The sequence below is a fragment of the Setaria viridis genome, chromosome 8 (assembly GCF_005286985.2).
Source record: "Setaria viridis chromosome 8, Setaria_viridis_v4.0, whole genome shotgun sequence".
In the NCBI taxonomy this organism is placed as follows: Eukaryota; Viridiplantae; Streptophyta; class Magnoliopsida; order Poales; family Poaceae; genus Setaria; species Setaria viridis.
In genome coordinates, this window is record NC_048270.2 from 39788263 (window position 1) to 39858741 (window position 70479).

The window sequence follows — 70479 nt, forward strand, 5'->3', positions numbered from 1 at the left end:
TCAGCAGGAAGCTAGTAATAGTGGCTCCAAAACATAGGACCTGATGCCTCCATCTTTCATTCTAGCATCCAATTCTTTAGTTAAAGCGAAGTAATAGCTAAGATATATGCCTTTGCTGTAGTACAACTGTACGCACAATAACTACAGTATGACCATGTATGTTCCTGCATGCAGTTATATCTTTCTGGGGTCACTACGGGAATCAGGAGGTTTGTCGAGTGCTTGGTGCACTCGGCGAAACCCTAAAGACACTCGGCAAGTGAAAATAAAGTGATAGGATGCTAGAATGAAAGTGCCAAAAGAAAAACATAATGATGAAGGCATCAGGTCATCTCTTTTGGGGCCAAGATTCCTGCTGATATTGATAACAAAACAAGGATACCATGGGTTCTCTCCCATTTGGAACTATATGTGACAAAAGTTATGCTAGTAGCTTAAATGCTAAGGCTTGCTCATCCTTTGAATTGTTTTTCTTTGGCGCCCCTGTCATTTGAGCCTTTTGATAAAGTAAAGGAGAGGAGAATAAGCACTAAGAAAGACCAACAGCTAGGTGTTACACCAGTAGAGAACTGACTTTCGATCCCTCCCTTTAGTCTAGGTTTAATTTAGGCCCGGGAGAAAAGGAGGTGCGCCACAGTAGGCTGGAATGGGGCGCACCTTTACTCCCGGTTGGTATTTGCAACCGGGACTAAAGACCACCCTTTTATCCCGGTTGTAATGGCTAGAATTCGAGCACCGACGGCGCCACCCTTTAGTCCCGGTTGGAGCCACCAACCGGGACAAAAGATCCAACCTTTTGTCCCGGTTGGAGTTACCAACCAGGATAAAAGATTTACTCCCGGTTGGTATTACCGGGACAAAAGGTTGGATCTTTTATCCCGGTTGGAGCATAGAACTGGGAGTAAACTTAAACCGGGACAAAAGGGGGTCCTTTTTGTCTCGGTTGTACTTTTAAACCAGGATAAAAATTCATCCCACCGTTAAAAACCAAGGCAGAGGCCTTTCTTCCTCTTCCAGCCCGAGCCGCTCCACAATGCTTCACCTCTTGGCGCCGAAGAAATCCTAGGGGAGGTCCTGCCAAAAAAAATTTCCTCATTTCCGTGGGGATTTTGGTCATCCAAAGTGTTGTGAAGGTTAGCTACTCCATCCTCTACTCATTTATTGTTGTTATGCTTTGTTTTATGCTTTATATATAGTGAAATAGAGGGAGAAAATTGAGTTTTCTTGTTAGAAAGAGAGAGAGATTGAAGAGGATTTGTTTGCTTGATAGAGATGGATAGTTTGCTTGATGTGTAGAATGGTGATGGATATATATATATATATATATGTGTGTGTGTGTGTGTGTGTGTGTGTGTGTGTGTGTAGTTTGCTTGATGTGTAGAATGGTGATGGACATATAGTTTATTTGCTAGAATTTTTCATAGAAATTATGGAGAGTTTATCTTGTGATGGATTTTAAGGTGCAATGTGAGTGATATCATGGAGAGTTTATCTTGTCAAATTCAATATGGAGAGTTGTTGGCGCAAAAACCGAACGGCTCGTCCGATCCTCGCATCGGACACATGACTCGAGAGAATCTCCTTAGCTCCTATTAGGATTTCGCCCTGGTGCGGTTCGCGCGGCGTGCCAGTCAATCTGACCTGTTGATTGACAAGGAAAAGAGCACGTGTCAGATGCAAAGAGCTGATCGGCTGGGTTTCCGATCCGCTCCGATGACGTATCAGCAGAGCGATCCGCCGATATTAGGTGAAAGGTGACCGGCAGGAGTCTGCCGATGACCGTGTAGCAATGTAAAGGAAATTACGAGAATAACCGATACAAGGCTACGTGACAACACTCGAAACAGATCTGATCGGCCGTATGGTGATGACAGATAACAGAGCAGGGTGGATGGCCGATAGCACGTGTTTCAAGCTGGGTAACTGGTGATAAAAGCTAAAACAATAGAGAAAACCCTACAGCTCTAGCAGATATCGATAATTGGTGAATAAATCTAGACGAGACGACAGCGATGCGCCCGAAGTCAAAGCCTAGATGTTACTCAAGAAATAGAACTTACGGATTGGCCAGAGATCAAGCTGATGCAGCCCTGCCAACTCGCATGAACTCGTGAAAAAGAAAAGGGCTTGGCGAAGTCGCTGACTTGAAAGTAAATTGCAGGAAAATTGTAGATGTGTATTGTTGATTGGTTGTTTTTTACAAGCCCCTTAGGGCGCCTATTTATAGCCTATTAGAATACGTATCCTGGTCGCACACGAGTTACAACTCTATCTCTAATTTTAAGGTAACAAACATCTACATACAAAACAACCCGCAACGGAGTCAGATCCTCCCTGGCCTTTACGGGCCAACCTTATCCGCCATCTTCCTTGGCCCATACAGGCCCGTATCGGCACACTAGCCAACCTTCTCCATCCGCCATCGGCCGAGCCCTATCATCGCTATCGGCCACTTGCCCTTAACCTCTGTCGGTCGAATCCTTCGTTCCTTATCCTTTAAGTCATTGGCCATTTTCCTCCTCTTGACGCTGACTTTGATATGTGTCAAAAACCAGTGTCAACAAGAGTTTATCTAGATGGTTTATATATCTTGTCAAATTCAATATGGTTTTACAAATCCGTACATTTGTTGAACTTGCACGTCCTGCAGGAATGTCATATAGAAATGTACCTATCCTCAAGGTGTCACATCCTGCAGGAGTTCACTTCCCTACTCCCGGTAGCGTCCTGCCAAAAGGCGATCCAAGCAACGGACCACTTCTGAGCATAGTAATGTTATTTCTTTCTTCTAATTGGTTTTGTACTACACATGATTAATTTCTAATTCTATTTACATACAATGTAGACTCTCAACAGTATTAGATGGCTTAGAAAAGTTGTCGCGGAGCTAGGTGGTACCGCTCCTAGAGTGCGACAAGATGTAGTTGGTCCAGTTAGATGCCTGCACATCTCTTTTCAAATACCCATTCGAGGAGCACCAAGAGTACAACCCAAGCTGATGGTTACAATTGACGCATCGGGTCAACCATCCACAGATACGACATAATATGAAATGACCACTATGGCGGCATGCCTGCAAAAGCTAAAGCGTCATGGTTACAGGGTGCCAGACTACTCGTATTTCTAAAATAAAGGGGCTTGAGCAGGGAATCAGTAGTATGATAACGACGGCTGAGAGGATATGTAATCTGAATCTACATGACATTGTATGGATCTAATCATCCTTTTATATTTAATTACATTACATCTTTTAAATTTCATGATAATGCTATTCTCTTCTTTTAGGATGTCTATAATCGAACCTTTGCGGCAATAAGCTTTGAAGCGATTCTGGAGCAAGTCGTGGAAAGGATGGGATATAGACACAGCGTTGGATTACCGGCACACGATAGAGATTTCATGTGACAGACTAAGATCTCTTTCTACAAGGCATCTGAAGCGATGGACACATCATTGTTTGAGATTTATGGTTGTACAAATGGATATCAGTATAAATTGCTAGAGAGTGCACTAGTTCATGTTCTAAGTTATATTGATGACGTTCTAGACTTTAAGATTGGGGATATCAGTTATGGTCTATATCTTCATAAGTGAGCCAGACTAGGCCAGTGGGATCCATGGATGTAACATTTTGTCTTATGTAATTGAACTTCTCTCTAAGACAAGGAATGTTGTATGAACTTAAGTACTTACTTTTTCTTATGTATTTGAATTATTATCAAAAGTGATTCTCTTTATGATTTGTGTTGTCTTATCCTTACAAAATTTGTGTTATCTTATCTTTATAAAATTTGTCTTATCCTTACAAAATTTGTCTTATTGTTAGAGAATAGACCAGAAACGCCCTTAACATAGCACAAAAGTTCTATGAGATAAGGCATCAACCAAATGAACTTAAGTACTAGCTAAGAAGTTAACAAAAATCCATTGCAAACCTTGATGATGGTAGATGTAGAAAGGTACCTCCGTTGGAAGAGGATCAGAGGGCTATCTTCCTAAAGTCACATTTGTGATGTGCAGAAGATGATAAACATAATGTGATGTGCCCTAAACATTCCTCCTAGCTAAGAAGTTAGTAAACCACATACATCGATCAAATGAATAATTATAGAAGCAAAAAGAAATAGTATAGAATTTATGACTAGTTCAAACTTGTTGTAAACAAACTTGCTAATTTAATATATTTTTGCATGTCTGAAATATGTAAATTTCTTATTTTTTGCTTTTTGAAATTCAGTGAACACATAAGTAAAATAAATTTCCAAATAGAAGCAAAAATAAATAGTATAGTATTTATGACTAGTTCAAACTTATTGTAAACAAACTTGCTAATTTAATATATTTTTGCATGTTTGAAATATGTAAATTTTTTATTTTTTGCTTCCTGAAATCCAATGAAAACATAAATAAAATAAATTTCCAAAAAACAGTCGGAAGATGAAAAACAGGAGAAGGCCCCCCATTTATCCCGGTTAGAAAGTAGTACCGGGATAAAAGGGTATTTTTCGATTCCTGCCTGAAAGTACCCATTTATCACGGTTCCACTTTCTAACCGGGATAAATGGTGGCCTTTTATCTCTGGTGATTAAAGGGTGGGCAACCGAGATAAGGGGGAGGGGGGCTTTTATCTCGGGTGATCATAAACCGGGATAAGGGGGGGCCTTTTATCCCGGTTGCTAATTCCAACAAGGATAAAAGGACCTTTAGTCCCGATTGCAGTTACAAATCGGGATAAAAATGGGGGTTCTGTATAAAAGTTACGGCCGTCTTCTACCCCCCGCGCCCAACACTTAAGGAAATTTTCATTGTCATCATCCTCGTCCCGCCCATCGCCGGCCTCCTCCGTTGCCACATCCCGTCGCTGCCGCCATCCTCTTCGCCGGCCTCCTCCTTCTCCGTCGCCGCCGCCATCATCTTCCTCCGTCCCTACCACTGCCTCCATCCCCATCGCCGCGACCTCCGTGCCCCTTTGCCACCTCATCGCACGCCGACACCACCTCCTCCCCGTCGTAACCGTCCCTGTCACCGCGACTACCATCCCATCACCAGCCAGCCACCTCCCCCGTCGTCGCCATCCTCGTCGCCGCCTCGGGCACAAGTGCGAGTCCCGGCCATCACCCCCCCCCCCCCAACTCCATCCCCACACGAATTAATTTGTTGAAATTTGGTAGAAATATGCTTAGAAATTTTGTATACATTCTTATAAATTAGTTGAAATTCATGAACATTCTTAGAATTTTTTTTCATGGTTCTTCTATGATTTCATGTACAAAGTAGTTGAGATGGCAGACGACAAGGCCAGAAGGTATCTAGTGGAGCGGATTATTGCTGGTGATAGTAGTTCCAACCTTCCCATAGCGTACACCAATGAAGAGGGTAGCCAGGAAGATATGTTTCTCAACCTGTCTGGCGATGGCAATGAAGAGCCTGAGCCCCAGCAAAACCTTGCCGTGGAGGAGGGTTCCAGCGATGGCAATGAAGAGCCCGAGCCCTAGCAAAAGGTTACCGTGGCAGAAGGTTCCGATGAGGTATAGATCATATTTTAACCCTCTATATATAATATATGATCTTATTCATTATTACTATGTACTAATTAATTAATAAATCTTGAACTATTAGCCCTCTAGATCGACAAACCATCTAAAGCCCCAAGGTCCTTCTAAGGTGAAGACTGGAACAAAAAGGTTATCATCATGGAAGTCACAGAAGAGGGCGGGCTGGTTGCTCCCAAAGAAGTGGCAATACAGTACGTGAGTTAGATCGGGGTAATCGTAAGGGAGAACGTGCCCGTCAGCATAAGGGAATGGAAGGGCAAAATGACTAATCCATACGCGCTCCAGGATACAGAAACGAATAGGCTATGGGAAGAAGTTAAGAAATATTTCACATTTCCTGACGGATATATTGAAAATGATGTGAAAGTGTGGACACTGAAGAAGATGGCCACACAATTCCAGATATTCAAGAAGATGTTGGATGCCACCTACATTAAGAAGGACCGAACTCCAGATTTTATTGTGTATCCATAATGTAGGGACCACTGGGAGGCATTTGTACAATATAAGAGAAGCCAAGATAGTGTGAACAAGGTCGCCAAGAACACAGACAATACTGGGGAGAAGGAGTACCATCATAAGCTAGGGCGAGGTGGTTACGCCAAAGCAATTCCCAAATGGAAGCAGATGGAACAAGACCTGATTGATTGGGGTATCGTACCAGGAACAATTGAATGGCCCGATTGATCGAAAAATTGGTATTATGCTCATGGAGGTTAGATAAGCCTAGAGGATGGGACGCTGATCTTTGATGAGATGTTACATGAGGTGGCCAAAAAGATTGACAAGAATGTTCAGGATGTTAAGGCTGGGACGTTGAAGGTGTACCGAGAGAATGATGAGCTCACATTGGCCCTCGGGAATCCCGAACACCCAGGACGTACCCGAGGGTTCGGGCTTGTTTCGTGGAAGTTCGCATTCCGAGGTGACTTGGACACATATAGAAGCCAGAACCGAAGAAAGGACCAAGAAGATGAGAGGTGGCGGCGCACGATAGAAGACAAACTACATTTTGTAGAAGTAAGAATGCAGGAGGGAGGCAGTAGTCGAATGGCCAGCGCAGTTGCCATCCCTTCTCAACACCTCGGGAGCAGCTGTGCGTCCACAGGGCTCCCTGAGCCACATACGCCAGGATTACCCGTGGAAGAGCAACTATCCCTGTGGATGCCATCACGCAACGTACCACATGTGAGCTGCATACACCGATCGACAACCTCAACATTAAGGTATACTTATACATAATATTTATGCACCGGAGCCCCGGGAGTACCTTGCCAATTTGAAGTTTAAGAACTTCTTTATTTCTTTTATATGTCCAGGTAGCGTACAGGAGTGCCTTGCCAATGCTGCCAAACCATACATGCCATGGCCTAGAGATTCCACCTGGCTACGCCAGTGTTGGCGTAGAGAGAATCGCTGATAGCCAATTTGAAAGCCTAGAGCTCGACTTCCCGGCAGGCGACGGATCAACAACACTAGGAGAAGTGGTTCACGGGGTCATTCCATGGTGCAAACGCTACATCATCATCCCCGGCATGGAGGCACCTCCTCAGAGAACAAGACCACTCTCCGCAAATCCACAGCAGTGACCATCTCCTCAAACATCCAGACCATCATCTCCACCACAACCTGCTCCACAGCTGTCATCACCACCGGGACTGTCGCTTACTGCTCGATCAAGATCTCCATCCCCACCACATCGACTAAGAGCACCATTTAAGAAGTCGCGACTGGCACCTCCCAAGCCAAGACAGCGTAAGAAGAAAACAAAGGAGCCTGAGATGACTCCTGAGGCGTTAGTGTTGCATGGCTTGCGTCGACGACCAGTCATAGAGTTGGTTTTTGTTTTGAGTTGAGTTGAGTTGAGTCAGCGTTATCTGTTGGGAGCTACTTCGGTGGCTCTGTTGTCTCAGATCTTTCTTTTTTTTAATATAATCGGCAGCTCTACTGCCTGGTTCATTTAAAAAAGATTCAGAAGTACGGTTGGATGTAAGATTAACGAGTTAATCTTCCTGTAGCATGTACATAGACATGTAACCAAGAAACACAAACTTTTTTACACCGGAATTCAAGTTTATTTGAGATGTACAGGCAGAGATATGACTATATATAGAAATTGGGGAAGCAGCGCTTTACATGTTATAATATAGGGTTGAATAAATCACCTCTAACGTGGTTTACACGTCAGTGTACAACAACCTGTCCACCATCCCTAAATTACATGATAAAAACTCTATCATCTACAACCAACAACTCTAGGTACGGTAGTTGTACACATTACACGATATTGTTACATATGTTTAACAATGACCTGAATGCATATGTGAAAACCTTGGAGAAGATAGTCCGATTCAACTCTTAGAAATCCTTTAAGAGATGTGTCCACCTTAATCTTGCTACTACTAATTGGAGATACCGGAGGATTCTCAAGTTAAGCCGCATGGGCCTCATCACAAGGTGGACACGGTGCCCTACTGCAGCCCAAGCAACTACTGCACTTGGTGTTCTTTTCAGACGGTGCTCGCTTACAATAAGATGGACGAGCTGCGTTGAAAACGGAGCTTGGCGGATGTTGGTGGTACCTCCTGTCGCTGCAGAACAAAACGCTGACAGAGATTTGTTGTTGCCATTCTAGAATCATTTTAGCTGTGGCTTCGTTTCATTCAGGATTTGCAAAAATAATGTAGTTAGATTTTTTTAGTGGAAAATAATGTAACCGGATTGGCTCGATTGCCCCAGAAAGATATAACTGCATGCAGTAACATACACATGGTCATACTTTAATTATTGTGCGTACAGTTGTACTACACCAAGGCATATATCTTAGCTATTTCTTCGCTTTAACTAAAGAATTGGATGCTAGAATGAAAGATGGAGGCATCACGTCCCATGGTGATATTGATAACGAACGTAGGATGGCATGGGTTCCCTCCGATCCCTTTCTACAAATGGGAGAGAACCCTGGTATCCTTCTTTTGTTATCAATATCAGCAGGAATCTTGCCCCCAAAAGAGAGGACCTAATGCCTTCATCATTATGTTTTTCTTTTGACGCTTTCATTCTAGCATCCTATTCTTTAGCTAAAGAGAAGCAATATTTGAGATATATGCATTGCTACAGTATCTATAATAATTGAAGTTCGATCATTGATGCATGTACACAATAATGTTATATTCCTCTAACAACATTGATCGATGATATGCAGAGACTAAGTATCTAAATTTTAGCTCCAAGCAAGTTTTAACCAAAAGTTTATTATGTGGTGATGAACCACTTAGTGGAAACTATATATCTATAGAAGAAAAATGTGTTGGAAATTAATCTTGACATGTTTTTCATCCATGCGTTAGTTGTGAACACGCATGAGAAGATTAATCAAGCTACATGCATGTGTGAAAGGGTTACATGCATGTGTGTGAATGCAGTGCATGCGTATGGAAAAGACTAGGATCTGCATGCATATGGAAGCTTTTAGGGAGTTGTGTGTTACTCAAAGAGTCTCTAGACAATGTGAATCGAACGTGTCTTGGTAGTGTGAAACCTGCTGGTTGCTCAGCTTCTCCTGCTTCAAATCTGAACTTCCCCTCCCAGTGCTGACAGAGAAAGGGGGTATTTATACCCTGGAGAGGTCATGGTATGAAAGGGAAGCTGAACAGGCGAGGTGAAGGCCCATGCTGATCGGCTTGGGTGGGTCCAGGCCAATTGACCTGACCCTTCCTTTCGTCCCCTCGCATCCAACTTCTTCTCCAAGTCCTCTCTGATGTTGGAACTTTATTTTCACTTGCATGTGGGCCTGGCTCAACGATAACCTCATGATAAGGATGGATCTTAATAACTTTCCAAGTACTGCTTGATTTCATCTTGATCCCGAAGTCAACTTGCCATATCTTCTGAAACTTAGTCCCTAAGTCTTTTTGAGGATTGCTCGCCAAGGTTGAGCATTAATGGGGCCCTTTTTGGGGCCTTTGGCCTTCGTCTTTCTTATGGACCGTCGCTTGTCCTTAGCCTCATCCTATTATGCTCCAATTTAGTCCAATTTCCTATAAAAATAGAATGTCATCCAAAATACAATGCATATGTGAAAACGTCCTGATTATTAGGTATGTTCAATAGTTTTGATATCCTTTGTATACTAATATTGAAGATAAATAGGGGTAAAAGTGTGTCAATAACGAGTGTCAACAACCCCCCATACGTGAACCTTGCTCATCCTCGAGCAAGTCTTCGATAGAAATCAGCATTGCCTTTTAGTGTTAACCCTGCACTTAATCGTACATAACAAGACATGGCACTCCATTTAGATGCTCAATTAATATTCTAGCTTATTACTATGGAGGATAGATATTTTTTAATGATGAACAAGCCACAAAGAATTTAGAACAATGCTCTCAAATTTAAATCAACTTCACAACTTTTCTTTCAATGGAGCACAATTTTCAAACAGGAGCTAGATCAACATCGGCAACAGAATTCTTGCAATTGCTCAATGGAAACTCTCATTTCATCGAGTCTCTCAGCCATGTTCTCAATATTAAATATGTCCAAAGGGAGAGAGATTATATAAAATGGAGTTTCCATACATTCCCTATCCACCACCCACATATTCACACGCATGCACATCTTGATCTGATTGTATGACTTGTTTTCTCCTTAGATCCGGTTTTTGACTTTGCAATATATGTAATACAAGTATTCTTTCTTTTCATCCCCTACCCTGAGCTCCACAAAAAGCTTTATTAGAAGTAGGAAGGAAAAGAGGCAAACAAATGCCTCGGTAAGGAACCATACACATTGAGCGATCTGAGATAATCATTCAAGGAGCAAGTCTATGCTTTGTTCTGAAAAGCTTTCAAAAACCCAAGATATCTGAGTACGAGAAGTTTGTTACTTCTCTTCTTCCTTTTTATATATGTGCTCTTTTACGGTACACAATACTAAGCTATACTACTGTTCGAAAAGGACTAGTATACAAATATCCGACGGTTAAGATTAATTGTATACTGCTAAAACCTTCACCTGTGGTATGGATAGTATACATGACTAGTATAAGGGTATCATGGTAAAAGAACACAAATGACATCACTAAAATTTTATTTTTGACACTAGCATAAAGTTTAAAATGCCATTTCGTTTGAAATATCACTTTTCACATGTAATAATTACTAAATCATTCATAATCATGAATATTTATATCTTATATATACTATATACTACTAAGTAGTAGTACTATTGTGTACCGTAAAAGAGCTCTTTATATATATAAGCAGCAGGTGATTACCCCTCGTGTTCCTAAAGAAAAAGCAGATAAAATAGATTACAACTCCAGCGGACATGCAACAATTCTTCAGGGCGCCGTGCCTGCCCTGAAAAAAATGTGGCCACCTGTAAAACGGGCTGCTTTGGCAGCTCTCGTACGAATACAGATTTCAGGTGGGTGTCTCGGCCCCGTTGTTTCGTCGAAAAAGAAAAACTTCTTGAATGAGGGACGATTTGCCGATGAATACTGCTGAAATCAACACAAGCTGGCCAAGAGCCTTAAAAAGTGGTTGAATGTTGAAAGCTAAAGCAAGCAAAGCGCACTTGATCAGTCAAACACACAACTTCCACAAACTAAACATGAGCATGAAGCTGCAGTTCATCACGAGACACACGACTGTGCGGACATGAAGTTGTCGATGCATGCGGTCTCTGATCAAGTACCAGCAGGTGATTTACCATTACCTGCTACTGCTGGCGGAGGAGACGGTGCCGGCGGAGGGCTCCGCCATGAGACCTTGTACTCCAAATCTTCTTCCGTCTTGCAAGGGACCTCGCCACCGTCCGGGGTGCTTGAATCGCTACAGAGGAAGGTAACCGGCCAGCAATAATAGGTCTTGTTGATGCTCTTCTCCGAGTGCGCTGGCTTGTAGGTGGTCTCCACCACCACCATCACGGGGAAGCCGAGGCTCGCGTCCTGGTGGTGCCTGTCGTAGAGGTAGTACAGCGATGCTGGATCCTTGAGGCTTACCCACCTCCTGTATCTGTGCGAGCTGTGCGGCTGCAGGTCGAAGCTGACATTCGTCGGCTCGAAGCTGGCATTCGTCGGCTCGAACCTGGAGAAGTCCACCATCTCCACGAAGGACGCATTGGGGATGTCCATGATACTGATGACGCTGATGTTGCACTGGATCTGGCCGCGGCCGCTGGGGTTGAGTGCGTGGACGATGATCAGCATCGGCACCTCTTTCGCTGGCTCGTACACAGACGTGGTGTTGTTATAAATCCACCACCATTCTTGTGTCTGGACATAGCCGTAGCTCTGGAGGTCCATCTCCACGGGGCGGTGGACGAAGACGATCACCATCACCACCACTGCGACGGCGAGCACGGAGACCACGATGGCCACCAGTGAGCGCACCGTGGCTAGGAAGGGGAACGTAGTGTTCTCGCCAGCGCGGCATGTTGCCATTTTTTCTCTGTCGGTTCACGTAGGTAGGGTGGATGGACTTGTCCAGGGACCTGCCATATATACCTATAAATTACTGACCCAATGTCCATTCCCTTTGGTTAGATGACTCAGATTAATTATGACTTTGCTAATGGCTGAAGCTAATTGTTACTCTCTCGGTCCCAAATTATTAGTCCGGCATTTTGTTTTTTTCTAGATATATAATTTTTACCTATGTATCTAGATACATAATAAAACTATGCATCTAGAAAAGTCAAAACGACTAATTTAGTACGGAAGGAGTAGATGACTACAATTAGCACTATGCTGTTTGGATAGTATATGGGCTAATAGCTATATAGCAAACTTTATTCTGCACCTGGTCTGCTCCAGTTTGATTTTGTGTGCGTGCGGGAAACGGATTTGATGGAATAGTTAGGGACCGTTTGGGAGGGCTTCTCCCAAAACGGTTTCACCGGTAAAGCCAAAGCCGGTGAAACCAAAAAAAAGTAGCTTCACCTGACTTCTAGTTTATTTTAGTCCTGACTTATAAAACAGGTTCATGCTATAGTGTCTCGATTTGCGCAAAAGAGATGAAGCTAAAGCTGAAATGAGCTGTGCCAAAGAGGGCTTTAGTGGTGTCTTTTATATTTCTTGATCTGATGGCTGCTATTAGCCCCAATTAACTGGGTTTAGCCAGCTAATAAATGGTCTACCGGTTAACAGGGGGCTTGGCTAACGATTAGGGTGCCTATTAACCTCCTGTTAGGATGAGCCATGGCAAAGTTTTGACGGCTAACGATCTCCCTATATATCTAAACAAGTTTTTACTCCCCTCCCCCCCCCCCCCCACACACACACCAATGTTCAAAATTTTGGCCGAAATTTCATGAAATTCGATCTTTTGGTGGTGACCGAATTTACTATTTGCCCAAAATTTTGGTATGTCAAGCGAAAGATGCACTTTTTGCACCAAATTTCACCTGAAATTTCATGAAATTAGGTGTTTTCGATGGGGACTGAAAATTTTCCGAAAACAAAATCCCAATCCCTGCCCCACACCGTCCTGGTAGAATTAGGACACACTCTTTATAAAGTGATAATTCAGGCTTCTCCCAACGGGGCCTGTTCGCTTCTGATTTTTTGTAGCGCTTATGCTGCAGCTGCACGCCCAAAACAGCCAAGCTGCTGGATCTGCAGGCCAGCCAAACGGCTGCCCATATCCATGTACTCGTAAGCTTTAGTTTCTGGCTGTAACTGTACTGCTCGCTGGCTGCAGCTGTTTTTGTTGGCTGCGGCAGCCACAGCCACAGCCATCTCTACCGAACACAGTCAGGAAGCGGAGTGTGTTTCGGCGGTTGTTTTTTGGCAAAATATCGTACAGATGCTTACATACAAGCATACGTACATGCACCATAACCTTATGAGTACTTCCGCAACACCGTGTCATTATGCTTTCAATATCTGGCCTTTAAAAACCTTAGATTTACCTATGATGACTTCGTTAATTAATCTCAAGATCATCTGCTGCCTAGAGTTTTGGTGGCACTCGATCATATAGGGTACAGTTGTATGTGTATTCATCAGAATGAGTGTATGTGCATGATGTCCGTGTTTTTTTTAAAAAAATAAACCCGCACAGGTCATGATGCTTCCACTATCCGGTCTTATCTGTTTGGATACTAGGATTAAACTTTAGCCCCTGTCACATTGGATGTTTGATACTAATTAGGAGTATTAAACATTGAGTAATTACAAAATTAATTGCACAGATGGAGGCTAATTCGCGAGATGAATCTATTAAGCCTAATTAGTCCATGATTTGACAATAAGATGCTACAGTAACTATTTGCTAATGATGGATTAATTAGGCTTAATAGATTCATCTCGCGAATTGGCCCAGGACTTCTGCAATTAGTTTTATCATTAGCTCATGTTTAGTCCTCCTAATTAGCATCCGAACATTAGATGTGACAAGGGCTAAACTTTAGCCAAGGATCAAACAACCAAGCAACACGCACGCCTATGCTCTTTGAGAAAAGGAATATGTGCTGCGGTCCATACACGTACTTTGAAGAAATATTCCATACTTATTTTATGTCATTGTAGAAGGACTTTGAATAAGGTTCGATGGAGTCACGTGGCTGCGTCTGCTGGCAGCTGATCGATGAGTCATATTACTATTGGACTTGTACGGGGTTGGATACTTGAACTCTCGCAACTTCCCCGTGGAGCAATATTTCTCCATGCCCTTCCTCTCGGAGGAATGCTTATGTTTTGCATAACATGCTGTCACATTTAGAATGTATGGGCAGGGACGAAGCCACGATATAAAATTTTTATTTACCACTAATTAGACTCAAAATTACCATATAATCTTAATTAGTAAAATTTACGAGTCTCTTAAGCAGTACACCACGGTCAATTCAGCGCTAGCTTCGCCCCTTTGTATGGAGCACTTCTCGATGATCTAAAAGTTAATTAAAGTTGACATTCGAAATTATGCAACCCAGAAACGATGACTAAGAGCCTCATTTCCCGACATGCGTCCCTATGATCCTTTATATACTCCAAATGTCTGACTGGCCGGCTAGCTAGACAGGCTCATACTTGCCATGGCGATGTCTATCCCTCCTCTCAAAGGATGGAGCAGCAAGCTCCTTGTAGTTGCGGCCATGATAGGAACCCTGGTCGTGGTCGCCATCGCCGCAGTCATCATCGTCGGCCTCACTCCGCCAAAAGTCTTCTTCTACATCGAAGATGCAAGCCTCCATGATGGGCTGTTGAAACAGCAAAAATTCTACAACTTCACTCTCTTTGCCAACAACACCAGCCGGCGCATGGAGGTGCATTATACCAACCTCAACACCGAGATATGGATAGCCCCGTCTGAGTGGTATTCAGCCGAGGTGAGCATGAGCGGGTTCAAGCAGCCACCGGTGAGCATCAACGGGTACAAGCAGCCACCGGACAACGTGACCAAGGTCGCCGGGTGGGCCGAGTACGATCAGCTGGATAGCACGTCGACGGCGTCGGCGCAGGGCAGCGGCGCGGGGAATTGGCCAAACTGCACTGTGTTGGTGATAGCCAAGGTGTTGTTCAAGGTCGGGCTGGCACGCACACGGCCGTACCACATCAGGGTGTCCTGCTTCCCCGTGAACTTCCAAGATACGACTCGGTACGCCAACTGTACCTAATCGTCCAAAACTCCAACGCCAAAGGCTTGCTGAACAGCATATAGAAGTTGGGGATGAAAGGGAGATCGCCGTACTTGAAGAGGAAAACATCAAAATGAGGGGAATAATTTCTTCCCCTTGCAGCTTGATCTAGTCCCACAGCAAAATGAACATAACTTGAGTCGGCATTTGCCGCCTACACACAATATACTCTAGCGTTATCTTACATGTTCCTATGCTCGTTTTGTGATTTGATCAGCTGTTCGCTTCAGCTACTTTTGCGGCTGCGGCTGCAGCTGCGGCTGATACTGTCTCTGTATGGCTGTTGTCTGGAGGGCTCCAGTACATCTTAGATCTACTGTTGTTGGTGTTGTTAATGGAGTCCTGATATCTGCTTCCGTTCATGTTCCTGTTCCATTTGGTCTTGAAATTAAAGATACTTCATCGGTAATGTGGCGTGGTTCTTGGTTTCAAGTACTGCCTGTATTTTTTTATTTATTTTTTTTGCCTTGTCATTTGGTCCGATCCGTCAGAACTAAGTTTGTTGAATTCCTTCTGAATAAGCTTGAGACGCTGGTCGTGCTTGTTTGTTGGTGTGCCTACGTGCCGCGTAGTCGTCGTAGCAAATACTTTCGGTTCCATGCATATCGCCTGTGACTGGACCGGGATGTTCTTCAATCTGTTATGGCCCTGTATTCTGTTTTTATATAGATCCCACATATAATCAATTTCCAACATTTGCTTTCCTCTGTACATTCAGCATGTTGTCTGTTTTTTTTTTTTTTTTGAAGCGCATTCAGCATGTTTCGCAGATGTTTGGATGGATGATCCAAATTCTGAATGCACAGACCCTGTTGGGAAATTGATTTCCCCACTGCGTCTGTGTTTACATGCATCTTCTAACTGTGGTTCCAATGGCCCGTCTAGGCCCACACAGGCCTATCAGGTGGATGGGCCGGCCGGCCTCCTGGATCAAAAAGGCCGGTATCCCTTCTTGGGCCGTCCGCCCCCGCTGTAGAAACAAAACCAGAACCAGCAGATCCCCCGGGCCCTGAAGAGAAAGACGATGGCAACAGAAGAAAGAGCTCGCGACGAAGCCGGCGAAAGCCCCCCAAACCCTCCCCACCCCAGGCAGCGGCGGCGCGACGAGATGGCCGACGACCCCACCGCCGGCGGCGGGAACATCGTCGAGGACGTCGTCCGCGCGGAGGTGAGCATCCCCGGCCGGCCCTCGTCCTCTTTGCTGCGAGTGCCGGGGAATCCGATCTCCGCCCGCGCCGACCTGGCTCTGCTCGGCTGCCTCCCGATCTGCCCGCGCGGGTGGCGGCGCCTCGCCCCCAGTTCGGTTTCGGGTTAGAGGTGTCCCAGCGTGGTGTCTGGGCGGGGGGAATCCGGCGACGAGGCGTTCTCCCTCCCGTTGGCTCGGTTGGCGCGGACGGACGCGGTGGGCCTGGTTGGGGAATCTGTGCCCGTTTCGATTTGGGTGTAGAATAGGTATACGTCTTCAAAATTGATAGAATTAAGCTCCGATTTGATTCCACTGACTTATTCCACGTGAGTACGTGACATTTGCTAATGATGGATTAATTAGGTTTAATAGATTCGTCTTGCCGTTTAGCCTCCACTTATGTAATAGGTTTTCTAAATAGTCTACGTTTAATACTCCTAATTAGTATCTAAACATTCGATGTGACACGTGCTAAAAATAAGTCAGTGGAAGCAAACGCCCCCTTAGACCCGTTTATATCGGTCCTGCTACTTGGGCCACGACGCTTTGGATCGCCCACAAAAATCCACAAACGCAGGCAAGGCCGGTCATCCCGGATAAATCCAAAATGGTTTTTACCGGTTACCGACCCCGGCGGTTTTGATTTTTACCGAAAATCGGTCAGTAACCGATAAAAACTGGACGAATTCAAAAGACGAATTGCCAGCGCAACTGGTAAAAACCGCTCGGTAACCCGCCCGAATTCAAACCGCTCGGTAACGGTAAAAACCGCATAGTAAACTGCCTGAATTCAAAATTTGAAAATTTTGAATTCGAGCGGTTTACTGTGCAGCTGAACCGGTGCTGGACCGGAGCGGTTGTTTTCGTCGGTTTTGTAAATCCTATTTGTGATTCGGTGGGAGCATAAGACTCGGGCATAAAGATGAGATAAAAGCAACAAAAGAAACGGCAGTTGCCGCGTAATGGAGGAGGTGGTGGGCCAAGTGACAGCTAGCAGTGGAGAGGGGGGCATTCCAGCGGCCTGCAAGGCGGTTTCCCAGCTGGCCCGTCCTCATTTACTAATCCCCACCAAGCTTAGCATCTTTCCTTTGGATGAAATAAAAAAATTGTTAATCTCAACTGCTCCTCGATTACCGCATAGATTAACACCTCTTTAGCCTTTGTGGGCCGGGCTGAGAGAAGACACGGCACCTAATAATACTTTCCTCACCTTTGCAGTGCCGTGGGCCGCCACTTCCCTTCTGGCCCACATGTCATGGAGGCGCGCGAGGAGGGGGATCGGTTTCACGATGATTAATAAAGAAAGGCCCAAGACACGTCACGCTGCGGGGGACAAGGGAAGACACCGCACCGCACGCACCTCCACCACTTGCGTTGCCTTTGCCTTTGCTTTTCCCCGAGCTCGCCGGCCGCCTAGGAGCTCCAGCAGCCGGTCCGCTCCGCCGCCGGTGCGGCAACCACGCCGCCGTCAGATCGCCTCGCGCGGCCACCGGTCGTCCCCGTGATACACCGCCGCCGGTGCGCCGTGCGCGGCGGCGCTGTCCCGCCACTCCTCCGCCTACCGTCGGCCTGCGCCACCACCAGCGCACCGGCAGCACCGCGAGCTGCCGCGCCGCCCCGACGTTGGTCCTTCCTGAGCCCGGTGTCGTCACCAGCGTCGCGGAGAAGCTAATTAACTGAAGCAATTTGTAGAAACAAATAGTACTGGTTCGTTCACTTATTTCTTTGCTCAAACTTAATTTCTGCTTAGAGTTTGTGCCTAAATTAGCTGCTTATTCTGCTGGTTGCATGCAGGAGATCGAGCTGCGGGCGTACGGCCGGATCGGAGGAGGACATATCAGCCGGGTTCCTGTTGGTTGTGTACTTGTGTTCCTGCCGGCGGAGAAGCAACCATGGCCGAGTTACTGATCGGGCCACTGATCTCCATGGTGAAGGAGAAGGCATCCAGCTACCTGCTGGACCAATACAAGGTGATGGAAGGCATGGAGGAGCAGCGCAAGACCCTGGAGCGCATGCTGCCAGCAATCCTGCACATCATCCAGGATGCGGAGGAGAAAGGAGCCTCCCGACCTGAAGTTGCAGTTTGGCTTAAAGACCTCAAGACAGCGGCCTATGAGGCCAACGACGTCTTTGATGAGTTCAAGTACGAGGCGCTTCGGCGAGAAGCCAAGAAGAAGGGCCACCACAGCAAGCTTGGAAATGAGGTAGCAAGACTCCTAGTCCCCGCTCGTAATCCCATTGTATTCCGTTACAGGATGGGCAAGAAGCTACGCAGGATTGTGCAGACCATCGAGGCCTTGGTCACCGAGATGAATACATTTGGTTTCAGGCACTTGCAGCAAGCACAGCCATCAAGGCAGTGGCGACAGACAGATTCCATAATCATTGACTCCGACAGAGATATTCTTAGCAGATCTAGAGATCGGGAGAAGAAGAAAATCGTGGGGATGCTCCTTGATCAAGCTAGCAACAGGGATCTCATGGTTCTTCCAATTGTTGGGATGGGTGGGATGGGCAAGACCACCTTTGTGCAACTCATTTACAATGACCCTGCAATCGAGAAGCACTTTGAGTTTCGGAGGTGGTACTGCGTGTCAGATGATTTCGATGTCAGTACCATTGCAAGCAACATCTGCCAGACCAATGAGAAATGTCGTGAAAAATCATTGCAGGAGCTCCAGAGTACAATAAGTGGGAAAAGGTACCTCATTGTGTTAGATGATGTCTGGAATCGGGATGTTGATAAGTGGGGAAAACTAAAGGCCTGCCTTAAGCAGGGTGGCAAGGGCAGTGCAGTACTAACAACAACTCGTGATGCAGAAGTGGCTCGCATTATGACCATGGGTGTAGCTGAAGCCCATAATATCGAGAATCTGAGTGACGAGCATTTAAAGGAAATTGTCCAGAGCAGAGCATTCAACTTGCAAAATCCAAATATGGAAGAGCAAGATGGCATTCTCAGTGGATTTGTTCGTCGATGTGTTGGATCTCCCTTGGCTGCCAAAGCCTTTGGCTCTATGTTGAGTAACAGGACTAGTATAACTGAATGGAAGGATGTATTAGCTAAAAGTGACATTTGTAGTGAGAAAACCGGAATTTTACCGATCCTCAAGCTCAGTTTTGATGACCTATCCTCAGATATGAAGCAGTGCTTTGCATTTTGTGCTTTATTTCCTAAAGATTATGAGATCAATGTGGACCTCTTGATTCGACTGTGGATGGCACATGACTTCATACCTGTGCAGGAGGATGACAATCCAGAAACCTTAGGAAAATATATTTTCGAGGAGCTAACTCGAAGGTCATTCTTTCAAGATGTCAAGCAAACACTTCAATATGGAATTCTTCGTAAGTCAACCATATGCAAGATACATGATCTCATGCATGACATTGCTCTATCTGTTCTGGGGAAAGAATGTGTCACTATAGATGGTAATAAGCCGAGCGTCAACAAGCAGTTGCTAAATCCGACCCGCCACCTCTTCTTATCAATATATGGTGTTTTCTGGAAAGAACAGGTTACAAGTCTATTGAAGAAACAAGCTGCAATGCTCCATACGTTGTTTTTTACAGATTATGATGACCTCCTTGATATATCAAAGTACACTTCACTGCGAGCATTACACCTTCCAGCACATGGGTATCTAAGTTTTGGACAGGAAAAGCTTACAACAAGACACATACAGCACCTAAGGTATCTTAATCTGTCGTCACATGAGTTCGAGAAACTTTCTGAAGGTATGAGCATGATGTATAATCTACAAACGTTGGACCTCTCTCATTGCATAAACCTTCGTCAACTTCCAAAGGATATGAAATATATGGCAAACCTCCGACACCTCTATACAAATGGATGCGAATCATTGACGTGCATGCCTCCAGGACTTGGACAGATCACTTCTCTGCAGACTCTAACATATTTTGTTATTGGTGATGGCTTGGGATGTAGTACTATCGGAGAACTTCGAAACTTAAACCTTGGTGGAGAGTTAGAGTTAAGTGGTCTGCAAAATGTAACAGAAGTGCTTGCAAAAGCAGCCAATCTTGAAAAAAAAGAGAAACTCACACACTTATCTCTCAAGTGGAATGATGATGCCCCTGAGAAAACAGATTCTCATAATGAGGTGTTAGATGCCCTTAAACCTCATCACCGGCTAGAGATGCTAAGAATACAGTCCTACAAAGGCACCAATTTACCGTCATGGATAACAGATCTTAGTATGTTGCAGCACTTGACTGAGCTCCATCTGATTGGTTGCACGCTGTGCGAGGAATTTCCTCAATTCTGCCATTTCAAAGCCCTTGAAGTTCTGTATTTGAAAAAGTTGGACAAATTGCGAAGCCTGTGCAGCCATATGGTGTCTACTCCATTTCCAGCACTGAAGCAACTCTGGTTACATGATTTGGAGAGCTTGGAGAGATGGGTCGCAACAGAAGGAAAAGAAGATGATGAATTAACCTTTCCTGTACTTGAGGAGGTCGATATAAAAAACTGTCCAAAGTTGACTAGCCTACCTGAAGCACCAAAGCTCAGGGTTGTAAGTCTGGATGAAGGCAAGCCGCTGCTCTCCTTAGGAATAGTTAAATCAAGGCACATGTCTTCAATTTCTAAGCTAAAGCTGTGTGTCCATGACACAGAAGCACTGCCTGAGATAGATTATAATTGGGATTCATCACAGAAACTGGAACTATCTTTGGGTGGCACAGAAGCCGCACCTCTGTCAGAACTGAGCATATCTGGCTGCAACTTTTTCTTCGTATCAAGCCAGTCACAGCTAACACCTGGGGTCTGGAAATGGTTTGAACATCTTGCAGTTTTAACAATTGCATACTGTGATGTGCTCATCTACTGGCCAGAAGAAGTGTTCCAAAGCTTGGTATCTTTGAAGGACTTGTGGATTAAGTCCTGCAACATGCTAATAGGGCCCACACAAGCGAAAGGTGGCGAACCTACACAAACAACAGATCAAGTCCTGCCACATCTAAACAGGATATTAATATCGAATTGTGAAAGCATGGCACAGCTCTTCATTCTTCCCCCATCTATCAGATTTATTTATATTGATAACTGCCCTAAGCTTGAGTTCATATGGGGAAAGGAGGAGCATCTTGACGCATATACATCGCTGGAACATTGCCGCGACCCTGCATCCACTACTGGTACCCTAGAGCAATCGCCGTCTCCAATTATTCGTCGTCCATGCCTCGTCAATCTAATAATAAGAATCTGTGATAGCCTGGTAACACTTCCAAATCTACCACCGTCCCTCAAACAATTGCACATCTGGAGCTGTGAGAAGCTCTGCTCTGTGTCAGGAGACCTGTGTGCACTCGAGGACCTACATATTTATAACTGCAATAAGTTACAGTCAGTCAATTCCTTGGGAGACCACCCATCATTAGAAAGACTGTATCTTTGTGACTGCCGATGCCTTGCATCTTTAGGATGTGATGGTGGTCGTGGGAGTTACTCTGCTCTTCAGAGCCGTAAGATCAAATGCTGCCCAGCCATAGACACGAAGCAGTTTTACTAACGCCATCAAACAGCTGCTTGACAGCTTTGAAAATGAAGACGTATCACACGTTCATTCAAGCAGCTCTGATGAAGGTACGACCTTTCACTTTCCCCTTATTCAATTTGTTTCCTTCAAATTTCCCTCCTATTTTTGTAGACAAACTGGTTGATAGATGGGTTTGCGGGGTGGGATTTTGGACGGTCCTTTCTCACTGATGTAACCCCACATATTGTTGGTTTATACGGCTATTAATTGGTTTTCAGTCTTGGATGCAGTTGACGTGCATAGAGAAATTCTCTTGGTGTTGAGATCAGCTGATGCGGAATCATTGAAGTACTACTGAAATGAGGTCATGATCGGTCTCAGTTTTGGAGAGCAATTTGTGGTGAATGGAAGCAGTCCCAAGGCTTCAAGAACTCATGGAGTTGTGCTTCAAGAACTCATGAGTCGTGCTGACCATTCTCCACTGCCAGAGCCTAAACTAGGTACGTGGAAGGCGCACTGTGTTTTGTCAACAACACAATTCCTTTATATAAGTTGGTATAGTAAAACACCATACCTTCGTATGTGTTAATCAAATCTCATTTAGCACATATATGGGGGACGTGTTGTTAACTTGTTACCTCATGCTTTTCATTTTTTCTGTGCAGACATGACCCATTTGTCCTTAAAAAGCATAAAGGAGGGCACTCACATGTACAAACGGGGGCGTTTGGTTCAACTTGCTTATTTTTAGTCCGTGTCACATCGAAGATTCGAAGACTAATTGGAAGGACTAAATATGAGTTAAATATAAAACTAATTGCACAGATGGAGGCTAAACAGCGAGACGAATTTATTAAGCCTAATTAATCCATCATTAACAAATGTTTACTGTAGCAACACATTGTCACATCATGGACTAATTAAGCTTAATAGATTTGTCTCGCCGTTTAGCCTCCACTTATGTAATGGGTTTTATAAATACTCTACGTTTAATACTTCTAATTAGTATCTAAACATTCGATGTGACGGGTGCTAAAAATAAGTCAAAGTAATCAAACGGGGCCAATCACGCCACTACCAGCTGCTGGTAATGCTCTTGTCACTAATGTACAGTACTCCATCCTGTCATCCATGAAAGCCGTGGAGAATATGATGTCACTCTGAGTCCTTCAGTTTGCCGCCGTGTAGGGACAATATGACCTATCTGGTGGTATCAAGAAGGTGTTCACGACCGTCTGGTTCTAGCTTGGTTGCTTTGGAGAGGATGGCTAGTTCTGTCAATATTTCTCTGTTCAGGATTGCAGTAGACCCTGTGCGCAAGTTTGGATTCATCCTTTCTCCTGATGATGATACGGCTCAGTGTCTTCGTGGACACTATGTGACAGTTGGTCAGGAGAAGACCTTCTTTGATCTTGTCAGCAGTGTTAAGGTAAATGCCTTTTGCTGTTGATATCTGTCCGCACCCAAGAGTTTCAAAATGGTTCTGATCTCTGTTATTTCAAGGCAAATGAAGAAACATTTAGATGTCTTTTGTCAATGAAATGTCCAACTATATAGCTGCAGCAGTCAGATCTTTTTTTTGTTTGTGTAATATGCAATTCTGAAACTGCAACATCAACATTTAGATGTCTTTTGTCAATGAAATGTCCAGCTTTATAGCTGCAGCAGTCAGATCTATTTTTGTTTGTGTAATATGCAAGTCTGAAGCTGCAGCAGTCAGATCCTATGTAGCAATGCAGCATCAACATATCAGCATCAGATGTTCTTTGTTTATGAACTATTGTAAATATGGATGGCTTTAATTATCTATGAACAACTACATATATTGAAATATTATTGTTGGAACTAACCTTTGCTTTTGATTGCGTGATATATAAAGTCCTAATAGCATATTTTATAATTACCATTCAGGTATTTAAATTTGTCCTTTTGTGCTATTGATATTCTGGACCGTTTGATTAAATTCGGATGGATTACAAAACCGTGTGATACATCAACCTCTATCATTCGATTTTGTATGTCCTCCTATCCGAGCGTTTCAGCCAACAAAAACACTGGAGTGTGGATGTCCCCCAAACACTCGAGTGCCAGGTAGACAGTTTACCATCAGTATTGCCTTGACGTTGTCTCTGGTCAGGCCGTACTCTTGTTGAACGGAGAGCAGCACATCGATGAAGTCCTCCTCGTCCTCACCATCGACCATCTTGATCCTGTGCTTGTCGATGAGGCTGTCCAAACTCCAAAAGGTCATCCCATATCTTTCTGTGCTTGTCATATCTGATTTTAAAAGCAAAATCATACGAATGAATTACATGTGCGCTAAGATTAAGTTTCACACATCAACGACTTCTGTAAATACATAGTACCATAACGTAAAGAGAGTATTAAATTTATTACATGGCCGAAAGTCTTTAATACGAATAGCAAAACGAGTCCTTATTCTAGCAACAGAACTCCAACAATGACGACGACTCCACATGAGTTGACTGGTGGCACACGTACATCTAGAACTCCTCAAAGTATTGAAGGACCTCATCAATGTTGATTTGGTCTGAGCAGCAGTTTTAGCAAAGGTGAGTACACTTTATGGTCGGTACTCAGCAAGTGTGAGGAATGTGTTGTGTAAGGCTATTCAAGGATGGGTTATGGTTTAATAACATTTCAGCATTTTAATTGGTTGGTCAAGTTTTATTAGCAACAACTAAGTATAAGTTTATACCACCCACATTAAGCATGCACATAAATGAAGATAACAACAATAAATAACATCAATTTAATTCAACTTTCAACAAATTAATTATGTGAGGGTCCAGGTTGCTTTTGACCGTGAGCACGGCTGTTATAACAGTTTTACACTCTATAGAGGTTGTACATCTTTACCCACAAGTCGCATAAAAGTTCAAAATAACTTTAGACCCAACTATGTTGTGTTGACTAGGCACAATACCACATTTTCGAGGCGTGATTGCATAGGGACGCTATGAGACCTTTACAAAGTTTCCCCAATCAGTGGTAACCCGCTAAGGTTTCGGTGTCTGGCGCGCATAATCCTCCCTAGTGGGCATAGGGTCTTAGCCAAGCTCCCTAATGTGCATGGTGTCTTAGCAAAGCTCACTTTCCAAAAGGACCGGGCTATACAACGACTCAGTCCCCCTCTTGCCCTTTCGGTAAGATTACCCCAGACTAGAGTCTCTAATTAATTAGCCAAGACCAGAGCCATGTAGTTCTTATGGTTGTACTATTTTTCTGGGTGGTTGCTCCATGTTCTAATTAAGCATGGTGATCTTGTATTAATGGAACATATAGCATAAATAAAAATAAGTTTAAGCATTGGTTCATTAATACCACCATACCCAATTTGAGCAACTAAGCAAGAACTATCTAACATCATGTAAACCCATGTTGATCAAGATGTAGGGATAAAACTAGGCACACCTTAAATATTTATATACATATGTGTATTGAACATGAAAGTAAAGGTTGCATATGATCAAATTGTGATCAAGGGCATGACTTGCCTTCTTGAACTTGCTCTTGCTCTTGCTGCTTAAAGTCCTCAAAGCCTTGCTCTTTGAATCGCTCGAACTGCAATCCTTCTATGTGCATCAAGCAAGTACATACAAGCAAACAAAAGACTAAAATAACAAAACATTACATCAAGCAGTAGCAACAGAGCAAGACAAGACCATAAAACTAATCTTTGCATCAACACGAACTACAGACACAAGAATCGGTTAAAATGGATTTAAAATACTAAAGATATGAGCTAAACAAGGTTCAGGAACTTAACTGCGAGAAAACTAAATTTTTAGGGACTAAACATAAAGAAACTAAGGGTTAAAATCTAATTAAATATATAAATCAAAGATTTAACACATAAAAGAGTAGATCTATGATGGCAGGCGATATTTTAAGGGGCTAAAACAGAGAAAAAAGATCCAGATGTAATTACTTTTGGTATATAAGCTCTAATTAAAAATGTTGCGTTTAGACTTTTAAAAGTATCCGGTGGCACAATGGGCCGGCGTCCATCCGTCCTGTGTCCAGGCCTACTGGGCAACGCATTCTCCTTCTCTAGATGAATCATTGAGCCTGAATAACAAAAAGACAAGCCTCACAATCACACAATGTGGCATAACGATTGCCGAATCTACGAATGAGTTGAGCCGATTCACATGTCTCCAGCTTTTCTGGCTCACGTCGTGACACTGTGCTCCATGCGGTGCAGCTGCCGGCCCAATTTTTATCTAGACGCAATATTAACGGTACATGTAGTATTGCACGGATATCAAACGTTGTAAGGTGCTTAAAAAAATCTTGTGAAAGATAGAATTTCCGGGGCTCCTATCTATCAATATAGGGCATCAAACTTCCAACCCACCACTGGCCCATTAAGAGGATCTCGAGCAATCTTTCGTTTTCCCAATCCAACTACCATATTGAAGGAGTAGATAAGAAAATAGTGCTCCAACAATCTCCCTTTATCTTTTCCTTTTTCCAATAATTATTAGGACAACCAATAATTCACCCGAACTCTCCATAAATAAAGGAGGAGTTGACTCTTCCTAATACGATAATTGAATTGGGATGGGATTATTGGAAGAGTGCAAAAGCAACTTTTCCAGTAACGGTGAAAGTGATATTAAGATATCCCTATTAATAATGAGAATATTTATTGGTGGAGGGGGACTGCTGAAGATGCTCTAAGCTCCTCTCCATTCTTTTCTTCCCCGACAACCCCCACCCCCGCCGTTTCCTGCCACCCGCCCGGCGGCTGCCGCGACGCCCGCCCGCCATCCACCACCACCCTCCACCCCGCCTTGCCTAACTTGACGCCACTCATGACCCCGGCCACCGCTCACCGTATGTCTAGCCTCGTCCGGCCGGTGTGCTTCCGCGCCGCCTAGCCCCCGCCACCTTTTGAGCCGCCACCACCATCGAGCTTTCTGTCGCCGCCTCCTCCTCTTCTAAGGCTGGTGGCCATAAGAACCTTCGAAACTCGAACCCTAACCCTAAATACCGCCGGCCTCGACCACCGCCTGTGGCCGGCATCGACCTTGCCACCCCTCCAGCAAGCTTCCTTCCCCCAACCTTGGATCCCGGCGGCGGCATGCATGCAAGATGAGGAAGGGAGGCGACGGGAGCAAAAAGGATGGAAAAGAAGAACGTTTGGTCGAAAGCAGCTGCACGAATCTTTAAAGGACCTGTTCGCTTCAGCTTATTTAGCTGGCTTATCAGCCACCAAACAGTGTTTTCCTCTCACAAAAAATCAGCCGTTTCAGCTTTTCAGCCGGCTTGTAAGCTGAAGTGAACAGGCCAAAGATTGGAACCCGGGAAATGGATAGGATTCGCGCTATTTCCGCGCAGCCACACGATGGTCCGTTTAGGCCCATTCAGGCTCAAATTGCGACCGGTAAAGGCCCATCACGGCGCGGCCGCCTCCAGCAAAAAAGGCCGGTAATTTTCTTACAAACACCACAGAACAACATGCAGCCGTATGATGGCCCGTTTAGGCCCATGCAGGCCTACCACACACAAATCGCGACCTGTGAAGGCCCATCACGGGCGCGGGCCGCCTCCAGCAAAAAAGGCCGAGCAATCCAGTTACCATCCAGCCAGATCAAGACCTCCTAGAAGAAAGAAGAGCTCGCGACGAAGCCGGCGAAAGCCCCCCAAACCCTCCTCCTGTCCTCCCCCCCCCACCCCGACCTAGCAGCAGCGGCGCGACGAGATGGCCGACGACCCCACCGCCGCCGGCGGGAACCCCGTCGAGGACATCGCCCGCGCCGAGGTGAGCATCCCCGGCTTTCCCCACCCTCCTTGCTGCGGGGCGACCCGATCTGTGCCTGCGCCGGGCTCCCGCCCTCGTCTCGCGCCGGACTGCCTCCGCTCGGCTCGCCCCGATCTGCCCGCGCCGGTGGCGGCGCCTCGCGCCTCGTTCGTTTTCGGGTTAGAGGTGTCGCGTGGCGGTGTCTGGGCGGGGGGAATCCGGCCGGCGAGATGGGGTGTTTAGGTTTGGGCGTAGATGGAGTGGCCTGAATTGGTTGTGTCGTGTGACCGTCTGCTGGGGAGAGTATGGGCGAGGCAGGGGTTTTGAGTGGTGCCCATAGATCCATAGCAGATTAGCAGTGGCCAGTGGTTCACTAGCAGGAGGTTTCAATTAGTTCATTTTTCCGGCTTGTGATGTGCTGATTATATCACTGATGATGTTTTCCTGTTGAAACTGGACCTCAGGCCCAGCTCAACGCATTAAATCGCAGAGCTTTTATTTAAGCTATATATGGAACTCGAATTCAGATGAGGAAGTGCGATTCTGCTATTCAAAGACAGCTGCTTTTCTTTTTAGCCTAGTTTCTGTGCTGATAAGTGCAAGCTAAGATTGTGCTATACTCGTATCTGTAGGGTGACACAAATCCGCGTGAGGATGGCTTGTTGAAATCCAAGGACAGGGACAAAGATAGAGAAAAGGACAAGGACAGGGATCGTCGCAGGGACCGTGACAGGGATCGAGGGAGGGACAGGGATCGGGACAGGGATCGGGACAGAGACAGGGACAGGGACCGCCAGAGTAGGCATCACCGTGAAAGAAGGGACCGTCCTGATGATCACAGAGGCCGTGATTCTGAAAGGTATGTCTGTTAGCAATAACACTATGAAAACCTGTGTTGTGTGGTGTTTGCAACAGTGCCACTTCCGTTCTGGTGGATGCATCAGAAGTTATTCAATTGTATTCTTGACATGTCAGATTGTTAGTGTGAGGTTAACATGTATTTTTCTTGAACTCGTGTGTATGTAATAACAAGCAGGAGAAGAGATCGTGATAGAGATGGGCACCGCAGGAACCGTTCTCGCTCACGGTCTCGTTCAAGGGGCACAGATCGGTCACGTTCAAGGAGGTATGACAGTGAAGATCCTAAATGATCCATTTAAGAGATTGAATCTATCTCTTTTTATATGTGAATCACTTCTCTCATGCAGTATTCACTAGTAATTGATACCAATTGTGCTGTTGCAGCAAACGAGTTAGTGGATTTGATGCGCCACCCCCACAAGCAATGAGTTCAACATTTCCAGTTATTCCAACCCCAAGTATGCTCTCATCACCTCAGTTAAAAATTTATATTTTCATCTTTGCAGTTGTCTAAATTATTTGTAGTTGTGACTTGCTTCCCAACCCAACCATTCATTTTCATCATGATTTACTATACACTGCCATTACTATAGTTTCTGGCATATCACCATCCGATATTAATTTTGGATTTAGCATCAGTGAATACTGAATAATGTTCAGCAAAATAAGGCTGTGTATTCCTTGATAGACCATCTCCAATAGTATCTTGTGGACATGTCCTTGGACTTTCCATATCTCACAGCACCTAACTTGCACCCCCTAACACCAATACCAAAGTGTTAAAAGATGCCTAGTGGGATTTACTATTTGGTGTAAGATTTGTAGATGCCTTTTTATAGGATGCTTTGAGAGACACTTGTGCAGAAGATATACCTTTAGAGAATGCTCACATGTGATTGTTTTGTCTGTATAAGTGGCCCTTAAGCATACACTGGTGATCCTCTTGTATGTGTGGTAGTCTTGTGCAAATAGATTTTAAGTTTCTGTTTTATCGTTACCTAATAACTGAGAACTAAGCAATATTTTCTGCTTTTGTTCTTTGTTGTTTGTCTGTTTTGTGTATGTGTATGTTAAGAAGGCAACCGTGTATGGTAACAAGGCAATCTTGGGTCACTTGCCCCACTGCTGCCAGTGGAATGAGCTGCCTACTGTAGCTTTAATGTACAAGGAGGAATCAGTGCGCCGGTTTGATATCGTCCTGTTCATCTTCAACTAGCTAGTACAATAGTACTATGGTTGCTAGCTTCATGATCATTACTTGTTTATATCTGTCCTTGCACATATGTTACTAATCCTTTGACATGGAATACTGTGTAGCTTGTTCTGGATCTATAATTTTTCTAGGAATTAGTTGCTAATTGATTATGCCTCCTACTAGAAATTTATTGATGCCTTGCAGGCCAGTTACCGGGCTCTTCTCTTCCAAACATTGGTGGCATGTTTCCCAACATGCTACCTTTTGGTGTTACTGGGCAGGTAATTCCTTTCTTTAATATCCTTAATAAGAACTTTTACTCTTTTTTTGGTATTTTTTTGCCTGGACTAAATTGTTTACTGCTTTGTAACCATGTGCATTCATTGGAATCAGTTCAACCCCCTTGTCATCCAGCCACAAGCAATGACTCAACAGGTATGGTTCTTTAGTTAATAATGTTCTGCAGGTATTGATAAACAGTGTGCCAACATCATTTTTTCTCTCAGGCTACTCGTCATGCTCGGCGTGTTTATGTCGGTGGTCTCCCTCCATCTGCTAATGAACAGGTCTATACTTGACATCGGTTATTTTACAATGCTTATGCATATTGTTTGCAACTGTCGGTTGAATTGTCTTTCTTTTTCCTGCAGACAGTGGCAGTTTACTTTAATCAAGTCATGGCTGCTATTGGAGGAAACACTGCTGGTCCAGGTGATGCTGTTCTTAATGTCTACATAAATCATGACAAGAAATTTGCTTTTGTGGAAATGAGATCTGTTGAGGAAGCAAGCAATGCAATGGCCTTGGATGGCATTTTGTTCGAAGGGGCGCCAGTGAAGGTCAGAAGGCCAACAGATTATAACCCTTCCTTGGCAGCTGCCCTGGGCCCAAGCCAGCCAAGTGCCAATCTGAATCTTGCTGCAGTTGGCCTAACAGCAGGGTCTGCTGGGGGTTTAGAAGGTCCAGACCGTATTTTTGTGGGTGGCCTTCCCTATTACTTCACTGAAGCGCAAGTTCGGGAGTTGCTTGAATCATTTGGACCTCTCCGAGGATTTGATCTTGTGAAGGATAGGGAAACTGGTAACTCAAAGGGCTACGCGTTCTGTGTTTACCAGGACCTCACTGTCACTGACATTGCTTGTGCTGCTCTAAATGGTATCAAGATGGGAGACAAAACCCTTACTGTCAGACGAGCAAACCAAGGGACATCTCAGCCCAGACCAGAGCAGGAAAGTATCCTATTGCAGGCACAGCAACAGGTGCAGTTACAGGTATGTTACCAACTATTGAATTGTCGTCCATGGCAACTACTTGTTCTCTTATGCCAATTCGGCTGGACATTTGTCATTATTCTCGGATTCCGTCCCTGAGCTACGCTCTTTGTGAACAGAAACTTGTGTATCAAGTTGGAGCAATCCCTACAAAGGTTGTTTGCCTCACCCAGGTGGTAAGTGCAGATGAATTAAATGATGATGAAGAGTATGAGGACATTATGGAAGACATGAGGCTAGAAGCAGGAAAATATGGTATATGCTGTCTCATCACTACTTTTATCATCTTTTAGGTTCTGCAATTTAGGGTTCTGATCACCCACTGAATGAGGTCCCATTTCTGCATGCTCTGATCATCTGCTTGTCTTAACCATAGCACCTCGACATGCCATTTTGGACTCTAGTTTTATTTATTCCTGTTAGTTTTCTTAAAGGACTTAAATATTATGGCTGTTAGCTGATTATCTTAGACATTTTTAATCCTGTTAGTTTTCTTTAGGACTAAAATATTGTGACTGTTAGCTGATTATCTTAGACATTCTTCCTCCTTTGTTTACTTTGTTTATTTATTACCCAAATATAATTTCTTTCCTCAGGTAATTTGGTTAAAGTTGTCATCCCTCGTCCTGATCCCAGTGGACAGCTAGTCGCAGGAGTTGGGAAGGTGAGCCTAGTGTTGTACTATGACTTGCGAGGTTCTCAAAACTTTGCAGAAACATTTGCGTTCTATTGACTTATTATCCCTGATGGATGAAGTTTTCTGTTGCAGGTGTTCTTGGAATATGCAGATGTTGATGGTGCTGCCAAAGCAAAGACGGCCTTACACGGAAGGAAATTTGGTGGGAACCCAGTGGTCGCGGTCTGCTATGCCGAGGACAAGTTTGCCAATGGAGAGTATGATGGATAAATGTTATCCCTCTCGATGTGTACCAGTAGTCGAGTCTTTTTGCTAGCACTCATTTCTATAACGCGACAAAGATAAATGCTTTGCCATCCAGGCTGAACATGTATGCCTTGGTCGCCCTGGATTTATGATTAGCCCACCTATGAATGAACAGTTGTAAGAATAGATTTTGAAAATCATTGCCTAATCCTCAGCCTCTCGACCTGTGTTTGGGTTCGCTTGTTCTGTATCTGGGGTTTCCCTCTTGTTTACGGCGAGTTCTTCGGTGAGACTGGTTTATGGGCAAACTGGCTGGCATTTCCAGTGGATGAGTATGGGGTGGCTGAGGAAGGTGATGCATAATGTTGTGGATGGTGTTTCACTATTGGTTGATAATGAGCTTGATACTAGGTAATGTTGTGGATGCACAAGCTTGGTAAGGCAGTAAGCAAGCTCGATAACTGTATTTTGATAACGAGCTGAGCTGCCGAGGCACGTGGCCCATCCTAAATATAGTGTGACACTGGGGTTAGTATGCTCGATACACATGGATACTTGGCCACTTGCTTAGAGTGAATAGAAAAACCCGTCATGGAAATGGCCGGTTGTTCGTCGTCTATGCTGCCTCTATGAGAGAACCATCAGCAAGGTCGTGCTGCTTCTTCACAGATGTAAGTCCTCTCTCTTCTCTCTTTGCTCTCACACTAGCCATTACTTTTGTGTATCTAGCTCTCTGACCTATTTCCAGCACTTTTTTGACTCTACATTTTTTTTTACAGTACTTCTTGCAGCAATTGCTTTTAGCTGGCCAATTGGAGCATGGAACCAGATGCAACATGGGTGCCTTGCGACGACTTTGAGCTAGCCCAATACTGGAGCATGACACCAGATGACTTTCAGCTTGCCAACTGGACAGAGGAAGAAGAACCAGCAGCATGGGCTCATGGACTCGCCATGGATTCTACCGGAGCACAGCTTGTTGAATATGCAGAAGCAGCGACACCGCCGAGCGATCTGATCGAGAACACAGCGCAAGATCTTGAGGTTGATTTGCACAACATGGTACTGAAGATCCATACTGACCCGATCCACGTGTTCGAGAAAGCCGCGTGGGAGTTCAAGGTCGACGTGGACATGATGAAGATGAAGATCCACAGGTACCCTGCGAGCATCCGAGCTCTCGGCGAGCTCTACACCGTGCCGACGACGGTGGCCATCGGCCCCTACCACCACGGCCGGGACCACCTCAAGCCGGTGGAGAAGGTGAAGCACGTGGCCGCGTACCACTGCATCAGGGAGTCGGGGCGCTCGGTCCAGGAGATGTACGACGCGGTCGTCGCCGCCGCCGGCGACGCGCGCCGCCTCTACGACGGCGGCACCGTCGGCGACGAGGGCGAGTTCCTCCCCATGATGTTCTTCGACGCCTGCTTCCTGGTGCAGTACATGCTGACGTGCACCCGCGCCGGGCTCGCCCAGATGGACCCGGCGCTGCGGAGCTTCTTCGACGCCAACGACAACGACGTGTACCGCGACATCACGCTGCTCGAGAACCAGCTCCCGTGGCGGGTGGTCGAGGCCGTCATGGCGTTCAGGCCCGTGCCGTTGGTGGAGTTCGTCGCGTCGTTGAGAGGCTGCCTCCAGGACCGCAAGGTCCAGGACTCCGACGAGGAGCGCTTCGCCCTCGACGACGGCTACGAGCCGCCGCACCTCCTCGGCCTCCTCCGGTACTACATCGTCGGGAGGAGCGCCTCCGGCAAGCTGCCGGCGCTGCCGGAGACCGACGCGATCTCGTTCTCCGTCAGCACCATCGAGCTCGCCGAGATCGGCGTCACGCTGACGGCGAACAAGGCCACAGAGCTCATCCACATGGGGATCAAGAAGAAGGGGAACCTCTTCGCCGAGCTCTCGCTGGCGCCGCTGTCCTTGGACGACACCCGCGCGTGCCTGCTCGTGAACATGGCGGCGCTCGAGCTGTGCACGACGTCGAGCTTCCAGGACGCCGACGACGAGGAGTCCGCCGTGTGCTCCTACCTCCTCCTCCTCGGCATGATCGTCGAGAGGGAGGAGGACGTGCACGAGCTTCGAAGAACACGGCTCCTGCAGGGAGGAGGAGGGCTCACGAACAAGGAGGCCCTCGACTTCCTGGCGAGCCTCCATGGCCTGCGCCTCGGGTCGCGCTACGTCCGCACCATGGAAGAGATCGAGAACTACAAGGTGAAGAGGAAGACGAGGACCAAGGCGCACTCGTTCGTCTACAGGAACAGGAAGACCATGCTCGCCGTCTTCTCCGCCGTTACCGCAGTTGTAGGGATCGTAGGGACGCTCAAGTCCCTCAAGATCGTCCATTGATCTGCGTACGATGCTGTGTCAGAGATGTTAGTTCCAACCTGTTATTACTTTCCTTGGTAATTAAAGTTATTCATTGTATCTGATAATTTGAATGACATTGGCAGTAACCTTCTGATTCTTTAGATTGTTCTGGCGACAGTCTTGTCAGTTGGCAACGGGATCTGTAAGCTAGTTTTATATATAAACGAGATTGGTTATTCTGTGTCCATCACTAGGCCAATCCTTTCTTTAGATTGCTTATTGCACACTGCTGTCCCCTGCAAATCCTTCCTCTGGATAATAGCAGGGGCAAAGGACGTAGCGTTATTTTCTTCTAAAGAGTAATTGTGTAATTGTGTAACTCCTTCTCTATCAATGAAATAGGCACAATCTCGTGCCCATTCGTTCAAAAAAAAAGCCTTCTGCATTACACCCACTCCCTAATCAAACAACAACGACTTGGTGCAAATTCTAACCAGATGTATCGGTACAATGTGGTTGTTGGCAGACCAACATCTTGTAGTGAGATGTGTTTGTTCCAACTTTTACTTTAATTTCCTCGGGCAACTAAAATTATTCCCCGTATCTGAATGCCGTTTTCAGTAAAATATAATGTTGGCTCATCTTGATCTTCTGATTCCCTAGCTTGTTCTGGCGACAGTGTTGTGTGAATTTGTCAGTTGGCCGCAACGGGATTGGTATATGTAAGCTAGCTGTATAGACGAGATTGGTTACCTCTGTGTCGATAACTAGGCTAGCTACTGCGCGGTCGCCTGCAGATCCTTTCCTTTCTCTTCAAGCCTTCTACACCGCACCATAACGAGTTGATAAGTACGATATAACGTGGTTGTTGGTGGTAGCTCAACATCTTATAGTGGTCAGAGCTATAGATGATACTACCTACCATGTGGGTCAGTGAAGGTATCAAGACCAAAATATACAATTAAGTTGATGGCATAGCCTAATTGGGACTAGTTTTGATGGTACCACAAAGCACCAACCATGTCGGTACGTGCACGCATCAAGATCAAAGTATACTTAAAAGGATGACATAACCTAATTGGGACTAGTTTTGAGCACGCTCTGGGCCATGTATTGAAGAAGTAAGGAAAAGGCACACCGGCCAACACGTACAAATTCATAGGCACAGCATATGTAGAGAGGGGAGAGCTGTCCCAACCAACTAACATAGACGGCTATAGAAAAAAGAGAAGTCGCAGACAATTCCTCGATCGGGAGCCTCAGAGCTTGCCAGATTCCGACGCTGTCAAGGAGATGGCCAGAACAAGGAGAGCAGACGATAGAAGGGCAGCATGCAAGTGGAATCGTTCGTAGACCAAGGGAAGCCCCATCATCGCAAAAAGGGTTCTAAAAGAGCCGAAAATCCTATCTCACCTCTGAAGATGGGAACGAAAAAACATTAGCATGCCTCGAGCTTCCCTAACCATGGATTTTCACATGCGCGGTCGAGAGAGATGGCAAGGATGGTAAATGCAGAAATTGTTGTACTCTAGCATTTCCCAGACTATATATATGCCGGTGCGGTATCATCAATGAGTTACGGATACATTAAATTACCGCAAATCTAACTACTTGCATGGGCCACAGATAATATGATGAGGGCCAGAATTTCTAAAATGGACTTCCAATGATTCAGATTCTTACTTCAAATCTCGTCAACAAACATCGTGCCTTAACCATTCTTATTTTTGCATGGTGTTTACTGCAGTGGATCGGCCAATGGCATTACGCCTACGTGTTAATGCCCCAACTTAGGTTGCATCTAATCTAATATACACGGACTAACACCATGCATGTGGCACTAGAGCTTTCGATACCAATTTTTGCCAGCTCGATCAGGCACATGATCCATCCTGTAGTCTGTGAATCTGGGTGGGGTTAGTTTGCCTAACACACATATGCATGTATACGTTGCAGGTCAGTTACCGGGGTCTCTCCCCTTCCCCGTAATTACTCTCTATTTTCTTTATTTTTTATATGAACCTTTTCTTTTTTAGTATTTTTATATTCAAAACGCTTGTCATCCGGCCACAATTAAGCAATGTGTCGGGGATTGTCCAAAAACTAAACAACCTTGAGCACCATTCATAGGCAGAAACGTCCTAACCTCGCAACTTTTGGACCAAGAAACAAAACTCGGGTAACCTCGTAAGTTAACCTCGCATCTTCTTTGCTACTTTGAGATTTCGAAGTTAACAACTATTGGCTGATAACTAAGCTACAATTTAACTTACCCTCGAGTGTTCGAAGCTAGTCTCTAATACCAGGCTCTCAACTCCTCTACTTTTTACTCAGGATCGGAACTTGAAGGGAGACATCATGAGGTTGCAAGCCCTTGAAGTAACATAATGGACTAGGCGCCACGAGGTTTGGTGTCTTTCTCGGGCCAAAGATGAAGGCACGAGGTTGAAGGTTTCGTCCGACGTGAGGGTGATGATGCGAGGCTAAAAGCTTGATCTGGTACGGAGGAGAAGTCCCGAGGTTAAGAGAATGAAAGCGTGAGAAGCTTGACTACACAAAGACGTGAGAAGCATGACTACGTAGGGAAATTCAATTTGTACACGTTACCTTAATGACCTTTATGTACGGCATATCCTAGGAATGTAGTAGGTGAGAAAAGACATTCTCAGGATGTAAAATGGCTCATGAGTCAAAGGGAGCTCTACCCCGTTGTAAAAGGAGACTCATTATTTTTTGAGAAATTGCAAGTGTTTTTCCTTTCCAATTATATCTGTTGGGGTCGAATTCCTTTGAGACCAACACAATGACTAAAACCCTGACTCTACGTATGCCTCTCTGCCCCTCTCCATCCAAGTTCTTGCTAGCGTTTTGTAATTCCTTTAGTCCAGAGGACAGCAGGTAAAGCACAGAGAGGAGAAATGATCAGCAAAACCAACCTACCAAGCCTTCGTAAAAAACTAAAAACAGTAAACAGAGATAGGCAAGCGGTGGCGATCTTCGTTCGGGAAGGTCTCATAAACTATAAAAGGCTGTCAAGCTTCTTTACATAGAGCCTTTTTCTTCTTCCAGTAGTCGATAGGATTGAATATGGTTGGCGTAGCTGTACAATTTGTCGTGAGTGAGAGCAAGATGGTTGCAACGGATCGGTACTTGCGTGGATCAAGATGGTTGCAGGAACTCGAAGCACTGTCTATAAAAGAGGAGCGTCCACAAGGTAAGAAGGCTGTGTGCTTCTCTTCTGCCTGCCTGTAAGTAGTTTTTCTTTATATCTTCTCTCTTTCCATTGTTCTCTCACTATCTATTAATAATGTAGCATATGATTAGTGACATGGTGCCTGATATATATGCTATCTAGCTTGTAGCTTTTCCATCTTTTTCGATAAAAAAGAAGCTTTATCCATTCATGATCTTTAAAAATGATGAAACAAAAGTTTCTCCATCTGTGATGTGTTTCTAGCACTCTCGTGTCACACACTTCCTGATGTCCAATTGTTTGATCCGTGCGTGCTTACCGCAGCAAATTCAGCTAGCTTAACGGTTGGATCGGAGCATATGGAACCCACTGCAGCATGGGCACCTTGCGAGTTTCAGCTGGCGAACTGGAGCATTGAAGAACCAGCAGCGTACCTCCCTGTGGAGTATGCGTCCATCGACATACCGGGTACCTGCCTCGAAGCATGTGTGCCTGAGTACTACTACTATTATGCAGCCTCACAACAACACAATGTTACGAGTGATCAGAAAGCCAAGATCTCGAACGATAGTGATGCTCAGAGTGTGGTCGATCAAGTAATGGGCGAGTTTAAGGCAGATATCGACATGATGAAAGCGAAGATGCATAGGTACCCTGCATGCCTCGGAGATGTCGATGAATCTTATACCCTGCCGAGGATTGTGGCCATCGGCCCCTACCACCATGGCAAGGAGCACCTCAAGCAGGCGGAGAAGGTGAAGCACGCAGCTGCCTGCCACTGTGTCAGGCAATCGGGCCGCTCACTAGAGGAGCTGTATGGCGCGGTTGTCCCCATGGCGGACCATGCTCGCCACTTCTACGACAAGGATGTGATGGCAGGTATCAACCCTGAAGACTTTCGACACATGATGTTCTTTGATGCTTGCTTCTTGGTGCAGTACATGCTTTCGCGGGCTTACACTGGAGACGTAGATCAGAGCTTGAACGGTTTCTTGAGCCCTAACCGTATCGACATCTTCCATGACGTCATGCTGCTTGAGAACCAGCTCCCGTGGCATGTGGTCGAGACCGTCATAAGGTTATTGCGCTTGCCATCGTTATCCAAGAAATTCGTTGCTAGAAAGAGAAACTGTATGCTGTCGGACGATCGTCATGAGCCTCCCCAACAAAAGCCTTTCATCTGGTATGATAGCTACAAACCACCACATCTCCTTGGCCTCCTCCGTTACTACATTGTAGGACGAAGCGACATCGAGTACCCCAAACAGGAGAAAAAGGACAAATCGTATTCTCTCAGTGCAATGGAGCTGGCAAAAATCGGCATCACGCTCACAGCCAACAAGACAATGCAGCTCATTGACATGACGCTCAACCAAAAAGGGACCCTCTTTGCTGAGCTCTCCCTGGCGCCTCTGTCCCTGGACCGTGACCGTGCAAGCTTCCTCGTCAACATGGCGGCTCTCGAGCTCTGCACGGTCCAGAGCTTTTCAGCAGCGCGGGATGGTGACTCTGCTGTCTGCTCGTACCTCCTGCTCCTGGCCAAGTTGGTGTACAGGGAGGAGGACGTGCAGGAGCTACGGGTGAGGGGTCTGCTGCAGGGAGGAGGAGGGCTCACCAACGAGGAGGCGCTCCGCTTCTTCACAAGCTTCCAGGGTCTCCGCTTCGGACCATACTACTACCGCATCATGGTTCAGATCCAGATTTACAGGGAGAGCAGCCGGATGAAGACCAAGTCGTTTGCATTTTTTCACAACCACAAGAAAACCATCGCCGCGGTTGTCTCCGGTGTTGTTTCAGTTGGTGGGATCATAGGGACTCTTCTGTCTATCAAAAAGACCCTTTGATATGAGATGTTCTTGGTTCAATTGTTGATTTCCTTGGTAACTATATATGTATCTTAATGCTGTTTTTTAGGAAAATGTTCAGCTCCATATTAATCTTCTGATTCTCGACCTAGCGTATTTTGAGTTCATGATGTTATTCTCTAAGAGTGTGTTTGATTGTATGTATCATTCAGTTCAGGTATGAAATGGTTCAAGATATTTATTTGGTTGAGTCAACTGTACTAACTCATTGAGATGATACCATCCCACTTGGTATAACTATCTACCAAGAAGGGTGAACCATATGGTTCAAGCAATCATCCAAGACCATCCATCACTACGGGATACAGGATCACCCATGGCACTCGGCAAAGCCCAAAAAACACTCGTCAAACGTTTTGCCCAGTGTAACACTTGGCACCGCGCTCGGCAAAAATTTTAACGGCAAAGTGTGTTTGCCGAGTGTTTTTTGTCGGGCACTCGGCAAAGACTTTGCCGATTGCCGAGTGCCTGACAAACACTCAGCAAACATTTTTCCAAAAAAATAAAAAAAACAATGAAGGAGGTCCTGGCAGGACCCCTGCGCCTGCTTGACCGCCACCACGGCTCCCGCCGATGTCGCTAGCTCGCCGCCCTCGATGCTGCTCTCCCATTGTCGGTGGCGAAGCACACCGCTTCCCTACTCGGGCCCTCGAGCAACACGCCGCTGGACCTATCACGCCGCCACTCAATCCCCTGCCGGCATCCTCCTCGCCCCCGTGCAGATGCCGCCAGCCCATCTACGCCCACTTCCTCTTGGGATCCTTGGGGAGCACCGCCTGGACCAATGCTGGCAAGCCGTCGAGCTGCACACGCCACCGCCGGCTTCACGGGCGCCGCCACCACCACGCCACCACCGGGCGCCGCCCACCACCATGCCCGAGCTGCCTCCCACCGCCGCCATGCCCGAGCTGCCTCCCGAGTGCCAAATCCAGGGAGGCGGCGCCGGATCTGGGGAGGGAGGGAGGAGGGGGAGGCGGGGAATAAGAGGGAGCGGCTGGCTGCCGGCAGAGAGAGGGGGCGGCGGGGAAGGAGAGGGAGGGGCCGGCCGCCGGGGAAGAGAGGGCGGCGCCGGGGAAGAGAGGGAGGGGAGGGGCCGGCTGCTGGCGGAGGAGGGGAGGGAGCGAGCTGGGACGGGATGGAGGTGTGGGAACAAGCTGGGTCGGGAGGAGGGGAGGGGGTGGGAACGGGAGGGGATGGGGTGGGAATGGGAGGGGTTTTTTTATGCGTGTTTTTTTTCATTTTTCTTCTTTGCCGAGTGTTTCTTTTGACACTCGGCAAACCCCCTCTTTGCCGAGTGTTTTTTTTACACTCGGCAAACCACCTATTTGCTTAGTATTTTTGTTTTGCCAAGTGTTTTTAGTACAACAATCGGCAAAGAACTTGTTTGCCAAGTGCACGAGGGAATGCACTCGGGAAACGTAAAAACACTCGGCAAATTTGAGGTTTCCGGTAGTGCATACATATATCACGTGGTGCACCCAACTAAACACACCCCATCTAAACACACCCTAAGATACTTAGTACTTCTTTGATGACCGCCGTGGAATTTGCAAACTGCATTTATGCCAAGTGCCAGCTGTATACCAAGATTGAAATTATTTAGCCACTAAATAAGTCTGGGCGGTATAAGTCGCACCCTGACTTCTTATCAGTGAGAGCGGGTGGTTGCACCTCCAATTTTTATTAGTGACTGGATTGGCTACTCGATCTCAAAATTTTATCACTGATGGGATTGGCTACATGGTTTTAAAACAAAACCGAATGCTATAGGGCACGGTATAGTTTTATACATATAGTGATATCATTAGTGAATAACAGTAATAATATCACATAAAGAAATATAAATAATAACTTAAAAGTCTATCAGAAATTTACATCTTAATCATAGAAACGAAGGATCCAAACTTCATAGATAATCAGTTGGGGTCGCGTACAACTAGCATCATCTTCAGTAACTTCACACACCTTCCTCTTTTGAGCAGCAGTAAGCAAGGGTGAGTACACTACTTATGGTTGGTACTCAACAAGTCACAATAAATTATTATAATAAAAATTTAATATTATCTTCAAGTAATTTAATCATGTGAGGGTGTATGTCACTCTGAACCGTGAGCACGGCCGATATATCCGTTTTAGACACTCTGCAGAGGTTGTACAATTTTACCCACAAGTCGTGTAAAAATTCAGAAGAACTTTAGATTCAATCATGTTGTGTTGGCCAAACACTTATCACACTACCGAGGTGTGACTGCATAGGGATACTATGGAGACTTTGCAAAGATTCCATAATAAGAAGTAGCCCGCTAAGGTTTCCGGATCAATAGCAGAGCATAAAACTCTTTCAAAATTGCGAAGCTACCATATAGCAGATCAGTCTGAGGGTCGGGCTACACCCCATCTGCCGCCGCCCCTTTTGCCGTTTTGGTAAGACCACCCCAAACTAGAGTTTCTAATTAATTAGCCAAGACCAGAGCCAGAGTTCATTAGTTCTTTAGTTGCACTATTTACTATTTTCCTAGGTGGTCGCTCCATATTCTAATTAAAATTATCATAGTATTGTAAATAAGCATAGACAGAAGGATGGTTAGGGACAGTTGTCTTTCCACAAAAGAATCCATTGCTCAGAGTTTTCAACTCATGTTCCTAATACTCCTATCCTTCAGACTTATGGGATCTTCACATCTCTTGGACTGGCATTCCTTCTACTTGTTGCAAACATTGGAAAAAACATACAAGCAAGCAAATAATGACAACTAAGAACAGTGCACCAGTCAAAAGAAAAATTTTAAAAGAGCGTACTAAAGGATAGGGTAAGATTCTACGATCACACAAACGATGAAAGAAATATTGAAAACAGAACTATGGTTGACAAGTCAAAGATATCAAAAGGTTTGAATTATAAAAGAAACAAAAAGACTGATTCATTTTAATTAAATAAAATATGCACATAGGTTATTTCAGATAAATACCCTACTTGGAATTAACATAATGTATATTTGAACATTGAAAATGTGATAATCTTAGTCATATTTTATTTATAAATATTGAAGTACAAGTTATACAAATTTAGTCATTAACTTTAGAAATACAAAGCATGTATAAGACATCTAATTGAATAATTTTGTATTTTGTGTTGAACTAAACATATTAATATTAAAAAGGTATCTATACTATTATTAAGCATATTAACTTTATAGATGAAAACCGATGTATAACACCAGGCATATTCTATTTAGAAAAGCTAGTTATAAATAAGAATTAATTAATTAAATCATTAATTAAATCTTAGTTTATGAAAATTGGGATAGAACCTCATCCAATTTTATTCAGAAAACTAAATGAGTAAGAATCAGTAAAACTCAAGAATTTCAAGGCATTCCCCTTGAATCTAACATGTTCGATCTGTTCTTTAGTTCTTAATTTCTTTGGTATGCCTAGTCCCTGTATGTACCTGAATACCATTTTGAAGAAAAATGTTGCTGGCTCCATCTTTATCTTTTTATTTTCGAGCTAGTGTGTTGTGACTGTATTGTCAAGGGTTAATGATTGTTAGTCTTGTTGGGAGTGTGGTGGGCTGAAGGAATTGCCGCAGTACGTGCTACGCCGATGGTGGTGGCCGGGCAGTTGGTGTGTGTAGTGGCAAGCAAGGCTCATCCTATCACTAGGTCACAAAGGATTTTTGCTGGCGGGTAAATGGAATCTGTGTAGGCAGGTCGAGCACCCGCCAGTAACATTGAGCCAACATAAATGGTGCTCTGTGCTAGCGGTTGCTCGCTCGCCAGCACAGACCGCTCTATGCTGGCAGGCGACATTAGCCACCAGCCAGTACAGTGGCTTTCTGTGCTAACGGGCGACATTAGCCACCAGCCAGTACAGTGGCTTTCTGTGCTGACGGCTGGTAACGTCACCCGCCAGCACAGGTATTTTTGCGAAAAAAAGCTCGTCCAACGCCCGCCGCTTGTCCCCGCCGCTCGTCCGCCACGCCCGTTGCCACTTGCTGCTCATCCACCGCGCCCGCTGCTCGTCTGCCACGCCCATCGCAACCGCCGCTCCCGCGCCCGCTGTGGCAGAACCACCCAAATTAACATAACTAAAGTGTACTCAACTTCACCTCACATGCGAACTGACACTTTAATCAAGTCAATCTGGTATTCTGTCGGGTTATACCCAATAAACCACTTGTTTTGGATCAAAATAAAAAGCATGTTCACACAAAGGCGAGTCTAGAGATTACAACATTCCAGTAAATTAAACATAGGTCTCACTTTAATTATTACACCATAATAGTTCAAAAGTGCATAAAGTAAATTGTTTAGAGTTTAAGCAGCGGAAAAAGGATGGCAACTAGACGTCGGAGTAGAAATTTCATGGTGAAGCTGACCATGTCATCAATTAACACGATCCTCACCGACCGAGGACGGATCCCACTCGATTGTCCAACCCGGAGGGAGCTGGGTCGGCCAAGTCAAACTGGCAGCACACTCATCAACGTCTACCACATTACCTGAAAATAAAGCCACAAGCAAGGCTGAGTATACTAATACTCAGCCAGACTTAACTGTCAAGTGGTAATTACTCCACCAACTTCTAGACATGCAAGGCTTTTTAGCTGAGGGGTTTGTTTTTGCCAAAAGCATCTAAAGTATATCCTTACTTTCAAGTTTTAGTAACAGGTCAAGTAGCTTAACCAATCTAGGTGAGCACCTGTTCTAAGCAAGTAAGATGAGCAAATATTTTATTCCAAGCATCATCATTAAATAATCATTCTCTGTTCCACTTGTTACTTAGTGTAGAAGTGGGTCAAATAGTCTCAAACTGTGAGAGGCAGACAATTCGAATCGAGTTTCTTAACCTTGCAAGGTGAATCTAACCCCACGACATTGCGTACCACGACGGGTCCACACATGTCAGCCGTCCCAATCAATCCCTTGGCACGTGGTTGGGCCCACTTCCTTTGGATACAATGCCCCACGGTCCCGAAATGTCATCGTACCGTGACTGCACTTGTACCCACATGATGCACCAGGGGACCGAGTTCCAAAGACAGTGGGGAGGTACGCCCACATCCCGGTTCGATCAGATACTAGGCTTCCTTATCACATACTAGGTATGAGACTAGTACTTTCAAACACTTCACCACAGCTCTAAACACATTTCCACCTTAGCATCTTTTCTAGACAGATGGGTCAAATTCCACCGAATCAGAACCAAAGCCCGACCCCGCCCATCATCCTTATGGTTGCAGTATAGATAGGCAAGCAACACCTATAACTCGCAAGTGATAGGAAATCACTCGAATTTTACAGAGTTCCTATTTAGCAGTGCAACTACTCGGCCTATCATGCTAGTATTCAACCATAAGCACCTAAGATCATGCAACTAAGTTTTCAATCAACTCCTATGAACTTAAATGCACAAACATAAGTAACATAGATATTGCATGAACTTTAAAAATAGAGTTATGCTCCGGGGCTTGCCTTCCTGCTCTAAGTTAGTAAGGAGCTCGTTGGTGGCTTGACTGGGCTCTTGCTCAGCCTCGACATGATGCAGCTTGGTAGGTACTTCCTCGGTCATCAAGAGCAGTTCGTACGCCCCATCTGCGATATTCGCTTCTACACGAGATGCATATGCAATATTCAACTTTCACGATTTCATGAACAAGATGCATTTATAAGACATTGCAGAAGTGTAAAGCTTATAATGAACATGTAACCCAAGTCAAGATTCAAACTGAGTTGTTCGTGAGATAAAGTGATTCCGTGCTTTATACCCTGGGTCAACTTGATGGTGACTGTGTATACATATATTAATATTTGACTTACTTGAACTCTAAAAAGAAAGCTGGGTTCATCTCAGGTGAAGTAAGGTGTGTTCGCGATTTAAATCCTCGGGCTAGATTGATGGTGATTGTGTACCTATATAAAGTTTATTTCTATTAAACTTCTAAAAATAAAGGTGGGTCACTTTAGGGTTGACCAAGTTATTTTCGAAAGTTATCCTATTTCTGAATTCCTTAAGATCCTAGATGTACATTTCCCATTTTACCCTTCTTATTTAATATTCATTCTTATTCCATTTATCTAGCTTTAACTTCAAAAATTCATTCGGGTTGCATCAAGTGTAATATGGTGCTAAAAATTTCCCAGAGGCTTCTTAACGTTATTAGTGGGCTACTTTATAATTTTGGTACTCATTTTATTTCCACAAAAATCATCAAAAATAAAACAACACCCTAGGGTAGATTTCACATAACTATTTTTAACTTAGGTTCCATAGCGATTTTGGCCCTGAGATTTTTACAGTGAGTTCTCTAGGTTCAACAGAGGCTGCTGAAATTTTCTCATGATTTAATAAGGACATATATTTCCCATATATTAAAGATGTTAAACCATACATAAAAGTTTAAGCAAGATTCATCATGTTTTACTTAGAGATTAATAGTTTTCCTAAGGAAACACTTGTATCAGGAACTCAACAAAAGTGGTTTCACATTTTTATCTATTGCTCCATTTACCAAGCAAAAAGCAAGACCAAACCTAGGATTTCAATGTTTGACTCACAACAGGGTGTTTATCACCTAAACTAGTGCCACAAAATTCATATCTAAAACAGGAATATAACAATTGAACTAGCAGATGTGGATTTACCTTTTTACCAATTTTGTGTGATTTATAGAGTGTTTAAAGGCTTAAACACAAAATAAATCCCCAAGAAACATCTACAATAGTGGCATGTCCAAAACTATTTTTCTATGAAACCACTTAACATTTGGAGTTTGACAAAGTTGGATTTGTATTTTTAGCATTTTCCTACAATTTCTTATGCATTTCCAAAGTTCAATCGATTTAAAACCAAATGAAATAGAAAACATTAAACCTAGTTTTCAAAGAGGTCCCTAGAAGTTTTAAACTACCACAATGGTGTCCCTACATTTAACGCTAAAGCCCCTGGAAAGAATTTGGGACTTGCAATGTAGTCCTCGGGGTGGCCGGCGGCTTCTCCGGCAGATTTCCCGGTGAGCGGCGGCGCTAAGGGGTAAAGGGAGGGCACGGGCATGATGAGCTGCTCAACGTGATGGGGCACGCTCAAGGTTTCACCGGTGGAGAGTGACCGGAGGTAGCATTTCACGGTGACGGGGAAGCGGCCGTGGTGCGACCTATGTTCCAGCGATGATAGCGGCATAACTGGCCGGGAGGCAGCTCGGGAGGCTGTGTTGGTGTATGGATGGTGTATTGAAGAGCTCAGGAGGTAGTGGGGGTGCTTGGGAGGGCAAGCTCCATGGTGAGGGACGCAACAGCGCTGGAAGAGTTCTAGAGGAGGTGAGTGTCGCACGTGTGCTGGGAAAGTGAGGGAGTAATGGCTTTTATAGCCGGGCGAGGGCAAGAAGGTGAAGATAAGGATGCCCCGGCACTCGTCGGAGATTGGGGGAGGGAAGGAGGGTGGTGAGCGACTGGTGCAAAGCTAGCGGCACATGCATTGGCCAGCGATGGCGCAATGCACATGGCGAGCTCTGGTGATTGGCGAGCGACGATTTGGGCGCTGCAGCGATTTCTTTGTCGCGCGCGTTGGTTGGCCGAGAGGGGGAGCCTGAATTGTTGTCTCAACAACGGCATTGGGCATGGTAGCGGAGCGAAGCAGAGGCGGCGGCAAGATGCCAAGGTGTGTGAGCGCACTGGGGGCGATTGGCCGGTAAGGATGCTTCGCAGAGGGATAAGATGGCGCCAGCGTGCGGTTGGACAAAGGGCTGCGCTGAAGCGTCCCATCGGTGGCCATCATTGGCGTCCGCGCCTGAATGATGTGGTGCTGGTGAGCACACCGTGCGTGGTCACCGCGCACTGGTGCGCGTGGCGTGCGTGTAGGGCTGGTGTTGGTGCTATCTTTGGGTGAGGTTTTCTCAAAATTTTGAAATCAAACTTGGCAAAACCCAAAAACAAAAGTTCTTGTCCTAAGCTCCAACTACAAAACCTACAAAGGCCTCATACTCAAAACTCTGCTAGATCAGGAGATAAAAGAGTGAAAATTTTGGAAGAACGTCGGTTCAAAAGAGTTAGTTGGATTTTTAAATGAAGTTTGAAAGTCACTGAACTTTAACCCTAAACCTCTTCCACTCCAAACCAGGGAAAACTCAAAATAAGCAAAGTTGTTTGTTTTGAAAAGCTCTACAACTTTTATATTGGCAAAAAGTTAAATTGTTATATGAAATTCTGAATTTAATAACTGCCCCAATTAGTGCTTTTTAGGGCATTTTTAGCCATTTAAGGGTTTGAAATTTCAATTCAACTTTGTCTTTTTGGATTTTTGAGATGTTTTCTATATTCCCAACCTATTTCGAGTGTTTTTCATACTTAGCTCTTTGTTAGACTTGGTTTGACGAACTTGCCCTTTTTAGTGACATTTCATGTGTTGGGTGCATTTGCATTCCAATCAAATGGGCAAGTTTGAGTCCTAAGTTCAAATTGTACTCTTAACACCCTAATTAGTCTTTTTAAGAGCCTATTAAAACTATGTATGCTATACCCACCGCCTCCCTCCACGCCCACCGCCGCTACCGTCCCCGCCGCCCGCCGCTCCCATGCCCACCGCCACCCTCCACGCCATAGTCGACCGGCCACCGCTCGCAGTCGTTGTGGCCTGCGCACCTGCACCGACCGATGTGCGTTGTTGACGTCCTCCGCACCCGCGCCCGGCTCGACTTGCACCGGCCACGCGCCCTCGCCCGCCCCTCGCGCGCCCCGGCCACCGCTCACCCGCACAGGAGGAATAAAAGGGATAGGGGGGAGAGAGAGGAGAGAGAGAGAGACGTGAGGATAGGAGAGAGCACGCAGATAAAAAGAAGGGAGGTAGTGCACAAATATTTGCTTGCGGGTGACATAAGCACCCGCCAGCACAGTGACCTTAGTGTTGGCGGGCGGCTTTAGTGCCCGCCAGCGCAGTGCTTTCAAAAGAATTTAAGAAGGATTTAAATACTTGGCAAATGATTTCAAAATTATTTCAAACTTTTACACAGGGACATAAATATTATTTAGTCAATTTTAAAATATTATTTCAAAGATAATACAAATGATAATGAATAGTTAGTTCATTTGTCACTATAGGTTGAAACACCCTATAACTTCATGAGGTGTTTCAACCTATAGTGACGAGTGAACTAACTACACATTAAAAGTTTGTGTTATCTTTGAAAAAATAATTTTTGAAATTTACTAAATAACTTTTATGTCCATGTGTAAAAGTTTGAAACTATTTCGAAATCATTTGCCAAGTATTTATACAATTTCAATTTTTTTAAAGCACTATGCTGGCAGGCCACATAAGCAGACCGCCAGCACAGATGGGGTGATATGTGCTGGCGGGTGCTTGCGTCGCCCGCCAGTACAGTGACCACTGTGGTGGCGGGTACTTCCCTGTCTACCGGACGAATCTTTGTGCTGGCGTGTGCCATTCACACCCACTAATTTGCCTGTGCCAGCACAAATCATTTCTCACGTAGTGTAATTAGGTGGGAGAAGACAACCGGCTGCAGAAGTCAGGGTAGGGGTGAAGGTGGCGATGGGTCGGGTTGGTGAGGCAATGGAGCTAGCAGCAGGAGAGCCACAAGAGAAAATCGAGCAAGGAGCTCAATTCACTAGCACGAGTATCTTGAAGAGACTACCATGGTGGCGTGCATTGTTTTTCTTCCGGCCGTCTCTACCAACCCCCCTAATGGATCAACAACTTGTGTAAAATTCTAATGAATTATAAGAGACAGTAACATGGTTGGTGGCTTCTTACCTCAGGTGATTGGAGCACGGCATCACGACAAGGGGCTAACTAATTGAATAACCAACATTGCATCTCATATACACAGATAATTTTGCGTATCATACACCTAACGCGATGTTACCAACTACCACAGCATCGACATCAACCAAAATTGCTGCTAGATTCCCGTAGCACAGTAGAGCTTGCTCGGGTAGATGGTCCATCCCTGTAGTGTGTCCATGTGGGTTAGACGTTGCCACTAGTCACCACTGAGCAAGGCAAACCATGCAATAGCGAGTCATCAGCTATAAGAGTAGCGTCGACAAGGCCATGCTTCTTCTCCCCGTCTGTAAGTCTTTCAGTTTCTGATCTTCTCTCCTTTTGTCTCTGACAAGTAATTAGTATTGTTTCTCCCATGACATTAGTCCTGAAATATTGAAATGCATGGTAGCTACTAGTTTCTGTGTGTGATCTGTTTCTAGGGCCTTTTCACTATCCATTTTCAAATTTGTGTCCACCAGTATTATATTTTTTTTTGCAGAAAACTATAATTTCAGCTGGAACCAGCTAGCATGGAATTACCAGCTGCAGTATGGGTACCATGCGACTTCCAGATGTCCAGTTATTATTGGACGATGGAACCAGAAGTATGGGCTCATGATCTCCCTGTGGAGTATCAGTATGCCGCCACTGAGATATTTGGCAGCAGCCTCGAATTTCCACGATATGGTATCGAAGACCTGGTTGAGAAACCACCAGAACAAGAGTTCGAGGTCGATTTCCACGATATCGACGCGAAGATCAATGACAACGTAATTCGTGAGTTCGAGGAAGAAGCGCGGGAGTTTAAGGTTGACATGGACATGATGAGAATGAAGATCCATAGGTACCCTCCAAGCCTCCGAGCGTTCGATGAATGGTACTCTGTCACATCTGTAGTAGTGATAGACATTTAATATTGCGTACCATACACCTAACTCTATGTTAATTACCAACTACAACAGGGCCATCAACCAAAATGCCTGGTTGATGCTCTCGTAGCACAAACAGGAGAGCTTTGTTGGGTAGAATGGTCCATCCATTAGTGTGTCCATGTTGGTTAGAAGCGGCCATTAGTGACGACTGAGAAAGACAAACCAATAGCGAGTCGTCAGCTACCAGTTTATGCCCTTACTATGCTTAACCACACATGCCTACGTGGCCGCTTGCTTGGATTGGAGTGAACAGAACAAAAAAAAAAAGGTACTCCAATGAACATGCATATGGCCGGTTGGTTTATGCTGTATAAGAGTAGCGTCGACAAGGCCATCCTTCTTCTGCCCGTCTGTAAGTCTTCCTTTCTGATCTTCTCTCTTTTGGCCTCTAACAAGTCATTAGTTTTGTTTCTCCCATAGTCCCATATGAGATTATTCCTGATATGGTAGCAGCTACTGGTTTCTGTGTGTGATCTGTTTCTATGCCTTTTTCCACTCTCCATTTTCAAATTTGTGTCCACCAGTAATTTTTTTTGCAGAAAACTATAATTTCAGCTGGAACCAGCTAGCATGGAATTACCAGCTGCAGTATGGGTACCATGCGACTTCCAGATGTCCAATTATTGGAGCATGGAACCAGAAGTATGGGCTCATGATCTCCCTGTGGAGTATCAGTATGCCGCCACTGAGATTTTTGGCAGCAGCCTCCAATTTCCACGATATGGTATCGAAGACCTGGTTGAGAAAGTACCAGTAGAACAGGAGCCGTTCGAGGTCGATTTCCACGATATCGACGTGAAGATCAATGACAACCTAATTCGTGAGTTCGAGGAGGAAGCACAGGAGTTCAAGGTTGACATGGACATGATGAGAATGAAGATCCATAGGTACCCTCCAAGCCTCCGAGCGTTCGATGAATGGTACTCTGTCCCAAGAATGGTGGCCATGGGCCCTTACCACCATGCCCGGCCGTCATTTCATGACCAGCTGAAGCAGGTGGAGAAGGTGAAGCGTGTGGCTGCCTACCACTGCGTTAGGGAATCGGGCCACTCGCTTGAGGAGGTGTATGGTTCGGTCGTCTCAGCCGCGCACGATGCCCGCCACCTCTACGACAAGGACGTGATGAGAGGTATCGGCGACGGTGACTTCTTACCCATGATGTTCTTTGACGCCTGCTTCTTGGTGCAGTACATGCTCTGGTGTACTACGCATGGCGCCAGTGAGATGGAGGCTTCGTTGAGCAGCTTCTTCGACTTCAACCGAAAGGTCCTCCGCCATGACCTGATGCTGCTTGAGAACCAGCTCCCCTGGCTGGTAGTCGAGACCGTCATGAGGTTCAGGCCCGTCGACTTGGTAGACTTCATTGCTGATTGGAGAGCATATCTGCAAGACCGCAAGGTGCTCGAAGGAAAGCCTGTGGTCTTGGATGAGAGCTACGAGCCACCGCATCTGCTTGGACTCCTCCGTTTCTACATCGTAGGAAGAAGCAGTGCCAAGCTGCAAACTCGAGCCAAAATAGACTCGATATCGGTATCTGTCAGCGCCATCGAGCTTGCCGAAATCGGCATCACGCTGACAGCCAAGCATACCACAGAGCTCATCCACATGGGCGTCAACAAGAGAGGGATCCTCTCCGCTGAGCTCTCCCTGGCGCCGCTCTCTCTGGACGACGAGCGTGCAAGCTTCCTCATCAACATGGCGGCTCTCGAGCTATGCACGACCCCTAACTTCCTAGATGCTGGAGAAGAAGACTCTGCCGTGTGCTCGTACCTCCTCCTCCTCTCCATGTTGGTGCATAGGGAGGAGGACGTGCAAGAGCTGCGAACGAAGCATCTCCTGCAAGGAGGAGCAGGGCTCATCAACAAGGACGCGCTCGACTTCTTCACCGGTCTTCAGAGCCTGCCCCTGCGCGGATTATGCTATGTCCGCGTCATGGTAGAGATTGAGAAGTACAAGGTCAAAAGGAGGATCTGGACCAAGGTGCATGCGTTTCTTTACAAGAACAAGAAAGCCATCTTCACGGCCTTCTCCGTCATTAGCGTACTTGTAAGTATCATAGGGACGCTCATGTCTCTCAAAGCCCGTTCTAAGATTTAACCGTAACTATTTTATCTTGTAGTGAAGTTGTGATAGTACGTATTGTCTTTTTATCTGTTAGCTCGTGGAGCTTTCAAACTAGCTGTACATGGGATTTGTTACTTCATCTGTGTCACTAGGCTACTTTATGGCTACACTCTGCCGTCTACCAATGCATTTTTTTTTCCCTTCAAGCCCCTCTGCAGCGAGTTCATACGATATAGTATGGTTGGTGTGGTACCAGCAACCATATGGGAACGTGACTGCATAAGACAAAGATTTTATTAACAATGCCATGAGCTAATTGGGCAACATTAGATGCCAGCAGCTGAGGTTGGTTATATCAATTGCAACTGAGGTTGGTTATATCAATTATAACAATTGCATAGTTGGGTGTGGGTATATTACCAAAAATCAACCTCAGTTGCAATTGATATAATTGGGCAATTTGGACTAGTTGGGTGGGTATATTAGCCTCATTGGGACTAGTTTTGAGAAATCAAAGTAGTAGGAAGCAGATGCACTACTATAGAATTCCCTATCACTGCCGGTCCAAAAAGCCGCGTCACCGCCGGTTGTGTGATTCGTCACATATATATCAGTGATGATTTTGGCCATTAGACCAACTTCAAAAGCTCTTAAAATTGCTCCAAAACCTTATTTAGAGAAAAAACAAACAAAACTTACCTCCAACAGCTCCCCAATCCTCCCTGTAAAAATATGCGGACACTAAAAACACCTCTATCGTCCCGCAAATATGTAGGGGTCCGATCCTTCCCCAATCCGTGAACCAGCCGCGTCACCCAGAGGCAGCCCCCCCCCCCCCCCCCCCCTGATGTAGTACGTGAACACTGGCAGGTACCCGAGCCCCTTCCTCGACGCCAACGCCCCCGCCGCCACCACCGCTGACGGCTCGACGTCTGAGCCGTAGGGGTCGTCATACTCATATGCCGCTCGCTGGTTGAGGAAGGAGCTCGACGCGTAGCTGAAGACCAGAGCCAGCGCCACGAAAGTCGACCACGGCGAGCACGTCGCGAGCCAAGACGAATGGGCCATCACGGGCGCGGAGATGGAGAGAGCTTGGGATTCTTGCGTGGCTCGGCCCTAGTTGTTCGGGGGAACGGGTGTTCCTGCTACTAGCAGTTTGCAAGTGTCAATGCTCGAGGTTGGCAGCTAGGTTTGGTTGGGATCATGGAGGAGCAAGTGTTAACCGGCGCAGCTACTCTCTTGCCGTCTTGACATTGAGCTCCAGCGAATCAAGGCTCCATGCGGATGAATCGAACTCCCTAGCTTCTCTCTCACCGTCTTGACCTCCTGAGCAGAAGCAACTGACCTTGATGGGAAGCATCTTGAGGGGTGGCAGCCTCCAGGCGAGACTCGAGCGGCGCTGGACATGGTGTTCGTGGCACGCTTCGTGCGAACAGTGAGGCAGGTGAGGCTAGGCATTAGGGAAGTGTGGTGATGATATCTTGGGCGAGTGGCTTGAGCAAGCGTGGCTCCACTAGTACGCGAGTTCTTCCCGTTTATCTGTAGTCCTTGGACCCACCCACGGCACCGCAGTCCAGTAGGGTGACCATGATGCGGACGATACCTTCATCGGCCAGCAGAGGGGTCCACGTGTTGACTTGGCCAGTTTTGAAGTATTGGAGAGTTTATTATTCGGGATCTGCTGTGGGATGACATGATTTTGGGATAAAAAAAAATTAGTAGAGCCCCCAATAAATAGTTTTAGGGAAGATTTTTTTTGGAAGACTCTTGGAGTTGCTCTTACTGTCGGGTGACGAACCGGTAGTAAAAACCTATTAAAAAACAAAAAAATCTGCAGGCTTGCAAGGCCCACACCGATCAGGGGCCACGCGTCCACTGCCGCACCCTGTCGTGGTCCCGCCGGTCGTCACCGCACCCAACTAAATGGGCTTGCAGCCAACCGCGCCCACCGGCTCCTCTACCACGCGCCGCCGCTGCTCCCTCCACCACGTGCCGTCGTAGCTCCCTCCACCTCGCGCCGCTGCAGCTCCCTCCACCACCACCACCCCCCTCTACCACCCACGTCGCTGCTCCCCCGTGCCGCCACTCGCTGCTTCCCCGCAGACTCGCCAGATGTCACTGCTCCCCTGTGCTGCCGCCACGTTGTGGCCTGCAGCTGCACCCTGCACCGGCCGGGGTAGGAGAGGGAGAGCCGTGGGGAGCTCAGGGAGAGGGATCCGGCCAAGGGAGGAGAAGGAGAGCTTGGAGAGCGAGGGTGATCCAGCGGATGGAGGAGGAAGTGATTTCATTAATAAGTGATTGTCACATTCTTGTACACGGCGTATTCTATCGATGTTGGTGTGTAGACAAGTTATACGACCAATAAATTATATCAATTGCATCTGAGGTCTCGTGGGGGCCAGTCAAGAGCTCTCCGGAGTTTAAGAAGCATCTCACGGCGATCATTTCTCCCGGCAGAGAGGTTCTCTGTGGCGGCGCAATCCACTGGCTCGGCGACCCGACCACTTCCGTAATGCCCAGTTACTTGATCGTCGCAATGGACGTGCGCACTGGTCGGACATGGACGATTGAGCTTCCGAAGGAATGCCGGAGGACTGGCTCGCATGTCCTGGCGACGACTGGGGATGGCCGGCTCTCGTTGCTCTGGGACGCCGAACGCTTCGGCCACAGCGATCATATACAGGTGAGGGTGCACATTGAAGGAGGCCGGTGGATCCTGCAACGAACGATCCATGTTCCCAACCTATCTTTCTGGAATGACATCTTCTACCCGAGGAGTGGGTTGCTCGTGAAGGAGAACGGAGGACAAGCAGTCCTCATCAACGTCGAGACTGCTTTATCCCGCCCGATCATGAACCTGCCTGCCATCATTTACAATGGATCAAGCTATCCGTACGAGATGGATTGGTCAACATACTTGTCAAAGATGAATCCTTTTGCCACGACGGCTAGTGCAAGGATTCCTAGTAAGCCCATGAAGCATCGCGCCCGGCGGCCCAATCCAAAGACTTATGGCCCAGACTGGGTTAGTTGAGCGAGGTAATAAAGCCCGTGTGGCAGGACACATCTATCTAGGCTTGTTCTTCCTCCTCGCCAAGGCAGGAATTCTGTAATAGAGAATTTGTACTTCGCCGTTTGTCCCTAACCTCTTATAATTCCTCATGAACAATTGAGTGCCGCCGTTGTAACCTCATAACCTAAAATATTCTATATTATTGGATATCTGGACTATCATTAAGTGCAGCCCACCTATGAGTTCATGGACAGAACAACGGGTATAGCCCTGGTTTCAGACACGGCGGGCTCGCGGTGGCGAAGAATAAGGCGTTGGTCCGTAGAACTGCGATGCCCTCGGAGCAGGAACGATGGGAAAAGGTGATCTCTGATCAGGTGAGCTCCTAGTTTTGTTGCTGGATGTTGTTCCCATCATCCTAGAAATAATAAGTTGTGAAATTGGGCATTTGTGTGCTAAAGGTAGTCTATGTGGATTTTGTGTTCCAGTTAGGTTTACATTTCGATTGATAGTACAGAATTGGTGGATTCTTGTTTATGATTAGCGAACCCAATTGTTCGCTTGGAGTTTCAATGTCCAATTTTAATGGATTTGAGTATTGCATCATCTTCGTTTTATTGGTAGCTGCTGCTCGGAGTCATATTTCCCACTACCCATATGGATACTGGCAACACGTGCAAATGAGGTTTTGCCAGTGGCTGCGAGTTGGATATCTCTCCGTCCTGGCCGCCAGATTGCATCTGGCCCAAAGGGTAAATGGCATGCCCAAGGCGCGATTGCGAACAAAAAAAGTGGCCTAAGCAAGTGCCAAGCTGCAAGTTTGGCCTGGTGGCCCATGGACGCAAACCAAACACGCCTTTAGTCTAGTAACAAGCACCCTGCATATGCGATAATCCATAATCTGTTTTTTCAAATTGATTTTTGTCAAACAATTAGGAAAGAAACACCGTATATATAGAATTATTAGATTCGTCTCACAATCTGGTCATCCTCCATTGCTCTGCAACATTGCCTGCCTAGGCATGGATGCGGTTCATTCTACATGTCCTAATGCAATTCAGATTGCAGACGGGGTAATAACCTAGCAGCGCAGCAGCAGACACTATTGCTGAAGCTTCCTTCATTGTAGCCGAGCTTGCCGCACCAGTCTCCGCATGTCTCTCCATCTCCAAGGCTCTTGGTGCACGGCGGCGGTGCGTCGTTCGCCGTCGTTTCCTGCGCATACCCTGCAAAGATACATGCCCACGTAACTATTTGAACCCGATCCGAACACAAGGAAAAACAATGGGCAGATCGATCAGGGGATCGAGAAGGAAAGAAAGATTAAAGGCAGAGGCTCGGCATGTCTAGATAATGATCATCACCTGTGGAGATGAGGAGCGCTGCGATGGTGGCGATGGCGAGGAGGACCGCCTTGCAGGTGGTTGTGGAATGAAACTTGGCCGCCATCGTCTCGACCTCCGGTGGCTTTGTTCCAATGGTGTCTCAGCACATTGCAGCCGTATGGTTTATATCGAGAGCGCAATGAGCCTTTTGCTGCGCGTATGTAGCTGTGATCGTGTCTTCATGACAGCATTATTGTTGTGCTGGAGTCAATTACTGCTCGTGTTTTACGGTCTGTCAGTATCTTGAAGATATCCTACTAGCTGGTGAGATTCTGTCACAGGCAGGTTATGGCCTGCCTTGAAGATTTAGTGCCAGCGTTTTTTTCTTGCAGCTGGCCATATATGGTGCTTGCTACCTGCATTAAGAAATTGGTATCTAATTAAACACTCCGATCCTCCGAGCCACAAATAATAAGCATTTCTCGGTATGTATATGGATAAACACTTTGTCCAGGTACATACCGAGAATGGTTAGATTTTTACGCTGGGAGGAAGTTAGCGAAATTTGAGCTGTGCAATGTAGGAGCCTATTTGGAAAATAGTTGTCTCGATGCTAGGTTACACTACTGCACAAATGATTTTTCTGACGAATCTACTTTACTAAACATGACATTCGCATGGGTTATCCTCTGTATATAGCATGAAAGATAGGTACCACAGGTGAGGCCCGCCTCAAAAAAATCAATTCGCAAAGGCGAACCACATAAACAACCGCCACTAGAAATAGGCCCATTTTTATAGTTGGAACACATAAGCAATCGCTTCTATAAATCGAGTCCCACACATGGTTCACTACGGGAAACACTAAAGTCGCCGAGTGTAATTTTTTCGCCGAGTGTATTTTTGCGGGCACTCGGCGAAGGGCACCTTTGCCGAGTGTCAGGGGCAGGGCACTCGGCAAAGTGCCCGGGTTTGCCGTGTGTGGGCACTCGGCAAACACCAGGGCTTTGCCGAGTGCTGACACTCGGCATATCGGGGGTGTTTGCCGAGTGTTGGCACTCGGCAAAGACCTGGTGTTTGCCGAGTGCCTCCCGTCTGGCACTCGGCAAACCCGCCGTTACCCCCGATGCCGTCAGCGCCTATTTCGCCGAGTATATCTTTTCGCCGAGTGTTTTTTGGCCGTCGGCAAAATGTTTGCCGAGTGCTCGAGTTTTGACACTCGGCAAACTAGTGTTTGCCGACACAAAATTTGCCGTGTGCTGTTTGCCTTCGTGTCTTCGCCGAGTGCTTGTGGCACTCGGCAAATTGTGTGTTTCCCGTAGTGGTTAATATGCAGCCCTCCAAAAGAAATACAATTTCTAATGTTAGAAATAATAAAATTTTCATATGAAGTCAAAATTATATGAAATTCTAGCTCTCCAGGAGATGAACAACTTCATAGTTCAGTTTTTTTTTCATCGCAGATTGTTTGCCGTCAAAATATTCATTACAATTTTTAAACCAAGAAGTGCTTCGTATATGACATGGTATGTAGGCTATGTTTGATGAGATACTGCACGACGACCCCGGTATTTTCCATGAAAATCCCTTCACTCGTGACTTGCCACGCATGTCTAATTTTAATCCGCTGCGGTACAACGGTAAATGTGAGGACACCATATATTTTAGTTGAAGCTACAATATTTTTCTTCTGGAACAATTCTGTCTTTTACTAGTAACATATAACCCAGGACTCATTGGTTAAATCATATCTAATCCACACTACTTGTCGGGGAAATTAAAGGGGAGCACAGGATCACAGATCAAAGATGGCGTCCTAGGACTCCGTTTAATAGAGCCCAGTAAGCTTCGATAATGCAGGCCACGGGGTTTGCATTGCTGTTCAGTGGTAGAGCTGGCAGTGCGATGGTGGTGTTTTGGACGATGTTGTTTCTTCTTTGAAAACTTCTTTGGGAGAACCCCATAAGGTGCCGACTGTGTGATGTCAGGCGTTGTTCGATGATGGCTGCTGCTGCCTTGCAAACTGAACTGCCATGTTCCAGTATCCCAAGTATCCTACAGTGGTCAAAATCGTGTCTTTAGAACTCACTCTCTTTTAAAGGGATCTTCAAATAGGCAACTATTATTTTGGGTGATGAGGCTGCTCTGCTGTGGTGGTTTTTTCTCATCTTCATGGTAAGAGTTCGATCGGCAGTTGAAGTTACTTTTTCATCTTTGTTCAATTTGGCTCAAGCTCCCGTTCCGGGTAAAACAGAAATGCTACGAAGCTGGTGTTATATTATTGGAGATGAAATCACCTAACAAAGCTAGATTGCCGCGGGCAACTACACGAGATGCTTGTCGGAAACTTGCATTGTATTTCTTCTTTGTTTTCTGTTTTTTAGGCTACATCTGAGTTGTCTGATATCTTTGCTACATGCTCTTTTGGTTATTTGCCTAGCTTTGTTTGCTGTAGTAGTGGCGTCCTTGTGGAATAATTGTGGCCTGATACATCCTTAGATGAGGATAACTGAAGCCAGAAATATACGGTCCAATATCTTAAAAAAGATGATCTAGCCATGCATGTAATTTGGTGTAGCCCTGCATGTGTTATAATCCATAACATGTTCTCCAAAATGAATTATAGGAGAATAAATAGCAAAGAACCATGTATATATCTTAATTAGATTTGTTGCGGACGCTGGAACTTTTTTCATAATCTAAAACATATATGATAGATTCGTCTCGCAAATAGGTACTCCAGGCCGGCAACACTCGTGCCATTTGTTCAACGGAAATGGTTTAGTTCATTGCAGCTTGCGGAGGTGGTGACTGCCGAGGTGGTAACGGCGGACCGCAGCAGCAGAGTAAGTGGATGAAGCCGCCTCCAATGAAGCCCTGGTTGTTGCACCACTCTATGCAGCGAGTCAGCGGCTGCCCAAACCCCAGGAAATCACACGGCGACGGTGTTGAATGTGGCACCACTGCCGGTTTCTGTGCGTAGCCTGCATATATAGCCCAAACCCATAGTTGGATGATAAACAAATCCGCATGAAGCTGTAGAGAAAACACATTGACGGAGACACAGAGATCAGTCGTCACCATCAGTGGAGGCAAGGAGAGCCGCGACGACAGTGGCTATCGTGAGGACGACCGCAGCGGAACGAACCATGGCCCCAATCGTCCCTGCCACCGATGTTCAAAAAAGGGATAGACATCCTATCCTGATGATGGTGCCGGCAGGCATCTTACTGAACCATGCTGCTGGGCCAGTTTTATGGCAGCCGTCATGATCAATTAATCATGCTGATTATTCCGGAGATATGCTGGTTGTGTGCTGAAGTTATCAACTTTCCTTTTGTACTTTATATGCGGTCTACCAGCGTCCTGAAGATATATGTGCTAAACCAAAAATGCCTATACTACTTTTTATTGGATATGCCCTCAAAAGTGGATACCATGTTAGTTATATCCTACAAATCTTCTGATATGCAAAATTATTGTGCACATTGTGCCTATATAAAAATCAGCTTCTTCTAAATTCTAATCTATAATCACACACTGGTGTGATGAATTTAGAAACTTTATGCAAGCTAGCAGCTGGTTATTTATAGTCCCAGGGTTATAGTTTTGAGAAACTGTGAAATAGTAAACGCCCAAGAAAAGGGATCGAAGGGAGTATTGTGCCGCTGTGGAAACGTTAATGACACGAAATTAATTGTTTCAACCACGAGCCTTCAACGACCACATTTTGTGTGACTGTTAAAAACATTTAACGACGGCATATGCACTTTTAATGTCCGTATATCCAACATTCACTACTAGAAAACTGACCTTTCATCCCTAGCTTTAGTATCGGTTATTTTTGGACCCGGTACTAATGTTAGAATTAGTACCGGTTCTAAATATGCCAACTCCCAGAGGCCCTCTAGTACCGGTGGGGGAGTCCAACCGGTACTAGAGGGTGCACTTCCAGCGCACACATTTTTTTACTCAGTCAGCTCCTTATCCTCTCCCTACTCCAACACTTAGAAAAATCAGGCGCCACTCCCTCTCCCTCCTCCCTTCTCACTCGGTGAAGATCCAGCCCTTCCTCTCCTTTCTCACACGCCAAAGCTCTCCCCTTCTTCCCTCTGAGACTCCGTCCGCCACTACCTCCCCTCCCCTCCCCCTTCCGCTCGCCCCTCACTAGCAGTGAGGAGCAGCGGTGAGGCGAGGTGAAGTGGCGACGCGATGGTGGCGGGGCGAGGATGGAAGCGGTGCAGCGGGATGGCGCTGGGATCCGGTACGTCTCTCTCTCTCTCCAAGTGTGGCGGCGTGGTGGGAGCTCCGGCAGAGGCGGGGGGCTTTGGCGAAGGCGGAGGGAAGGGAGAGGAGGGGGGCAGAGGAGAAAGGGTGGCAGGGTAGGAGGGGTCGGTGGCGGCGGGAAGGGGCGGGATGAAGGGTGTCGCGGGGAGGATGCCAGGGTGGGGCGGCGCGGGGAGCCGGTAGGGGCGGGGAGGTGCCATAGGGGGCCGCCGGAGGGGATGGGGTAGTTGGGTGGAGGGATTTTCGTTTTTTAACCCCCCCTCCTCTAGTACGGTTATTTCGACCGGTACTGGAGGCACCCCCTCTAGTACCGATTGTGCAGTACCGGTTGCTCAACCGGTACTAGAGGGGGGATTATGAACCGGTAGTAGACGTCAGTTTTCTATTACTTACTAATTCTACCTATTCTTGTAGTATTTTGTCAACGAAAGTAATTAAAGCATCCTAGCCTGTATATGCGATGACCCACCGTATGTTCTCCAGAATGAATAATATATAGGAAAAATACATGGGAAGAAACCATATATACATTAGATTTGTCCCGCAAACATGTGCACTTGGGCCTGACAAGTACCACTGTCCCTTTATTTCAAAAAAAATCTAAGTTTAATTCATTGCAGCTTAAATTTGAGGAAGTGGTGGAAAAAATCCTGTAATTCCACAGCAGCAGAAATCATTGAGGTAGCTACCAATATAGTGTTGGTACCCGTAGCACCAGTCTTGGCACTGCTAACTACCTATTGGCTAAAGAATTTTGACTTAATTATTTTCTTCAACTCAAATACCCATTAAGGTGTCCCAGACATACAAGTTTTTCATTTGATGTTAATGATTGAAGTTTTAAGTTTGAAAAGATATATTTTTTTAATACAAACTTTTTCATACGTTCTCGGATGAATACAAACTTTATATCGAATTTGTAGATTTATATTAGATCTAAAATTTTGTAGTGACAAAATTTTCATTTATAGTTGTTTAATAGCTCAAATGATCTCAAATTTTCAAATCTTGAATTTTAAAATTTTCAAAGAGTAAAGTATGATGGCGGTCCTTAAACTTATCATGGTGTGTCATCCCGGTACCCGAACTCTCAAAACAACCAATCAGACCCTAAACTCTCGTTTTGGTCCCAAACAGGTTTGGACCCATGGCACTAGTATGACATGGCTATCTACATGGCCAGCCTGTGGGTGATTGTGGACGGGAGCGCATCCAGGTGACCCCGGTCACCTCCCCGCGCCGCCTCACCAGCGCCATGTCACCACTCCCTCGCCACCACGCTGCTCGTCATCCTCGACACGCACTTGGGCCCCTTATGCTACGTGCCTGCATCCACCTCACCTAGTACTACACGGATGAGCATCGAGCCCCGTTCGCGCGCTGGCTCAAGCTCTCTTCCTCATCAACCGCACGTGGCCGCTCGAGGCCAAAACACCCATCCCCGCCACACTCTTCAATATCTCTACCTCAGCTTCTGGATGTTCCCCCACCACCCGTCACCGCGATCTCCGTCAACCAGATCTACCGCATGGACCCGGGCGCACGAAGATGGAGGAGTTCATGATGGGTGCGGCCGTCACGGAGAGCGAAGGAGTCGCGTCATTCATCGGCCATGGTGCCGGCGGAGGCCGCGGAGAGGAACGCGACTCCGGGGATGCTCCCCCACATCGAGCGGCGCATGAGCTTGGAGGTCGGGGCGAAAGAGAGGCGGGGGTGTCGGTGTTTTAGACCGACAACCCGCCTAGGGGTACCCTAGGTGGTCTTTTGTGCGGTAAGGTTCGTCGAGAATCAAGGAATCAATGGTGACGCAAGGAACACGATTGAGACTGGTTCGGGCCGCTAGATCGCGTAATACCCTACGTCCTGTGTGTTGGTTTGTATTGATGTATGTTCGGGTCCTGAGGATTGATCTTAGGTGTCCTGGGCTTGGGTGTTGAGGTATGACCTTGGGGTCTGACCTGCCGAGCTAGGTACCCTTGCCCTCCTTTATATACTCCAGGGGGCAGAGTACTAGTCGGAATACAAAGAGGAGTCCTAGTAGGAGTACTCGGGACTAGTCCTAGTCGGATTATAGGGGAATCCTAGTAGGAGTCTGACTTCTTCCTTCCTTGCGGGTACTGGGGATGTATCCTCAACAGGGGGGCCTTGGACCACCAATTCGCTAAGGATGCCATCCACCGGAGCAAATTGATGCTGCCACAAGCTCCACGACGTCGAGCTGTAGCTCCGCCACCAGTCTCCATCCTCTTTCCGTCGCTGGAGCACTGCCCAATCGAGCTCACTATGCCGAGCGCCGCCAGATTTCAATCGCGCCTTTGTCGCCCGATTAGGCGTGGCTATTGTATCGCCGAGCGGCCGGGGGGCCAAGCTAGCAGGGGTGGTGGCGGTTAGGCTCCTTCAGCGGTGGTAGTGGTGGTGGCTACTCCGGTAGGCGGAGGTGGCGGTCGGGCTTCTCCGCGCGGGTGCCGGTGGTAGGATGGCAGAGGTAGAGGAGGCCGAGTGCAGGGATGGGGGGAGGAAGGAGGGAGCGCCATGGGCTAGAGCTCTTGCACGGGTGGGCGTGAGATTTGGCGCCGGTGGCTCTATGGCCTAGGTGCGGAACGAGCGGTAGGGGAGGGGTGTAGGTTGGGTGATAGCGGAGGCAGAGGAAGTTGACACGAGGGTGCAGGGAAGAAGGAGGGAGCATCACCGGGCACTCGGATGAGAGAGAAAGAGAGAAAGAAAATTAGAGAGCCACATCGGCGACACGGTGGCAAAACCACGTCAGCTAATCCCGCGCTTTCCCACATAATTGGACTAAAATGAGACCCAAACAGTGTTTAGGGGTCCGATCGGTCGTTTTGAGTGTTCGGGGACCGGGATGACACAACAAGACAAGTTTAACAACAAGACAAGTTTAACGACCGCCATGGTACTTTACTTATTTTCAAATGACCTCGGAGATGCAAACAAATTCTATATCAAAGTTGTAGTTCTTAATGAGATATAAATTTTGTCTCCTTTCTCTCTTTTCCTCCTCCCAGTGCTAACTCTTCCTAGCTCCTCTCCATTTCTTTTCCTCCTCATGGCGCTACCTTCTCCTCTCTTTCTTCCAGGTGCGGGTGGCCGGGTGCGGGCGGGCGCGGGCGAGGGCGAGGGCGTGGGCGCGGTCGTCGTGGCGGCGGGTGCGGGCGGAAACCCGGAGGCAGCGGTTGGATCCTCGGAGGCGGACGCGGGCGGACATCTGGAGGCACTGGCAGCGGCACCCGCTGCGGGCGCGGGCGGCGAGCGGAGACCTGGGCGCCAGGGTGGCTAGGAGCTTCAGCGTGCCGTGCAAGCGGCCGCGGGGAGCTCGTCGCAGGCGGCAGCAAGCGCTCGAACACCAGGAAATCACTCGGTGCCGGTGTTGAATGTGGCACTGCCGGTTTCTGTGCGTAGCCTGCATAGATGCATGCCCATAGTTGGATGATAAACAAATCCGCATGAAGCTGTAGAGAAAACACATTGACGGAGACACAGAGATCAGTCGTCACCATCAGTGGAAGCAAGGAGAACCGCGACGACAGTCGCTATCGTGAGGACGACCGCGGCGGAACGAACCATGGCCCCCATCGTCCCTGCCACCGATGTTCTTGTTCTGGTGCTATGAACTTGCTTGTATTTATACTATCCTCGAGGTAATTGTTTTCTAGTGTTTTATTGCCTACCAGCATCCGACAGATGGATAGAGAGATAGATAGATGCTGATGATTCTGATGATTAATCGTGCTGATGATTCTGGAGATATGCTAGTTGTGTGCTCAAGTCAACTTTCTTTTTGCACTTTATATGCGGCCTACTAGCGTCCTGAAGATCAGTATGTGCTGAACCAAAAACGCCTATACTATTTTTTATTGGATATGCCCTCAAAATTGGATACCATGTTCAAAGCATTAATTATAGTTGTATATAGCCTATAAATCTTCTGATATGCAAATAAAATTATTTTGTACATTGTGCGTATATATAAAAATCAAGCTTCTTCTAAATTCTAATCTATAATCACACACACTGGTGTGATGAATTTAGAAACTTTACGCAAGCTAGCAGCTGGTTAGTCCAGGGTTTTATTTTTCAGAAACTGTGTGAAATAGTAAACGCCTAAGAAAAGGGATCCAAGCTAGGGAGTATTGTGCCGTTGTGGAAACGTTAATGACACGAAATTAATTGTTTCAACCACGAGCCTTCAACGACCACATTTTGTGTGACTGTTGAAAACATTTAACGACGGCATATGCACTTTTAATGTCCATATATCCAACACTAATTCTACCAAGTATTCTGTCCAACGAAAGTAAAGCATCGTCCTGTAAATGCGATGACCCACCTATATGTTCTCCAGAATGAATAATATATACGAAAAATACATGGGAAGGAACCATGTATATACATTAGATTCGTCTCAGCTCGCAAACATGTGCACTTGGGCCTGACAAGTACCACTGTCCCTTTATTTCACAAAATTAAAGCTAAGGCCTGGTTTGGTTCACTTGCTTAAATTTAAGCACCCGTCACATCGAATGTTTAGATACTAATTAGGGGTATTAAACGTAGACTATTTACAAAACCGATTACATAAGTGGAGGCTAAACGGCGAGACGAATCTATTAAGCCTAATTAGTTCATGATTTGACAATGTGTTGCTACAGTAAGCATTTGCTAATGATGGATTAATTAGGCTTAATAGATTCGTCTCGCTGTTTAGCCTCCACTTATGTAATGAGTTTTGTAAATAGTCTACGTTTAATACTCCTAATTAGTATCTAAACATTGATGTGACACTTGCTTGAAAGTTTAGTTCATTGCAGCTTAAATTTGAGTAAGTGGTGGAAAAAATCCTGTAATTCCACAGCAGCAGAAATCATTGAGGTAGCTACCAACATAGTGTTGGTACCCGTATGTAGCACCAGTCTTGGCACTGCCCAAGTGTGCTTCCCAGCCCCTGGTACTTGCACGGCCACTCGTTCTCCGTCAACTGGGATGGTGATGGATGAGCAATGGGCACTTTCAGTGCGTAGCCTGAATTGATGCATATGCTCACGTCGTCAGTGCCGTACCCATGATTGGCCGCGTGCGTCGAGCAAATTTAGAAGAAAAAAATGCACACAGACGAGTATGCAAGTACCCCTGGAGATGAGGAGCGCCGTGGTGGTGGTGGTGGCTATAGCGAGGACGACGGCGAAGACAGCCTTGCAGCTGGTGGTGGAATGAAACTTGGTCCCCATCATCTCCGCTTCCGGCGGACTTTGTTCCTGTGGTGATGAGTGTTGAGAGGTGCTGGTGCTGGTGCTGGATAATGATACTCTAGTTGAGAGAAATGCGATTGGGCTTTATACATACAGAAATGCGAGCATGACATTTTCCACTACACTAAAATTCGAGCCTCCATCTCAACCTTAGCCAACTCTAGAACACTAGGCTACCGGATGGAGGTTGTAATTAGTTTGTCATCTACTCGAGACGCCCTCAAAATTTCATACTACCGTAGCTGGCTGACATTCAAAACTATAGCCTACAGATCTTCTGATATGCAAACTTAATGTGTACTCACACACTGGTTTGATGAACTATGAAACTTGGTGGAAGTTGGCATAGGTCGGATACATATGTTCAGCCAATGCCCCCGCACCAACAATTTATTTGCCGAATTAGTTATTGTATCTCTTGTGTATTTTACTTTTTTTATTTTCTATTGCTAGTTGTTGTAAACCTATCTATTTTACATTTTTATATTAAGGGAATAACTATGATCACAAAGAACACTGAGTCGAGGCATTGGTGTAGGAGGTGGCGATCGAGGACGGAAAGATTGGGAAAGAGACGGGGAGTCGGAAGCGGATTCGCGTACGTGTTCAAGGCGGGTTCCACAAGCCCAAGACTGACCTCCGGGAAGGGAGGACATAATCAGCGGTCCTTCATGTACCTTGTTTTATCGATGTATACATAGGGAAGAGAGATAACCACAATAAATTATGGAGAAATATATAGATAGGAACAAATAAGAATGTATACATGCAACTTTATTTAATTTCACGGAAATAACGGGCATATATTAATCAATTCCAGGCTGTGGAGGTGGTAATCGATCGCCGCAGCAGCAGAGCATGTGGATGAAGCCTCCTCCGTAGAAGCCCTGCCCATTGCACCACTTGGAACACTCTGTCAGATTCGCAAAAGGGCCCCCGCACGGCGGCGGGTCGTCCTCCTCCGGCGATGGTGCCACCGCCGGCATTCCATGTGCGTACCCTGCATAGTTGCGAGTTCACGTACATCATCGTCATTACCCGCGCGTGATTACTAATTAGACAGGAAAATTGGGCACGGATCAGTCTACGTAATCACCATTGGAGACGAGGAGTGCTCCTACGATGACCATGCGGAGGACGATGATGACCTTGCTGGTGGTGGGGGTACGGAGCTTGGCCCCCATCGTCGTCTCCGGCGCCGATGGTGTTGTATCCCAATGCTGTCCGAACACCTTGCACCCGTGCCAAGCACGTATATATTATATATATAGTACAGTGATGAGTGAACTGATCCTACTAGCCTTGTGATATGATGTCTGCAGGTGCAGGCAGGATTTGATGGATTGGTCTTGGGCTCCTGGCTACCTGCTGCTGATGCGGTAGAATTAATGGCGGCCAGCATAATCGAGATGCTCATTTCGTTTTGTATAGAAAAAAGTCACAATTAGTCCCCTATATATCCAAAATCTGGATAACCCCTTGAATAATTTGTTGTTCAATTTACCCCTAAACTGTATTTCGAGTTGAATTTTCATTTAAAAATTTTGCAGGGTAGTAGTGGACATTACAATGTACGTAGAAAATATATTATGATTTTTTTCATCAGTATTTTTCCAGCCCACGAAGTCCTGCCCTTCGTCGTAAGGCTGCTGTGATCGTGGAGCTTCATCAGCACCAGGAGAAAACGACTTCATGTTGGACTCCGAAGACCTGGACACTTCTGATTGTAGGTATACAAAGGTATATGTAAAAACTTGACAAAGTAAATGCTGCGCAGTTGCTCATGTTAGACACTTTTCTTATTGTAGTTTTGTAGAGCGTGATTCAACATCTCTTCAAGGGAAGCGCAACACTCGTTAGAGAGAAGCGTGTGCTGCTGATCTATAAGAAGGGAAGTGCTTGCAGCTACTTCCTTTTAGTTTTTTCATGTAGTAGTCCGCATTCACTGATCTGGCGGATATGTTGGTGGTATCCAAGCCAAAAAGAAATGCAAAAGGTGGAGAATGCCGACCGAAAGAACTCCCATTATGCATTTTCTCTGCAGGGGGCTTCATTTGCTGGTGAACGACGCGCTAGGGATCAAAGAATTCTCACGGCTAGAGATCCAGTTGCCCATTATCGTTTCAACAATTAATTTGAGCAGTCCATATTCGAGGAAGAAGCATTCAAAGAGAAATATGCACGTGTGCGGTGCATAAGATTCGAACCAAGGATCTCTCATCTCGCGCATAGCTTCCTTATCATCTCATCTATACAACAATTTGACTTAGATAAGAGATATTTTCTTTTTGACTTCACCAGCGTTTTATTGTACCGTTTGGTGTTACCAACAGCTATTTAATGGACCTCCAGATAAGAGATATTGGCCCTGCTTGTTGCACCAGTCCATGCACTGCAGCACCGTTGATCCCAGGCCCCAGGTACTTGCACGGCACCGAGCCCTCCGCCAGTAGTTTCCTGTGCTTAACCTGCAAAGATACATGCATGCACACGTCGTCAATACCCACGGTTGGATTATAAACAAATCCGCACCCAGCTAAAGAAGAAAATGGGACGGAGATCAGTAACCACCGGCGGCGGCGGTGGTGGCGAGGAGGGCCGCGATGGCGGCTACGGCGAGGACGACCGCGGTGGAACGAGACCTGGCCCCCATTGTTGTCTCCACCACCGATGGTCTTGTTCCAGTCGTGATGGATGATGCTGGTGCTGGAGATATGCTCATATATTGTGCTCGTGTCAACTGATCCTGCTAGTGTTTTATGGCCTGCCAGCGTTCTGAAGATATCCTAGCCTGATGCTTCCTGCAGTCAGGCCATCTTATTGAATGATGCTGACCCTAGCTATCTGCTGCGGATGGGATAGAATTAGTGGCAGCAAGCATGGTCGATTAATCACCGATTCACCGGTCTCTGATCGATCTGTTCCCTGAGACCCGGTTTTTTTCTTCTTCTAAGAATCAGTTGCATCCTATAGATTATGTTTTAATATTCAGCTTGTACCTTAGTTGTGAGATTTTACCATTGTTTGATTCAGATGTTACAACAATTCACAAATTGTTTCCATGTTTTTATTCTGCAATTCAGTACTGGTTAAAAAGTTAACGAGAGGAAATTGTACGTGGTCTCAAAAAAAAGTACTCGCAGTTACTACGACGTAGTATCGCGTAATAGAAAAGCAAAGTGCCCTGCAGATGCTGTAACTGTAATCCACCATATGTTTTACAAAACATACGCATGCGATTACATAGGGAAGGAAGAACCATGCATATATTAGATTCGTATACTTGATGGGTCCGGCAAATACCGCTGGCCCGGCCAGGCATGCATGCGTGCCTTTTATTTCACGGAAAAAAAGGTTTAATAACAGCAGCAGACATCATTGTGGTAGGTACCAAGCCTGGCGCCCAGCCTGCGGCAGAAGTCTTGGCACTGCTCTAGCGTGCTTCCAGCCCCCAACGGGTTGCACGGCCACTGGTCCGCCGCCGGCTTCAACGACGGCGAATCTGGCACGGACGCTTTCAGCGCGTAGCCTGCATAGGTCAGTTTCAGATGCCGGCGTCGTCAGTAATCGTGATCATTGGCCGCATAGATCGAGGTAATTAAAGATGAAAAATGGGCACAGATCAGTCTTGCAATCACCTGTGGACATGAGGAGTGCGGCGAGAAGGATCGCTGTAGAAGGTAACGACATGGCCCTCATCCTCTGATGGTCTTGTTCCAGTGGTGGTGAATTATATAATGCTGGTGCTGGACGACGGATCTATGCTGATGATGCAGTCATCAAGTCGACTGATCCTAGTGTTTTATGCATGGTCTGCGCACCGACGTCCTCAAGATATATCCTAGCTTGAAGATTTGTTTGCAGGCTGGCCATATCTTATTGCATTCAACTCCCATGCTGGCGCTGGCTAGGCTAGCTGCTGCTGACGCGGTAGGATTAATGGCAGCCGTTATTATGGATTAATCTTGTTGATGATGCCGGAGATATGCTGGTTGTGTCATTTGATATTCTCTAAATCTTTTGATATATGCAAACTTATTGTGTACACGGCATAATGTAAACAGAAAACGTGCATATATACTATGGTTGGCCATTTGGCCCACGGCCCGTGGGCCAGCCCACGGCACGGCATTTTGGCCCGAGCCTAGGCTGCTGCCTCAGCCCGTGGGCTGACCCGGCACGACCTGGCCTATTTAGCCCGTGGGACGGCAACGGGCAGCACGGCCTGTTTAGGCCCGTTCGGCCCATCTTCGTGTCCATCTAAAACTAGTGGCCTGCTCCTCCCAAACCAATCTATCTGCTTCACGGCACCTTCATCCCACCGACTGCCACCTCCCTCGCGACTCGCCCTCTCCCTCACGATCGCCGCGTCCCCCCGTCCCTCATCCTCCGCTTCCTCACGACTCCCCGGCGGCCTCCTCCCGCGGCCCTCTGTCGCCTCCCCCTACAGCCCTACCCCCGGCGACCTCCACCTGCCACCGGCCGCCTCGGCCGCCTCTTCCCGCAACAGAGCCGGCCACCTCCTCCCGCGGCCCTCCGCCGCCTCCCCTACCCCGGGCGGCCTCCGCCTACCCCC

At 46.2% G+C, this 70479-nt stretch overlaps 6 protein-coding genes and 1 long non-coding RNA gene across 9 annotated transcripts; 6 read left to right on the plus strand and 1 right to left on the minus strand.

The window, feature by feature from the left end:
* The first annotated feature begins 912 nt into the window (after positions 1 to 912).
* LOC117834040 (uncharacterized) lies at positions 913 to 3609 on the plus strand. The gene is made up of 3 exons (XR_011898999.1): positions 913 to 1133; positions 2651 to 2769; positions 2846 to 3609. It is a non-coding gene; the product is annotated as an uncharacterized lncRNA (long non-coding RNA).
* Positions 3610 to 7641: 4032 nt separating this feature from the next.
* On the minus strand, positions 7642 to 12045 carry LOC117866335 (uncharacterized). The gene is made up of 2 exons (XM_034750524.2): positions 11277 to 12045; positions 7642 to 9595 (listed from the first exon to the last, which is right to left on the minus strand). Exons 1-2 carry the CDS (start codon positions 12001 to 12003, stop codon positions 9537 to 9539), a joined length of 786 nt encoding a protein of 261 aa, XP_034606415.1. The 5' UTR covers positions 12004 to 12045; the 3' UTR covers positions 7642 to 9536.
* A 5659-nt stretch (positions 12046 to 17704) lies between these two features.
* Positions 17705 to 20752, plus strand: LOC117833147 (putative disease resistance protein RGA4). The gene is given in 3 exon segments (XM_034712552.2): positions 17705 to 18093; positions 18181 to 20574; positions 20577 to 20752. Coding segments are annotated over 2 exon segments (2325 nt in total). The 5' UTR covers positions 17705 to 18093; positions 18181 to 18278; the 3' UTR covers positions 20606 to 20752.
* Positions 20753 to 27527: 6775 nt separating this feature from the next.
* Positions 27528 to 32084, plus strand: LOC117833080 (splicing factor U2af large subunit B). Of its 2 annotated transcripts, none has more exons than XM_034712461.2 (11): positions 27528 to 27678; positions 28290 to 28516; positions 28694 to 28783; positions 28903 to 28976; positions 29918 to 29994; positions 30107 to 30148; positions 30220 to 30279; positions 30364 to 30984; positions 31104 to 31239; positions 31581 to 31648; positions 31741 to 32084. In XM_034712461.2, the coding sequence occupies exons 1-11, from the start codon at positions 27619 to 27621 to the stop codon at positions 31777 to 31779; spliced, it is 1494 nt and encodes a 497-aa protein (XP_034568352.1). In that variant the 5' UTR covers positions 27528 to 27618; the 3' UTR covers positions 31780 to 32084. The 2 variants fall into 2 exon arrangements, with proteins under 2 accessions (XP_034568352.1, XP_034568351.1); XM_034712460.2 differs by having other exon boundaries at positions 31754 to 32084.
* A 154-nt stretch (positions 32085 to 32238) lies between these two features.
* Positions 32239 to 34447, plus strand: LOC117833082 (UPF0481 protein At3g47200). Its single transcript, XM_034712463.2, has 2 exons — positions 32239 to 32538; positions 32647 to 34447. Exon 2 carries the CDS (start codon positions 32687 to 32689, stop codon positions 34214 to 34216), a length of 1530 nt encoding a protein of 509 aa, XP_034568354.1. The 5' UTR covers positions 32239 to 32538; positions 32647 to 32686; the 3' UTR covers positions 34217 to 34447.
* Positions 34448 to 37249: 2802 nt separating this feature from the next.
* LOC117833760 (UPF0481 protein At3g47200) lies at positions 37250 to 39416 on the plus strand. 2 transcript variants are annotated; one of them, XM_034713357.2, is made up of 2 exons: positions 37250 to 37391; positions 37695 to 39416. In XM_034713357.2, exons 1-2 carry the CDS (start codon positions 37265 to 37267, stop codon positions 39212 to 39214), a joined length of 1647 nt encoding a protein of 548 aa, XP_034569248.1. In that variant the 5' UTR covers positions 37250 to 37264; the 3' UTR covers positions 39215 to 39416. The 2 variants fall into 2 exon arrangements, with proteins under 2 accessions (XP_034569248.1, XP_034569250.1); XM_034713359.2 differs by having other exon boundaries at positions 37252 to 37425.
* Positions 39417 to 49259: 9843 nt separating this feature from the next.
* On the plus strand, positions 49260 to 52183 carry LOC117866819 (UPF0481 protein At3g47200). Its single transcript, XM_034751103.2, has 2 exons — positions 49260 to 50302; positions 50490 to 52183. The coding sequence occupies exon 2, from the start codon at positions 50521 to 50523 to the stop codon at positions 52045 to 52047; it is 1527 nt and encodes a 508-aa protein (XP_034606994.1). The 5' UTR covers positions 49260 to 50302; positions 50490 to 50520; the 3' UTR covers positions 52048 to 52183.
* Positions 52184 to 70479: the final 18296 nt, after the last annotated feature.

What these genes read in the sequence shown, in the direction of transcription:
- LOC117866335 (XM_034750524.2), bottom strand. Translation starts at nt 12,003, where the DNA reads ATGGCAACATGCCGCGCTGGCGAGAACACTACGTTCCCCTTCCTAGCC. An exon ending in TCCTCCGCCAGCAGTAGCAG is followed by an intron (nt 9,596 to 11,276) that starts GTAATGGTAAAT and finishes CTATTTTTATAG; the next exon opens with GAAATTGGACTAAATTGGAG.
- LOC117833080 (XM_034712460.2), top strand. Translation starts at nt 27,619, where the DNA reads ATGGCCGACGACCCCACCGCCGCCGGCGGGAACCCCGTCGAGGACATC. An exon ending in CTCCATCTGCTAATGAACAG is followed by an intron (nt 30,280 to 30,363) that starts GTCTATACTTGA and finishes TTTTTCCTGCAG; the next exon opens with ACAGTGGCAGTTTACTTTAA. An exon ending in TAGTCGCAGGAGTTGGGAAG is followed by an intron (nt 31,649 to 31,753) that starts GTGAGCCTAGTG and finishes TTTCTGTTGCAG; the next exon opens with GTGTTCTTGGAATATGCAGA.
- LOC117833082 (XM_034712463.2), top strand. Translation starts at nt 32,687, where the DNA reads ATGGAACCAGATGCAACATGGGTGCCTTGCGACGACTTTGAGCTAGCC.
- LOC117833760 (XM_034713357.2), top strand. Translation starts at nt 37,265, where the DNA reads ATGGTTGGCGTAGCTGTACAATTTGTCGTGAGTGAGAGCAAGATGGTT. An exon ending in AAAAGAGGAGCGTCCACAAG is followed by an intron (nt 37,392 to 37,694) that starts GTAAGAAGGCTG and finishes TGCTTACCGCAG; the next exon opens with CAAATTCAGCTAGCTTAACG.
- LOC117866819 (XM_034751103.2), top strand. Translation starts at nt 50,521, where the DNA reads ATGGAATTACCAGCTGCAGTATGGGTACCATGCGACTTCCAGATGTCC.